General features: G+C 42.7%; 3 protein-coding genes across 14 annotated transcripts; 1 reads left to right on the top strand and 2 right to left on the bottom strand.

Moving 5' to 3' along the window:
* Window positions 1–982: 982 nt before the first annotated feature.
* MTFR1L (mitochondrial fission regulator 1 like) lies at window positions 983–18,324 on the top strand. 3 transcript variants are annotated; one of them, XM_027864914.1, is made up of 7 exons: window positions 983–1,058; window positions 2,028–2,126; window positions 3,581–3,685; window positions 10,579–10,688; window positions 12,784–13,025; window positions 14,303–14,624; window positions 17,354–18,324. In XM_027864914.1, the coding sequence occupies exons 2-7, from the start codon at window positions 2,112–2,114 to the stop codon at window positions 17,457–17,459; spliced, it is 900 nt and encodes a 299-aa protein (XP_027720715.1). In that variant the 5' UTR covers window positions 983–1,058; window positions 2,028–2,111; the 3' UTR covers window positions 17,460–18,324. The 3 variants fall into 3 exon arrangements, with proteins under 3 accessions (XP_027720715.1, XP_027720717.1, XP_027720716.1); XM_027864916.1 differs by having other exon boundaries at window positions 12,784–12,995; XM_027864915.1 differs by lacking the exon at window positions 983–1,058 and adding an exon at window positions 1,402–1,513.
* Window positions 18,325–18,415: 91 nt separating this feature from the next.
* On the bottom strand, window positions 18,416–29,370 carry AUNIP (aurora kinase A and ninein interacting protein). 2 transcript variants are annotated; one of them, XM_027864913.1, is made up of 3 exons: window positions 29,279–29,370; window positions 21,895–21,940; window positions 18,416–21,642 (listed from the first exon to the last, which is right to left on the bottom strand). In XM_027864913.1, the coding sequence occupies exons 1-3, from the start codon at window positions 29,357–29,359 to the stop codon at window positions 20,813–20,815; spliced, it is 957 nt and encodes a 318-aa protein (XP_027720714.1). In that variant the 5' UTR covers window positions 29,360–29,370; the 3' UTR covers window positions 18,416–20,812. The 2 variants fall into 2 exon arrangements, with proteins under 2 accessions (XP_027720714.1, XP_027720713.1); XM_027864912.1 differs by having other exon boundaries at window positions 21,799–21,940.
* Window positions 29,371–30,121: 751 nt separating this feature from the next.
* Window positions 30,122–42,376, bottom strand: PAQR7 (progestin and adipoQ receptor family member 7). 9 transcript variants are annotated; one of them, XM_027864903.1, is made up of 4 exons: window positions 42,262–42,349; window positions 36,757–36,871; window positions 35,102–35,182; window positions 30,122–32,901 (listed from the first exon to the last, which is right to left on the bottom strand). In XM_027864903.1, exon 4 carries the CDS (start codon window positions 32,877–32,879, stop codon window positions 31,824–31,826), a length of 1,056 nt encoding a protein of 351 aa, XP_027720704.1. In that variant the 5' UTR covers window positions 32,880–32,901; window positions 35,102–35,182; window positions 36,757–36,871; window positions 42,262–42,349; the 3' UTR covers window positions 30,122–31,823. The 9 variants fall into 9 exon arrangements, with proteins under 9 accessions (XP_027720704.1, XP_027720706.1, XP_027720703.1 ...); XM_027864905.1 differs by lacking the exon at window positions 42,262–42,349 and adding an exon at window positions 42,158–42,251; XM_027864902.1 differs by lacking the exon at window positions 42,262–42,349 and adding an exon at window positions 41,857–42,029.
* Window positions 42,377–71,030: the final 28,654 nt, after the last annotated feature.

Raw genomic sequence — 71,030 nt, forward strand, 5'->3', positions numbered from 1 at the left:
TCACCCTCCCCATGCCGTCGGTCCTCGAGAACTACGGAGGAACAACAGTGTGAGCAGTGGAGTCAAAGGCTCGGCTCGAGCTCTGGCTCTGGCAGTTGCTTCCCACGTGGCCGTGGACGTGTTATCCGACCCCAGCGATCCACCCCGTGTCTGTAAAATGACAGGTTTTAACCGAATGATCTCTTAGACCCTTTTCCGACTGGAAGCAGGGGAACCAGTCGGAAGGCCACTACAGTCACTAGTCCAGAGACTCTAAGAGCATGGAGGTGAGAAGTGCCTGAAGCGAGGTGGTGCGAGTGGGGACGGAGAGGAGGGACGGCCGCGTAACCAAGGTCGTGGTTTGGTGACCACCTGGATGGAGGGGTGAGGAAGAGGAAGAAATCAAAGGTGACCAGAGAATGGCGGCGTCTACGTAGAACCAGGGCCGGGGGACAGGAGCAAGCTTTCAGGGGCAGAGGAGCCGGGGTTGAGCGAACGTAGCCCAAGAGAAGGACGGAACAATTCGAGAGGTCAGCGGACGAAGACGCAATCCGGGGAGTGGGCAGAGCGGCCGAGGTGACCCCGGCCACGTCGTCGTTCCACGCTTGTATGTGAGGAGATGAATGTAAAACGCTTAGCCAGCCTAAAAGGCCGGGAACTGCCACCAGAGAATCTCCAGCCCCGGGACCACTGACAGCTGGGCGGGGGCGGGGGCGGGGCGGAGGAGACGGGGCTGAGCGGCCAGTGGGAAAACTGGGCCAAACCAGTGGGGGTGTGGCTTCCAGGGAGGGGCGTGGCTGGCTCCGAACCTGACTCCGCCTCCTCTGTTTACAACCCACGCGCTCCTCTCCTGGTGTCACGGCTCCTCCCTCCAGAGCGCGACCGTAGACGTCGGCTAGCGGGACGCGCAACGGTGCGGCCCCCCGCCCGGAGCGAGGAGCGCCCCGGAGCCGGAGGAGGACCGCGCAATGCGCAGGCGTGAAGGGCCACTTCCGCGGGACTGCGGCGAGCGGAAGGGGAAGTGAGCGGCTGGGCAGGGCGGGCCGCGTCCGGGAGACTTGGGGAGGAGGAGCCGTGAGGTGAGTGAGGCCGCCCGCCCGGTAACCCCGCGCCGCACGTGCCCCAACGCAGCCCGCTGCCCGCCCCCTCCCCCGGCTTCTCCGGGAGCTGTGGCCGGGCTTTGGGACCCCGAGCCCGCTGGGAGCCCGGGCAGGCGCTTCCTTGCCCGGAGCCCGATCCGCGGCCCGGGGCCGCTGCGCGATCCTGAGCGTGGAGGGGGCTTGGGGGGTGGCCCTTACCTTGCAGGCTGTGGGCTCGGCGGCGCAGGGAGTGACCCCAGGGCCGCTCCTGCCGCGGGGCTGTGGGGGAAGGCTGGCCGCGGGCGCCGACGCCCAGGCACCTGTACCCCGCTTTGTCTGTGCTTTCTCCTTTAAAGGAGCGCTTCGGGTTGTAGCCGCCGGCATGTCCTTAGGGCTGCGAGACGGGCTCTGAGGCTGTCGTACCCGTAAAGATGCCGGCTCCCGGGCTAGCGCTAGTAAGTTCTTCCCGCTACACTCGGCTGTTGCCTCCTCTGTTGCGAGGAGCAAGGACCAGAGCTGCCCGGGGCATGTTGAGGTCACGGTCACCAAGGGGCCAGAGCCCCAGAGTAAGCTTGGGCACATTACTGTCTCCAGGTTCTGTTTTCCGCTCCGTAACAGAAGTTTCTTCTCTCCCATCATTATTAAATTAACTCTTTAAGCAAGGTTCCGAGACGTTACTGTCCACCCCACTAGAAGCTCTGAACAGTGAAGGCAAGTTGCTAAGGTCCCTCAAAGAATTCACATCCTAACCTGGGCTTCCAGAGCTGGGCTGTTGTTAGGATAGATCTTTTTTATAAAACGGCCTGGTTTCACAAAGGTAGTATTGCAAAAAGACCACCTTTTGTGTGGCAGAGACCAACATAAATGGCCTTGGTACTAGCTGAAGCATTCCCTCGTTCACTGGGGGCCCAGAAGATTTATGTTTATTTCCATTAAATGTCCTTTGCGGGGGGAACTCTTGCTTTACAGTTTACAGTATAGAGACCTGCTGTTCCCAAAGATGGCCTAACATGAGGAAGCCCTGCCAGGTGGGAGCCAGCTGTGATACCGGAGATGGAAACAGATTCTGTAAGTTACACACACATCTGCAGGGTGGGGCAGCAAAGAACACTCCATCTGTTTAAAAGCATAAGGGAGGACAGACTGTGTGCTTCATTGAGTAGAAGTGGTAAAACTTGATCACTCTTCTCTGATCACTCTCCACAGTTAGTCTGTACTTCTTTTCAAGCCACCTATACTACCACCTTCCCCATCACTGTGCTCCCTACTTCCATACTTCAGAGCATATCAGTGGCATACTCCACTGTCTCCTCTTTTGCTCCAATTTTAGAGGAAGAAGTGGCCCTAACTGCTGACACTAGCCCCTTTACTTGCACCCTTGATTTTATCTCCTCCTGTCCCACCAGAAGCCGATAGTTGCCTTATTCTTCAGTCTCTCCTTTCCACTGCTATCTCCCCTGCTGCCTTAGAACTTGCCCAGACCCTCTCTCCTTCCTTAAACCTTCATTGTCTCCTTATGCTGTCGTCCTATGTCTCTTCCCTTTCACAGTCAAACTCCTAGGAAAAGCTGTCTATCTTCAGTGCCTCTAATTTCTTATCTTCCACTCATTTAACCCCTTGCAAGGGTTTTCCATAACTACCATGGCTTCCATAACTACCATTAAAATTAAATAATTCTAAAATCACCAATCTTTGTTGCTGAATCCCATGGCCTTTCCTGAACCTTCCTTCTTGACCTCTCTGCATCTTTGACATGATTGACCAACCCTTTCTTCTCGATACTTCTCCTTGGGTTTTACTGACATTTCTCTGCCCTAATTCTCTTTATACATGTCTCACTGATCTCTCCTGGCTTTTCTTTTTAGAAACATCATCCATGTCCCACCTTCATGCTTGGATAGATTCCAGTTCCTTTAGCCCACACCTCTTATTTATTCTAAGTTCTAAGATTGCATTTCCAACTTCCTGCTGGGACATCTCAAACAAAACATGTCTAAAACAGAGCTTAAACTTAATCTTTCTTAAACCCAGCCCTCCTCCTAACTCCTTTTTCTTTCTGTTGAGGACACCACCATTCCTCCAGTTACCCAGGATCTTAACTGTTCTCCCTTCATCCTTTCTGTCATCCTCACAGCTGTCAAACTGATATTCCTAAAATTAGGTCTGACCACATCACTCCCCTGCTCACGATGTTTTAGTAACTCTCTATTGCCTTTAGAATAAAATGTAAGCTCCCCTGTCTAGCATTTAAAGGCTTTCACAGTCTGTTTACAGCCTCTTTTTTCCAAGCAGGTTACATATTACTCCTCACAGACTCTTGCCAAACTGGCTTGCTTATACTTATGCAAATCCTATGTTATATGATAGGGATGAAGCATAAGAAAATCGTGGTTTCAAATGCTAGAGTTAAATATTACTATGCATAATCATATACAAACATTACTGAGAATTGACTTCTCCAAATCAACCTTGTTGCCAGGCTCTGGGGAAAGTAACTGAGTTGTGATTTTCTTTTTCCACAGACTATCCCACTCTGGCAGAACAAACCACATGGAGCTGCTCGAAGTGTAGTGAGGAGGATTGGGACTAACCTGCCCTTGAAGCCATGTCCTCGGGCATCCTTCCAGGTAAAGGGGCATGAAAGCTGGCAGGGCCAAGCTGGGAAGAAATCAAGTTTGTCTCGATGTTGAGTGAGGCATCATGATATAGAAAGAGCCCTGGGCCAGGGGACAGGAGGCCTAGCTCTTGGTCCTCGTCCTTATTGTCTGTTAGTTTCAGTCAAGTCACCACACCTCCCTGGGTGTGATCTCTCATTTCCTTCCAATCTGTGATTCCAGGAACCATATTTCACTACTTCCATTTCTTTTTTAAAAACAGATTTTTATTGGTATCTTTTCTTGTATTACCTAGATTTCTCCCCTCCCTGACATGCATCCCTTAAAACAATTTTTTAAAAAGAAAAGGAAAAATTTTAGCAAGAATGATCAGTACATTTTTAAAAATCTGACGTATTCAGTGTCCTTTACCCATGGACTCCCACCTCTGAATAGATCTCCTGGTTTCTGTCCCTGTTAAACTGAGAAATGCAACAGCTGTAGTGGAATTTGAAACCCAGAGAGACTCACATTCATATTAGGGCTCCTGGCTCTGAGGCCTTCATTTCTTCATCTATAAAACAGAACACTGGTTGAACCGACATCACAACGTGGTTGTGAAGATTAAGGGATGATGTTTGTAAAGCACTTCATAAATTTTATAAATATTATAAATTATCTTATTCTTGGCCCTTTCTGTATTTCATTTTCCCTATTTCTAAAATGAAGAAAAGAATTTCTGCCCTACCTCCTTGAAGAATACAGCCAGTTGTTGTTTACCATTCTGGTAAGGAATGGTACCATTCTGCAGACCTCCCCCTCTGCAGCCCTGCCAGACCAGCTTTGGTGCCTGGAGTAGAGGGTCCCCTGAATTTGCATAATGCAAATTTATGTAGAGCAAGAATTGTTTGTATAGTAAGGCTAGTAAGTATAGTAAGGTTTGTATACTAAGTGATCGATGGGAGGAAGCAGTTCAGAATACATAAAGGAAATTCAGCGTGTGCTGATCACCGTGTAATTCAGAATAGTGATGATTTTGTTCAGTGCAGACCTCTGGTGTTGCATCTTCACTTGCCTTGCAGACATCAAGCTTAACATGAACTTATTTTCTTTTCCCCAAAACCTTCCCTCCTTTCAAACTTCCCTATTACTGTCAAGGGCACCAGTATTCTCCCAGTTACCTAGGCTTGCAACCTAGCTGTCTTCCTCAGACTGGTAAAGAGAACAGCTGCTTAGCATAGTTACACCTAAGACAGATAAGGTGATAGCATCTCGATGCCCTTGATGAGTTTATTACCTGTCCCAGGACTATTGCACTGGTCTCGAAAGAGATCTGAAAGAACTAGCAGATAAGATTTTGGAGTCACTGTCAGTGATCCTTGAGAGATTGTTGAGAAAATCTTTTCATCAGATATTTCTGATAAAGGTCTGATGTTCAAGATTTATAGAGATTTGACGTGAATATATAAGACCAAAGATCTTTTGCCAATAGAAAAGCAGTGAAAAGATATGGACAGTCCTCAAGAGAATTGCAAACTATTGACAACTACATGAAAGATTGGTCCAGATCATTATAAGTACAAATTAAGATAATGAAGTTTTAGCTGACAGAGCAAATTAGTCAATGATGAAAAAAGACTGAAATAGTCAATGTTAGGCTGTGTGGGAAGACAAACACTAATAGGGAATAGGGGAAGGAGAAGGGAACAGCATTTATTAATCACCTATTATGTGGCACACCATGCTAAGCACTATACAGATTTATCTCCCTTGATCCTCTCAACAACCCAGGGAGATAGGTACTGCTGTTATACCCATTTTACAGTTGAAGAAACTGATGCAGATTAAGTGACTTACCCAAGGTCATACTGCTGGTGAGGTCTGAGGTCAAATTTGAACTCCAGTCTTCCTGACTCCAAATCCAGCGCCTGTCTCCTGCCCCAGCTGCCTCTGATACATTGTTAGAGCTGTGAACTAGCCATCCTTAATTCTTCCTTCTCTCTTATCCCCCATATCCATTCAGTTGTCAAATCTTGTCAATCCCACCTCCGTGATGTCTTTCACAACCATCCTCTCCCTTCACTCAGTTCAATTAAGTAAACATTTATTAAATGCCTACTATGTGCTAGGCACTGTGCTAAGCCATGGGGATACAAAAGGAGGCAAAAGACAGTCCTTGCCCTCAAGAAGCTTACAGTCTAATGGGGGATACAACATACAAATATTTACAAATCAAACTACATACAGAAAAAATAGAAATAATTAAAAGAAAGAAAGCACTGGAATTAAGAGGTGTTGAGGAAGGCTTCCTGAAGAAGGTGGGATTTTATTTGGAATTTTAAAGGAAGCCAGGGAGGTCAGTAGTTGGAGCAGAGGAGGGAGAGCATTCTAATTATGGGAGACAGCCAGAAAGAAGGCCCAGAGCCAAGAGATGAGGTGTCTTGTCTATGGAACAGCCAGAAGGCCAGGGTCACTGGACTGAAGAGAATGGTGGGAAGTGAGATGTAAGAAGACCAGAAAAGCAGGAGGGGACCAGGTTAGGAAGGGCTTTGAATGCCAAACAGAGCATTTTGTATTTGCTCCTAGAGGTAATAGGGAGCTCCTGGAGTTTACTGAATTGGGGATAGGGGGGCTGACATGATCTGACCTTCACTTTAGGAAGATCACTTTAGTGACTAAATGGAGGCTGGATTGGAATGAGGATAGACATGAAGCAGGTTGACCCACCAGCAGCTATTGCAGTCCCAGCTCTGAGGCGATAAGGGCTTGCACCAGAAAGGTGGAAGGGTCAAAGGAGAGAAGGGGGCAAATTCCAGAGCCTTTACAACAGTGAAATCAATAGGCTTTAGCAACAACTAGGCTATGGGGGGATGAGTGAGGAGAACAGAATGTCTCTGCCCTAATTTAGGCCTTCATCACCTGTTGCTCACACTAGGCAATAACCCAGTTGGTATCCCTGTCTCCATTATCTTCTCTGATCCCTCTTAGACACAGCTACCAAACTTTTGTTCTTTAATTTGAGATATGACCATGGGACCACCTCCCTTTGCAACTTCAGTGCCTCTAGGGAAAGTACAAACTCAGCCCAGCGTTCAAGCTCTCCATAATCCAACTCCAGCTTGCCTTTTTAGTAAATTACTACAATATATGATGCACGCTGCTCAGTGCTAGGAGTACAAGACTACAAAGAAACAGTTCTCAATCTCTGGAAGTATACATCCCATTAAGGGGCAGAGAATGTGGAGCTACAGAAGTTAAGTACAGGACATTCCATCTCCTTCCCTGCCTTTACCCAAGGGGTCCACCAAGTCTGGAACACCCTTCCTCCTCCTCACCACTGCCTCATAGAAGCGCTGGCTTCCTACAAAGGGTGACTCAGGTGCCAGCTCCCAACAGTACATGACCTCCTTGCGTGACCTTCCCCTCTCCCTCCCCTCCACATTAGCACTTTCTTTTTCTTGAAAAATTTCTATTTAGTTGTATTCATATTTCTCTCCAGTACAATGTACATTTCTTGAGTCCTTGAATCCCCAGGGCCTAGCACAGTGCCCTGCACATATTAGACATGTAAAAGCTTATTGAAAAGTATTTCTCTTGGGCTCACTCATCTCAGGAGTGAAATACTGAGCCCTTATTCAGTGCCTCTAACAAGGAGCCCCGAGCTAGGAGGTATGCTATGTATATTGAAGCATATGAGTCTTGCATACAGGGAATACTTGATCCAGGGCACTGTAAGCACACGTGTTGACTGCAACCATAGATGACCGGAGCATAGCTCAAGCTGGAAAGGGCCTCCAGGTCATCTACACAGTTAAGGAACCTGAGGGCCAGAGAGGTTAAAGGACACATGTAATTGATCAAGGAATTCAGTGACTCACAATTCAGTTTGGCAAACATCAGATAAGGCCCAGTGCTCATTGCTAGGAATGCACAGATGAAAAAGACACAATCTTTCTAAATGTGCTCATGACCTAATTGGGGCAGGGAGAAGAAGATACAATAGGTATGTGAATAAGTATGATACAAGAGAAAGTGTGATAAAGGCAAAGCATTTTTAAGAAATGCGAGGAAGGAGGGAAATGGCAGGGAAAGAGAGCCATAGGTGAACGTTTGAGAAATTATGTTGTTGCACATTGTTGGGGTGGTTGTAATAGCTCCTCAGTACAGTGGATTAGGCCATGGGACCAGGGACAGCAAGGCCACAGGTTTGATTCCCGTAGAGACCAATTAGCTCAGTCATACAGAGCCTGCACCAATGTCTGGTCAACCATCTCATAAATGTGTTATTGAGGAAGACAGAAAGAATGAGTAAAAGATTGGCTGAGCCAGCCTCCAGTAACAGTGCTGTCAGAAGAGCTCAGTGTGAGGCTTGGTGTGAAAAATGCCACTTAGGTGTTTCTTTCTTTTCTTCTGTTTATAGCCCCAATAAGGAGCCAGAAAATCTTTAGGGATGACTGACATGTAAAAGTTCCTCTTTAGAGTGTGTAAGATTTTTCTATTCTTTCAAATATAGAAAGGGTGAGGAGGGGGGAAACCATGAGTGAGGAATGTTATATATGTACTCTTGGATGCAGACACCATCTTGGTTTTGCTTAGCTGTTTTTCTTTGTTTCAAAGAAGGGTTCAGTGTATGTATTGGGGAAAGAGGGAACCCCCACCCCAGGTAGCAGTATATCTGACAATGACTAATGTAAAACAATGCATCAATAATAAAACAGTTGGGAAGGAAGGAGGTTTGGCAATGCACTCCCTCCTCCCAACATGCCCTCCTGGTTGGAAGAAGCAAAGGACAGCAGGGCTTAAACATAGACCCCTTTGACAAGGTTAAGGGGAAAAACTGTCCTAGCTTTTGTAAGCCTGATCACCTTAAACTTTCTATTTTATGCCAATACAGGAGCCTCTTTCCCTTAGATCTGTGCTAAAGCTTCTTGATTCAGTAATAGAGTTTACTGATAGCCCAGCTAGGGAATTAAGGAGACTAATCAAGGTTAGTTGGTGGTAGGAAGAGCTATACTGAGGGAGCAGTTTTAAGGCCTAATGCCTGGAGTCAGCAAGATTCATCTCCCTAAGTTCAAATCTGGCATCAGATGTCACAACTAGCTGTGTGACCTTGGGCACGTCACTTAACCCTGATTGCCTCGGTTTCCTCATCTGTAAAATGAGTTGGAGAAGGAAATGGCAAACCATTCTAGTATCTTTGCCAAAAAGATACTATGGGGCATGAAGAGTCAGACACTACTGAAATGAGTATATGCTTTGAGGTTTCAAAAGTGTTTTCTTCACGCCCTGTGAGATAGGCATCTTCATTTTATAGAGGGGTATGGAGGGTACATCAGCCTCACATACCAGGGATGTTTCTGCTGCTGATAGATTAGGGAATTTCATCTTCAGGTGTGGCCTCAAAACAAAGCAGATTCCTTGGCGGAGCTCATTTTTAAGCTGAGCTTTAAAACTTGTTCTAAGTAAGCTCCTGTTAAACTCCCTTCCCTGAGGTGGGATTTCTCTGGACAAGAGCATCTGAGTAACTCGATAGGCCTGTTTGTTTTCAAAAGTGCTAAGGGAAGGGAAGGCTCATTTGGGGTGGGTCTACAGCATTTAGGTTTTGCTGAGCTGCTCCCTGCTCCTATCTTGCTAGTTCTAAAGCAGATCTTACCCTTCCTGCCCTATTCCCCAGGCTCTCTGGAAGTCACTAACAGCTGTTGAGTAGAGAATGACATTAGGAAGAAAGGAAACCAGGGGAGGTGGGTGGTTTTAGCACGTGAGGGATTTCTCCAAACCTTGCATCTCAGCAGCGTTTGGCCCCGGATCCAGACTGACTATATTTCAGCCTGCTGTCCACTCCTCCCCTTCCCACCCTCTGACTAAGGTTCTGTGCCTTATCTGGCCTGGACTGTGGGCTCAGGGCTAAGCCTTGGCCAGAGAGTCGGGTGACTGGGGTTCTCTTCTTAGCCTTGTAGGAATGGAACAGAAAGCAGATTCTTTATTTTTGGAGGGGTGTTAAGGTTAGAGAAAGCAGTGAGAGCATTGTGTACCTGAAGGGTGGGGGACTATCTATCTATGTCATGTTTTGTTGGATGTTTTAAATGTCCAGAGGCCACTTGATGTTTGGAAGTCACTGAGCAGTGGCTGACTGTGCCATAAATCTGTCAAACTTGTGCATCTGTCTTTGCTAAATAGGTTGCATCCTGATTTACAAAAAATAGTTTATGAATAGAACAATAGGAAGTGTGATTTACAAGAAGGCTGCTATTTTAAGGAATCTGAGGTGACTTTTTGTCAGGTGAATTTCATGGATATCACCAGAAAAAAGTATGGTTGACCAAGAAGGTGGGCTAGCCATGTAATGAGCTCCAGGTATAGGGAGCAGGCAGCTAGTGTGTTTGGATGGTTTCCAGGCAATGTTAAAAGATGTAAAAGAAGGCCCCACCGCATGACAAGTGGGCCTTTGTAAAAGATACACGAGCACTGGGACAGGAGACATGCAGGACAAGAAGGCACAGCTGAGCAGTAATCTGCACCATTCGAAGAAATGCTCACATTGAGATCACAAATCTACCAGCTAGTGAAGAATTTCATTTGTGTAAATACAAGTTTTTGTATATATAATATTTGTATAAAGCCATATATGAGTTTTTGTATATATTATATTTGTGTAAAGTCGTATTCACCTGTGGCAAATAGATTCGATTGTCCAAACATACTGTCCAAACATTGACGTATTTAAATAGAAGTGTTTGTTGAGGTGGCAAGCTGTTGCTGTTTATTAATGATGAAAATAAAACAATGTTGTGGTACTTCTGAACACTTGCACTATCACCAGTTTCTCTCCCGGCAAAAAGGTCATTAGAATGGCTTTGATTAGTTGTTTCTCTGATAAGATTATTTGGTTCAGCCCCACCAAAGAGACTCTTTGCTTCTTTCACTAGACACTGCCCAACATCTCTGACCTATATCTGAGCGATGTGCCCCCAGTCCCTACTTTGGCTGATATTGCCTGGATAGCAGCAGATGAAGAGGAAACCTACGCTCGAGTCAGGTAAAGCAAGGGAGCCAGGCCTCAGTGTAGCGGAGCCTAGAATTTGACTGGTAAAGGTGTGGGAACTGTAGATTCTCTGCCTCTTTGCTATGTAAAGTGTTGTAACATCATAGAGGCTTTGTGCTCATTGCTGGAGTCAAAGAGTTTACAGTTTAATAGAGGGGAAAATACATGTATAGTGATATAGAAGTGAACGAAAAAAGTACATAAAAAAGACGGCAAGTGTGCTGAGAAATTTGCAAGAGATTACTTTTCTGTTTATTTTGTTTGTTTGTTTGGTTTTTTTTGCCAGGCAGTAGGGTTAAGTGACTTGCCAAGGGTCACACAGGTAGTAAATGTCAAGTATCTGAGGCAGGATATGAACTCAAGTCCTCCAGACTCCAGGGCAGGTGTTCTATCCACTGCACCACCTAGCTGCCCGGTTTCGTTTTTTTTTTTTTTTGTTTGTTTTGTTTTTTTAAATAAGTTTATTGATGTCTTCTGTTTCTTATGTTATCATAGTTATGTCCTGTATCTTTCCCCCACTACCTCTAAGAGAGCCATCCCATTTAACAAATAGAATTTAAAAGGGAAAAAAGCATAACTGACCAATACATTGAAAAAGTCTGAAAACATGTTTGATTTGTATACCTGTGGACCTCCCACTTCCACAAAGGGGTAGCTTGTGAGTATCCTCTAGCAGTTAGAAGTTGAAGGTGGGGCATTCCACACATTGGAGCTTGTGAGCAAAAGCATGGGAATAGAAGAGAGTATTATAGTTTGGCTGAGGCACTGAATATGTGAAGGGGAATAAAATGAGGAATCTGGAAATAGAGGTTAGAATTAGGCTGTATGAAAGACTTTAATAAGTTCATACTTTTTTCAGTATGCAGTGAGGAACCTTGGAAGATTTTTAAGTGGAGGAATGACAAGATCAGAGTGACACTTGGGAAATTTAATTCCTATACAGCTTAGACATACATGTAGCCCTCCATGGATCAGAAATGCATTTTAGAGAAGTTTAATAAAAATGAATTCTGGGGGTTCTTTCCTAATTAGATGGCTAAACATTTTTCTGAATTTCATCAATTCTAGCATATTATCCTCACCAAAAGCTGATCACAGGGAGAACAACATTAGCTCTAACGTATACGTCACATATGTATTTCTCCCCTCTTAGCAAGTATCTTATTTTAAGACACTATAAGAAGCTAAATTTTTTTAAAATTTATTTATTTTAATTTATCAATAATCAATTCCATATGTTTTTGAGTTTAAAATTTTTCTCCCCCTTCCTCCCCACTACCCTTCCCAAGACAGCATACAGTCTGATATAGGCTATACATATACATTCCTATTAAACATATTTTCACATTAGTGATGTTGTAAGTAAAAATTAGAACCAATAGGAGGAACCACCAGAAAGAGAAAACAAATAAGAAGCTAGTTTTATCTAGTCATTGCACAGCTAATGGTACAGTGGATAGAGTACTGTACCTAGAGTCAGAAAGATGTGAGTTCAAATCCAGCTTCAGATACTCTGGTCAAGTCACTTAATCGCTGTCTGCCTCAGTTTCCTCATCTGTAAAATGAGGATAATAATAACACCTCTCTCCCCCCCATGAGAATCAAATGAAATATTTGTAAAGTACTTTGCAAATCTTAAAAGAGCTATATAAAAGTTAATAATAATAATGTGGCATAACATTTAACAAAATCCAGACATATTGGTCCATGTGTCTTAAATGAGTATTACACATGGAGGTATACAACTTTTAATTTAATGACTAGACTTATTTATTGAATACCAGTTACTCTTCACCCCAACCATAGGCCTTTTACAAAGCACTGAAAAAGACAGCAGTGTAAAGGATGAGTTGAAGAAGAGCCACACTGGAAGCAATCAGACCAAGGAGGGAGCAGCAGGGACCTAAAATATATTTTACCTAAGCCCTGGGGCCTAAGGAAAGTCTTAGAGCTATTCTCTTTTCTTTCTTGTTGGATAGTCTGTGTTTGAGGGTAGAGGCATGGGCAGGAATACATGGGCTTCCTAGATCTAAGTAGAAAAGTAAAGTGGGCCCAGCTAGCTAAAATGGGCCCTTCTGCCAATTTTCAGGAGTGACACCCGGCCTTTGCGGCATAAATGGAAGCCCAGCCCACTGTTCGTCATGCAGCGAAATGCCTCGGTGCCCAACCTTCGAGGGCCGGAAGAGAAGCTCCTGGCCTTGAAGAAGCCTGGCCTACCAGCCCTGAGCCGAACCACTGAACTACAAGATGAGCTAAGTCACCTACGCAGCCAGATTGCCAAGATTGTGGCAGCAGATGCAGGTAGGAGCCCCAGAGCTGCCAAGGAACCAGGTACCAAATCCAGGAAGCAAACAAAGAATCAAGAGTACTAGGCCCCAGAAGGAGGCCAGCGGCTTTCAGCAGTGGTAGTCACAGGACAGGTAGTCTCTGATAGGGATTTCTTGAAGCCTGGATATACCCATCTTTGTGGTTTTTCATAACAGCAGGGAAACAAGTTTTGAGGTGCACCTCGCTGTTGCAGGCCTTCTTCTTCCCAGTCACAAGTTTGAGCAAAAGCTGAAGTCTTTAACAGACCAACCCCTCACTTGGGATTTGAGTATGGTTCTGTCCATTGCTCAGCTCTGCCATTGAGATGCCTATATCCAATTCTGTCCACAACGTTTTCATATTTTTCTAAACGATAAAGTTCTTCCTACCCTTTGCCAACAAAAGATATTTCCCAAGAATTACTGCTTCTTTCCTACCCCTTCCCACCCCCCCACCCCACCCCATTGAAATCAGGTCTCACTCTGGTTGCTTAACGTCTATAGAGGTGGGTTCATCTAGAGACATTGGGCATAGGGTCAAGAGGTGAAAGGATCCCAAGAAGCTACTATAGCCAGGAACACTGTGGATTTTTTTCCAGATTTCTGTATCTAGGCTTTTCCTTCTGTTGTCCTACTAGTCACATTCTCTCCTCCCCAAATCTCATGCTTTCTCTTCTGTGATACTGAGATTTTAGAAGAGATTAAACTCTCTAAATCAGGACTCTGGGAGAGTTTCCAGTCATTGTGGAGGAATATCTTAGTTTGAGAGCAATGGCCAGGATGACCCTTAAGATAGGGACCCCCTAGCAGACCTGAAATAGACTAGCTGCCCATTAAATATGTTGGGCTGGGGGTTGGAGAATTTGAAAGCAGAGGCTTCTTTCAGAGGGAAGGGTGCAGGGAATGGGAGTCTTCTTTGCCATCTCCAAGGGGAACATAGTGAAAAGAATACTGAATTTTTCTTGTAGAGATTCAAGTTTTGGCTTTACCACTTAAGACATGTGCTCCTAAGCAAGTTACTTCCTCTCACTGGGCCTCTTCTGTAAAGTGATGATCTGTGGAGTTCCACCTTGAACAGTCTATGAGAGTTACCTAAAAAGCACATTGTAAGCCTGTTCCTTAATAACTGGGAAGAATGCTTCTGTAGATTCCTGCCCTGGGTGCTTCCTGGGCTGTGGCAGAATCCATAGTATCTTGTTGTCATGGTGACAGCCCAACTGTTGCTCAGTTGACTCTCCTGTGGTAAGAAAATGTTGTGTCTTGGCGCCAGTGCCCACCAATACCTGTTGTTTTCTTTTTCAGCTTCGGCTTCATTAACGCCAGATTTCTTATCTTCAGGAAGCTCAAATGTCTCTTCTCCCTTCCCTTGTTTTGGATCCTCATTCCACTCTACAACTTCCTTTGTCATTAGTGACATCACAGAGGAGGCTGAGTTAGAAGGCCCTGAGCTTCCATCGGTTCCTATGCTTTGTTCTGCCAGCTCTGAATGTTGCAAAACTGACTCCAAAGCTGCCTGCAGCTTGGCTGAAGATGAGGACTGTGTGTCTCTCTCAAAAGCGAGCAGCTTTGCAGACATGATGGGCATCCTGAAGGATATTCACCGGATGAAGCAGAGCCAAGACCTGTAAGTGGCTGTGGTAGGAAACTCAAATCTTGCTTGTCCTCCGTGGTGCCATTTAGCCATCATTTGGCAGCAGCGGCCCTCGGCACTGCTAGCCACCCACTGTGCACACAGGCTCTAGAAAGTTCCAAGGTATAGTTTTCTTGGCACAGAACAGCCTTATTGTGGTAGCCATAGAAGCAAAATCTCAGACCTGGAAGGCTCAGACTTTAGAGAGCAGTTATACAACCCCATTGACATTCCTGACAGGTAGTTATCCAGTCTGTGCTTAAATATTTTACTGATGGGGGAGGCTTTTTCTGCATCTTCCTTATCCTTTCAAATGCTTACGTTCCTACTCTCACAATCTAACTCTCCCCCTGTCCCCTTCCCTCCCTCTGTCTCCTCTCCCCACCCCTTCTCTTTCATATTTAGGAAACCCCAGTCTCCATCATTCTTTAAAATTAGAGTTGGAGGGGCAGCTAGGTGGCGCAGTGGATAGAGTACCGGCCCTGAAGTCAGGAGGACCTGAGTTCAAATCCGGCCTCAGACCAAACACTTGACGTGTACTAGCTGTGTGACCTTGGGCAAGTCACTTAACCCGTATTGCCTCACTTAAAAAAAAAAATTAGTTGGAAATTCTGTTCTTTGAACAATAGATCTCTTCACTAGAAAAGTTTATGAGGTTCTGTACCTTTAGGCAAAGAAGACAAGGGACACCCTCCTAACCAAGTAGCCACGGAGCCTCAGCTTGAGGAAATCACCATTGTTAACAGATTTCAGAACTACTTTATTTCAGTTCAGTAATATCTACTTATGTGGCAGGGCCTGGGCTGAATAAAACTGCTTTTGGGGGCTGAAGAGGAAACACTTCTTACTTTGTTCAATAGAGCTTTTTCTGAGGGGACTGCTATTCTGTCTGCCCAAAGCAAGCAGTTTATGGGTCTTTCCTAAACTACTTATAAATGGGGGTAATTAACCCAGCCTTTCCCAGAGCATTTATTAGACCCTGATAGCCTTTATTTTTTAATGTTTTATTGGTAAACTGTTTTTACATCACTCATTTCTAGAAGTCCCCCATCCAGATTGAACCCTACCTTGTGACAAAGAAAAATACTCAACCAAAAATGTCAGCTCTACTGACCACATCTTGACAGTATTCTATTATAGTCTTCCTGCCTCTCTGCTATGAGGTGTCTGTATTGTCCCCTCTTCTCCAGGACTGTTACTGGGTTTTCAGTTACCTCAAAAACTTTTTGATCCTAGTAAACTGGACTTGATGTCCATTTCAGCTTTGAGGTTCTGTGCTAATTGTGGTTCCCTCACGTGTTCCCCAGTTCAGTTTTCAGGAAATAACTATGCCAAAAACACAACTAGGGTGCCATTGCTACCCCTCATGTCTTTTCCTGAAAGACTGTATGGTGTAGTAACCAGGTCATTGGCCTGGGAGTCAGGAAACCTGTGTTCTAGTCTAGGCTTTGCTACTAAGTAACTATAATCTTAGATCAGTCCTTCTCTGAGCCTGTGTTCTCATCCCTCAGGGGCCTTCCAGCTCTAAAGTCTGATTCTATGATTCTTTAGTTTGTGGAAACAAACCTGTAGGGACCTAGGTGTCTGGCTATCATGCCTCTGCCCCAGCTGTCCCATTCCCATGGGTACCTCATATCTCCAGCCAGTTGATAAGACACCATGTGATCTGTAGCTCTGCTTTCAGATTTCTCCCAGTGGTGTCTCCTGCCCACTCTCCTATCTCAATGGCCCAACTCTCAGGACTCCCAGGGCAGTGAGCTGCCCCTGGTTTTTCTTTTATGTCCACAAAGCAAATCGAGGCCAAGGGCTGAGGCCTCACTCCCTGAAAATTCTTAGAAGCTGTTTGGGGTTTTCCTCAGCTCAGCTCTAGTCTTAAACTTCTTGTGTTACCCATTACCACCTCATCGTACTTAGGTATTTATACTTCATTGAAGCATCCATTTCCCAGGTGTCTGGATGCCTGCTTGTTAATAGCTCACATTTATCTAACACATGTATCCATACATATATACACACACATGCTCATTATTTCCCATAATCACGTTGTTAAGGTGTAGATAGTACTAATATTGTTATCCTCATTTTACACATGAATTGGAGGCTGTTGAGGCAGGAGTGACTTGCCCAAGACAATTCCCCAAGTAGGCAGTAGAGCCAGCACATAAACCCAGGTCTTTTAAAAATTTGGATTTAGAGGACCTTGGTTCCAATCCCGTCTCTGCTACTTTGTGGCAAGTCACCTCATTCTCATCCATAAAACTGATGGTTTGGGACTTAAGATGATCTCTTAAGGTCTCTGCCAGCCTAATCACTAGGACTCTTTTCTTTCCACCAGTGCCCTGTTGGTTTCCCCTTGGTCTCATGATATGAAGTTTATGTGCCTCTGCATTCTCCTTCCTGTCAAGCCAACTCCCAGGAACCCCCTGGAATAAGCATTCAACACAGCCTTTCCCAGAATTGCTGAGAAGCAAAATAGCTTAAGAAAGAGAGAGAGAGAAAGAGCCTTGTTTGCCCCCTGGGGAAGGACTGATGAGCAGTGAGATAGCCAAAAGCTGACAGCAGGATTAACAAAACACCTGCAGGCTGTGTGGGTAGTAGTATTGTCAGCTTATCAAAATGTAGGGTTTGTAAGCAGTACCTCCAGGCCTGGATTGATTACACCCCAACCCTGTTCAGCCTATGAATCTTGCTCCCTGCTGATTGATTACCCTTTGTACCTCTAGGAATCGGAGCTTGATGAAGGAAGAAGATCCTGCTGTCCTCATTTCAGAAGTGTTGAGGAGAAAGTTTGCTCTGAAGGAAGAGGATATCAGCATGAAAGGAAACTGATGACCCTTTCTGTGGTGCCCTATATATGGCCCTTTCTCTAAAAGCTGTCTCACAACAGATTCTTCTGCCTTGCAGTTAGAAATGTCCTTCCACAATGGAAAACACTGACAGGCTAAAAATGGGGAGAAGAGAGAAAAGCTGAACTGCTTCCTCACACTTCAAACCTTAGCAAAACTTTTAAGGACAGTGTTATAAAAATAGTTTTGAGTTGAGGGCTTGCAGGTATTCAGTCGTGTTGCTTTAGTTCTTTTACATTGAAGAACAAGATGGGAGTTTTTGTTTTCCTCATGTAAAAATAGGCCCCAGACCGATGACTAGCTTCATTGCACTATCTACCCAGCTCCTGGTCTCAACTGGGTACATGCAATATGTCCCTCAGATGCAGCTGCTTCCTTGCAGGGGATGAGGGTGTTGAGGAGCCCTGAAGTCTTCTCAGTACCAGTCATAAACCAAGACTTGCCCCCTGCACTCATGTACCAACACCCAACTGTGCTCAGGTCTTCTACAGGTCCTGTAGCTCCAACTCATGAACAGGCTGCTGCTGGCAGGCCAGGGCTGTTTTTTCTTCTTAAAACACATTTTGTAATACTGTAAAGAAACCAAATCTTTCCATTACCCCCCAGGATCCTTGTGGCCTCCTCATTGCCATGGCATTGATGTCTTGTTCCACTGCCATTGAGGGATCTCATTGAGGAAGAGGGGAGGGGGCTGTGCTTCATTTGGGGCCACTTGTTCTCATACCTCACCCAGCACACTTAATGCATGACCCAGCCTTCCTTGGGACCTCTTCAGTAAAGGCCTGTGCACGTGTGTGGTGTTTGGGTTGAAGCACTACCTGGTATTAAAGAAAGTTTTTGAGTGGTTACTGTGTTTGCTATGTATGTGTGTACTTTGAGATGTTCATCCAATCACTCCACAACTTCAAGTCATACTATTTCCCCAAAGATGATAAGGAATCATCCCTACCAACTCCATACCTTCCAGTTTCTTTCCACATAGCATAAACAGAATTGTAGAGAAAGAGAAAAAAAACCAAAACACTGAGCTGGGGGCAAACTTAGTTGGCAGGATAAAGCAATCCAAAATCCCTTCTTAAGTCTATTCTTGACCAGGCAGACCTCAGACTTCTATTACTCCATCCATATTTCCCTCCCATCCAGAACAGAGCAGGAAGTTCTAGATATACCATCTTCCTACCTCTCTCCCTCCAAAAAGCAGTTCAGTGTAACCTAAGTATGGCTGAAATTGAATGGTGCATCTGACTTAAGTGTAGTCCCACAGGCAGCTTGTGGTGCAGTGGATAGAGAGCTAGGCCAAGAGTCAGGAAGACCTGAATTCAAATCCAGCCTCGGTCAGTAAATGAGCACCTAGTAGGCACTGAGTTAAGCTCCTCAGATACTAGCTATATGTCTTGAGGCAAGTCACTTGTTTTCTGCAGTTGTGAGGATTAAATGAGATAATAAGCACTTAGCACAGTCCCTGGCACATAGGTCTTAGAAAAATTTTTATTCCCTTCCACAGGAGAGCAAGAATTAAACTAATCCTCTTTTGGCAAGGGAAAATTACAAGCAGCCAATGTTGAAGAGCTCTGAACTGGTGGTATCTAAATCTTATGTAGGTAAATTAGCCTTTCTGGACCTCAAGTTCCTCCATAATGTGGGAGGAACCAGGGAAAGGCCGAAAAACAGCATTGCTTAGATGGATTGCAGTCTGCACTGGTGAAGGGAATACTCAGATCTATCAAAGTAAGATGGGCTTCCAATTTAATGCTATTTTTACCTATACTTTATGTCCATTCTTTGAGAGGTGCACACGTCATAAGAGCAATTCCATCACCAAAGGTTGGAAAAGTGTGCCAACCTCCATCATTAGAATTCAGGCCCCACCTCACAGCCAACCCCCACTGATTTCTAACTACTTGAAAAATCCTGCTAGAGCTTGTTATATAGTATCTAAAGAAATAACAGCATGTTAAAGCCCAGGAAAGGTGGGGGAGGGGCCATTTAGAATCACAGAATGTTAGACTGAGCTGATAGAGCCCCAAAGACCATCTGGTTCAATCCACTTTTTTTAAATTTTATTTTATTACAGATTTAACATTCAACAAACAATATGGAATTGAATAGTAAAGCAAACCATAAATGTAAATTTTTAAAAAATGAACTTTCCAAAATAATTTGCTTTCTCCTTCTGATCTTTGTACTTAAAAGTTTTGTCGTCTTTGTGCAAGCTGCACGTACAGACCAGCACGGAGTTGGAACAGAGAAGAGATTACAGTTCTATGTCATACAAGTCTGAAACATACTACTCTTGGGGCCTGAACCACATTCCCACTCCACAAATCTGGTATCACTAAGTAGTGGGGCTAAGAGATTCAGATTATAGTCTTATGATATCATAGCTGCAAACTGTATGACCACTGGATAAATCACTTCATCTCTATCTCAACCTCCTCTCAACACATGCCCTAATAATTTGCCTCACAAAGCTGTTAAGTATGTGCACATTTCTGAAACCCAGCACTTCTTATGGGGCTGCCATAGTATGCAGCATTTCAAAGTGCTTGAGTTGCTTTGGTTCAGCATACAGTCACTATTTTATATGTCTCTAATCCCAGAAATTGGTTTATCAAAAACAAATTTTAAGGGAGAATCATGGACCAAACTTTCCACCTGAGTTTCAACTGATCCTCAAAGCCCCAAGTCAGTTCTCACCCCAGGTTAAAATTAAAACAAAGTTCTAGAGAGCAAGGCTTCTGGTCTATGGATGAGGGACATACTGATGGAATTACAGCCAGGTGAAATCAAATTGTAACCAAGCCAGAAGTTGGACACAAACCACTTGAAAGACCCAAGTCAAACCTTGCAAGTTTTCTGCAGAGTAAGAACAGCCTGTATACAAAAATGTTTTGCTTTGAATAACTGCCATGGTCACTCCACAGATCTCTTTGAAAGGAAATGGCATATAGGAATACACTGAAAAATAACACCAATGATAAGCTACATTCAATTTTAATATTAGCTAGATTTAGGAGAAGATTCAGTCTATATTTGTATCAATATGGTAGTTCTCTTCGAAGAAGAGCTAAGAGATCAATAATTCTCTCAGAAAGGGTGTCTGCCAACCTGTCTCTTCCAAAACTACTCCCTCAACAAGTGAAAGTGCCTGTTTTATTTACATTCACAATGAAAAAGCTCATAAAAAGAACTAAACACTGCTTTCATTTGGCACTGCCTCCATTCCCTCAAATCCAGAACTAGGTCACCAAATGACTACACAACACAAGGCTAGCAGGGTGTTTTTCTATCATCTGGATACTTAAGAGTCTAATAATTCCCTGTTAAACCAGAAGTTCAAAAGCAGTGCTTGATAACTCTGTTACCTTGAGAGTCCTGGGTAAAGAGCATATCAGGCTGAGAATTTAACTGAGAGATACCCAGGACAGACCTGCCCCGGCACTGAACCTGAGAACTGAGGGATGTATGCAGGGGCTTTCTTGGAAAGTTGGCTATATCTTGGAGAGCAGCTCGAGGAGGGTGAGCGATGACCCTCTGGCCCTGGGAATCTTCTGTGAACAACTGGCTTTTCAAGTCGGGGTCATACCTCTCGCTATCCCAAAAAAAGGCCTGACTAGAGCAGGGTCTTTGTTTTACTAATTCTGTATCCCCTCCCCTCCAGGGCTGCTCCCTGTTTTCTCCCTTCCCTGCTTTGCCTTCTTGGTGGCCTTGGGGAAAGACAGAGAACTGTTCGTTTTCTTTGGAAAATTCTGCCGTGTCCACTAGGCACTTGGTCTCTTGCCCTTGTTTATAATGTATTTTCCCACCCTCTCTTCCCTGGGCTAGCACACCAAGGCCTTTGGAGTTTTGGGTGAAGGCAAAACCCACCTCAGTAGAGCCTACAATGTCCAACCAGGGCAGAGGCAGTTTCTGGTCTTGGCTACTGAGCACAGCTGGTCTTGCCTCTCTGCAACAGTCAGATACCTCTTTGGGAGATGTAGTGGGACAGATGAGCTCCTGAGGTTCCTTAGTGACTGAAGCAGCTGCAGTTTCAGGACACTGGACACACTCATCCCCGGGGACCAATGGAGGAGGATCCAACCACATCACATCTCTTTTCTGTTCCTTCTTTGTCTGACTTGCTGTACCCGGTGAAGGCCTTCCCTGCCCACCATCATGTGCCTTTCCTGAAAAACAATATATCTGAAAAAGTCTAGTGGTCTGACTGAAATGCAGCTACACAGTGCTCCTTCCATTAAAGTACAGTTGCCTACACATTTCCATTTCTTGGATTCTAGAACTAAATAAAGTGAACTCCAAGTGCCCCCCAGAGTGGTCAGTACCTGACTTGGAAGCAAAAAATGATGCAATGACAGTCTGCTTGGTACCCACAGGTTGAGCTCTTCTTTGAGTAAAATCAACAACAGTTTCTCTCTCACCTCGAGCTGGAGGCAGCATTCTGGTGATGGGATTGGATATTCGAGTCTAAGAAGAAAAGGGGGGGAAAAGATCATCAGCTCTAAAAGATATAAAACTTCAGCTGGAAATGAGACACTCTATAACCCTTTTGTTCCAGTCTAGTGAACTGGTGCCTCCTGACTGATTTGACTTTATTCTATTCTCTGGGCAGTTTGCTTCAGGGACCACCTTGTACTTCTTATTAGCCTCACAGCTAGTTTTCTAGGGAATAGTTTATTCTAATACAGCCCAGCTTTGTTTCCTTTCCCTAGAAATATTCAGGCTGATTACAAAACCAGAATTTTTTCAGATATGATACTGTGGATACTATTAACCATGATCAGTAGAACCATATATTTTGAGCTGTTTTTCCCAACAGTAGAGATGGGTCAATAGCTACTCTCTCTGACCTAATAATGCTTATCCTTAGCAATGTGAATTTTCAAGAGGCTGCCTAGAGTTCTCCATGAAAATATTACTACTACTCCAAGGAGCATACCTTCTTTTTGATAAGAAGATAAAAAAATGTGCTAAAGCAAGCAAAATGTACTTACCAAGTAATTACAAGTAGGAGAGAATGATAAAAACTAGGCAAATGTAGAAGAACTTCATTTAGGAAGTGTTCTTTGAAAAGATTCTATAAAGCAAGGTGAGAAGGAAATGTTTTCCAGACAGGAGAGAAAATTTGTTCAAAGGCACTGAGGTAGAAAGGAATTATCGTATCTAAGGAAATGCTAGCAGGGTCACCAGATTGACTGCTGATGTTAAATTATCTGGACACCAAAACTTTCAAAGTCACAGAAACTCTAAGTCACAGAAGGGTTGTGATCTCTGTTACTAGAAGGTAGTATTCACAGCAAATATATGTTGAAACATCTATCTGGATTTAGACCAATTGGTTCAAATGATGAGAAATGTCATCTCTGGACTAATGGTTATCATTTATTACAAAATGGTAGAAAATAAAATCCTTTTGGTTTTAATAGCCATCCAGCAGACATTTACTAAGTTTTATAAACTGTGTCCACATCAAACAATACTACATTTAAAATGGCAAATGTAGTAATTTTATAAACATTTAGTTTGCTTTTCCATACAACATGAGGTATTGGATTTATCAAGGGGAAGTTTGTTGTTATTTTTTTGTCTCGTTAGGATGTAAATTCTTTGCAAAAGGAATCTTTTTATTCTTTGTATCTCCAGCACCTAGCATAATGTATGACACATAAAGGGAACTTAATGTTTGTTGGTTAGTTTTTTATTCAATTGTTTTCTAATAAATTGATTGAATAAAAAAATGAATAAAAAAAAATACTACTACTAGGAAAAGCAAGCAAATATTTCTAGACGGCAGCTCCTGGTTCTAACACCTAACTGCTTGGTCAAAAAACCACCGCCCAAGTCGGCCTGATGTATTAGAAAGACTTACTTTCCTAGAAGGGTCTAGGGGAGGGGAAAAAAAAACTTTAGAAGGAAAGCCCAAAAGAAAAACATAAACAGTACTGCTTTGAAAATTACATGTTGAATTTATTATATACTTTAAAAGAAAAGAAAGGTGCACATAAGAGTTTTGCATAAAATCTTTTTCTGTTCTACTATGTATATGAAATTCTCATTTTATTTGGTGTTAATAATTTTTAAAAAGAAATAAAGATGGGGAAAAATATCTAGGATAAACATCCATTAACTACTACCTATTAGTTATGTGATCACCTATAAGAACATATTTACGAACATTTTTTTCAAAAAGAAAATTTGTATTTATATCTTTTGTTTTATATCAACTACATTTCTCAATATATCCTTTTCCCCTCCCCTTTCTCAAAGGGCTATCCCTTAACAACAACAAAAAAAAAAGGGTGGAGGTGGGGAACCAGTTCATCAAAACTAACCAACATTGGGGCAGCTAGGTGGCACAGTGGATAGAGTACTGGTCCTGGAGTCAGGAGGACCTGAGTTCAAATCCAGCCTCCGACACATAACACTTACTAGCTATGTGACTCTGGGCAAGTCACTTAACCCCATTGCTTAGCCAAAAAACAAAAAACAAAACTAACCAACTTTTCCAAAAAAGCCTGAAATTATATAAAGTATTCCACATCCATAATCTCCCACTTCTACAAAGAGAGGACATGCCTTTTCATTTATCTTCTTTAGGGTCAAGCTTAGTAATAGTACTTTGTTTCACTGTTTTTATTTACATTGTTGTAGCAACTAGGTGGCACAGTGATTAGAGCACTGGGCCTAGAATCAGGGAGACCTGAGGTCAAATCCTTTCTCGGACCATAAACACATTACTTAACAGTTGTTTGCCTCTGTTTCCTCAACTGTAAAATAGGGATAATAGTAGTACCTATCTCCCAGGACCATTAGAAGGATCAAATGAGATGTTTGGAAAGTTACTGGTGCACAGCAGGTGCTATATAAATGCTTATTTCCTTCCCTTCCCCCATCTCCTCATCCCCACTGAACATACTGTTTTTCTGGTTCTGCTTACTCCTTTTGCATATAAATTTCCCCAAGTTTCTCTCTATATTCATCAGATTCATCACTGCGTACAGAGCAGTAATATTCCCTTACCTTAAATATCACAATTATCCATTTCCTCAAATGATGGGCATATACTTTGTCTTCAATTCTTTGCTATTACAAAAAAAAGTACTGTTTTACATATACATACACACATATATATGCATATGTAATTGTGTGTGTATGGGGCCTTTCTTTTATCACTGACCTCCCAGGATTATATGCTTAGCAGTGGGATCTCTGGGTCAAAGAATGTGGAAATTTTTGTCATTTCTTAGCATGATTCCAAATTGCTTTCCAGAATGACTAAGGCCAACTCGTGACTTCACAAACAAAGCGTTAGTGTTCCTGTCTTCCCATAATCCCTCTAACATTAACTATTCTCATCTTTTGTCACCTTTGCCAATCTGATGAAGGAATTGTTTTGATTTGTGCTTATTATTAGTGTTTCAGTCATCTTTCATATGGCTGTTAATAGTCTGCAATTCTTCTTTCCAAGACATTTTGTTTATATCCTTTTACCACTCATCAACTGAACTATGACTTTTGGTCATATATTTCTGTTGTCTATGCACCTTGGACATTAGACTCTTATCAGAGATATCGGATGCAAAGATTTTCCTTCCAATCAACAGCTTCTCTTCTTAGTTGCACGATGCAAAAGCTTTTCAACTTCATGTAACTGAAATTACTGAGTTTATCTTTTGTGATCATCTCTCTCCTTTGTTTGATTTAGAATTCATCCCTTAGCCACAGCTGTAAAAGGTACTTGATCTGATTCTCTTCTAATTTTTTATAGTATGACCTTTAATATTCAGATCACATATCCACTGAATTTATTACAAAATATCAATTAATAAGCATTTAAATATGGGCCAGGTAATAAAAACTGGGAATACAAAGGCAAAAATAGTTCCTCTCTTCAATGAGTGTGCATTCTAACAGGAGAGACAACATATAAATAACTAGGCACATACAGGATACATACCAAACACATGGCAGATAATCTTAGAGGGGAAGACCACCTGTAGAAGATGGCATTTGAGCCAAGTATCGAAGGAAGCCAGTGATTTTAAGAGACACATGTGAAGAAATAAAACATTTCAAACATGGGAGAGAGACAGGGCAAAGGCTCAGAGACAGGAGATAAAGAGGAGAAGAGCAAATAAGCCAATATGACTAGACCACAGAATACGTAGGAGTAAAATGTGAAAAGATTCGAAAGATGGGGCCCAGTTGTGAAGAGCTTTAAATTCCAAACAAAAGACTTTATATTTGATCCTGAAGGTAACATGGAACTATTAGAGTTTATTATATGGGGAGAAGAGGAGTGACATAATTAGGCCTGTGCTTTAGCACTTTGGCAGTTATGTGGAAGATGGATTGGAGTAGAGAGAGGCTTGAGGCAGGAAGACCAATTAGAATGTTATTACAATGTTCCAGGTTAGATGTGATGATGCCTCAACTAGAGGGATGGTTTTCTATGTGAGTGAAAAGAAGCTGTTGTACCTGTATCAAATTGCTTTTCTTATCAATGAGGAGGAAGGGGAGGGAGAAAAGAAGAGAATTTGGAACTGAAAATTTAAAAAAAACAAATGTTAAAAATTGCTTTTACGCGTTGGAAAAAGAGGTGAAAGAAGCTGTTATAAAAATAGAAATGACCAAATTTGGCAACTGTTTAAATGTAACTGTTAGGCTACTAAGTGGCTTAGTGGACAAAGCACTGGGCCAGGAAGATCTGAGTTCAAATTTGGCTGAAGACACTAGCTGTGTGACCCTGGGCAAGTCATTTAAAAAAAAAAATCTGCCTGCCTCAATTTCCCCAAACTGTAAAATAGGGATAATAATAGCCCCTATCTCCCAGAGTTGTTGTGAGGCTCAAATGAGACAATATTTGTAAAGTAGCCCAGTGCTTATAATTAGTAGGAACTCAACAAATGCTTATTTCCTTCCTATGTTTGGAGTGAGTGAGAGTGAGCAGAGTTTAGAGAAGAGAATTAAGAACCTGGATGACTAGGAGAATGGTGGTGCCCTCGATCTAACTTCTGCCAAACTGGTTTCCAGTTTTCTCAGCAATTTTTGTAAAATAAAAAGTTTTTTCTTAAGTAATTTATGTTTTGGGGTTTGTGAAGGATACTTCCTTAATGTCAACAAAGAGTATTTGTCAGGTATTTGTCACTCGAGAGATGGTTCATGCCACTGACCGATGCTTCTGGAATGTTAGGAACATACAAGGACAAAAAAGTCTATTTATTAAGTGGCAGGGTCGCAGAGGAAGTCATAGATATGTTCCTTGAGAAACAGTATGTGACAATGTAGAGATTTAAATTCTGACATGATAGATACTTTCCCTCAAATTACTGACTTTTACCAGGTAAGGTGATGAGAGACTGTGCATGAAAAAACAAAAGTATCCCAGATCTCAAAGAGCAAACAAGGCAGGGACTTTGAGTACTATGTTGAGGTAATCGAGCTTTTTCTAATGCTATTATCTACAGGACTCTGGCTCAGCCTGCAATTCACTCCAACTCTCTCATGTTCTACAATTATAACTGACTGGACTGAACCACTAGAACTATATCCCAGCCAATTCTGGCCATTTCCTCACCATGCTTTCTCTATTCCAACCACTATCTCTAAATCTACCATGTTCTCACCAGAACCTAGGACTCTGTTCCTTAGCTCTGAAAGGTGAGTTTGTGTCAGTATCCAGGCATCTACACCACTTCCTGTCTATCTGCTTACCATGCTTTCACTACCCAAACCACCAACCACACCTCCTCCCCACCAGAACCTTGGACTCAGTGCCAGGCTTCCCAGGTTCTGACAGGTGAGCTTTGCCTAATCTGGTCAAAACTGAGGTCTCCACTCCACATCTAGTCAAGCTCCCCAAAAGAGCACCCTCTGGGTATTCTCTCCTCCCCGCCTTAGTAGCATTTCAAAGAGTCATCTTCTCTCATTAAGCTCCTTAAGGATAAGGTTTGTATTGCTCAATTGTATTAGTACAGCACAAGGCCAGTATATAATGAGCGTATAATAAATACTTTACCTATCTATACATTTATCTACCCTGTGGCACTTAAATAAAGAATCTCCCAGTTAATATATTATGGGTTTATGTAAGCTTTCTTCAGGTCAGGAGTAGGTAGTCAATTTCCTTTTATGTATTCGTAAGCTAAGTAAACATAACTTTAGAAAATATCTTCAAACAGCAAAGTGTAGTAAAAAATTCAGAATATAATTTAAGTCAGAAGACCTGAACTAAAATCCTAGCCCTTATACTTATCTGCTTATATTACTCTTTCCATAAGATCATTGTAAAGTTCACTTGTTTGTTGTTCTATCAACAAAAGAATTCTAAAAGTTCTTGTAAGCCTCATTCTCATTTTGTTGTAAGCCTCAGTTTTCTCATTTGTAAAATGGGGATAATAATGCTTGCTACTACCTACCTCAGGGTCATTATATGTAAGCACTTTACAAACCTTAAGGTGATTATTAACTCCTTTGAAAACAAAGCTTCTTTTTAAAGAAAGTTGGTCTAAATGTGGAAAGTATTAAGGGAAATTGGTGGAAGTAGAGGCTGAAGAAGGGGTTCAAATCTCAATTTCACCACTGAACTCCTCCCACAAAAAGCTATGTGACTTTAACTTCAACTTAACTTGAATTCAGTTTTCTGCAAAATAGGCATAATAATGAACTACCTGACTTCACAGGGTTGGTGTGAGAATCAAATAAGACAACATAAGTAATATACTTTAAAACTGTAAAGCCCTCTACAAGTATAAACTATTATTGTCAAATCTTCTCATAGAATCAAGAAATGGTGCCCACACTCTATTGTATATTTATATTCCCCTCATTTATTCTCTCTGGTCCCAATTCTCTTCTCCCAAAAGTGCACAGCACCAACAAGAGAATGCAAAGAACCAAGGATAAGGGACACATTGAAATCTGCTCTTCTCAGCTCCCTAGTTGAGGGGGGCAAGTTGAAATACTCCTTGCTCCCCATTACCACTTCCAGGTTCTCCGCCTTCCTCCATCACTCCTAACTTCTCTTCTTTAGAGGTTTGTGCTATTCCTATCCACTACTCAATCAAAATCCTGGTAGCTGTTGTCTCCAGACTCCCTAGGTCATGCCCTTTCCTTCCTCAATGAGTTTGACACCCCGCTTACAAATTTTCCCCTCCTCTCTAATTCCTGACCTCACACTTGGGGACTTCAATATACAGTGATTCTCAAACACCCTAACCAATCAGTTCTTCAACTACTCACTTCCCATGAGCTCCACCCATTCTACCTCCCCGCCTCAGCCACACACAGAGGGTCAAGCCCTCGGTCTGGCCATCACCCACAAATGGGTTAAAGGCGCCTTAGTGGTCACAAACACAAGAACGCTCTTGATCAGCTTCAGCTGCAGACACAGGAAGGGGCATTCTCAGTTCACTCGGGAAGAAAAGATTAATTCAGATTTTTGGCCCTTACTGGGGCTCAATTGATATTAAATGATTATCACCTCCAAACCCCTGACCCCCCAATTCTCTCCCAGGCCGTCCGCCTGCACTAGCCACTCTCCTCTCCTCCCCATCTGACTCCTTGACCAGTTCAACTCCACACTGCCCCCTTCTCTTGAATCCCAGGCCTCCTTATCATATCGTCGGCCTTGGGTCATTCCCACCATGGGTCACCTTCCTTTCTACACACAAGCGTCCCCCAACCCTGACCCTGTCCCTCACGACATGCATGTCCCCCTCAGCCGGACACGCCCCGCCCCTCACCCCTGCCCTCCAGGTCAGGGTCCTTCCCGCCCTTCCCCCCTCCCCCGCCCACGGAGCCCACCTGCACTTTCCGCTTCTTCAGCGCCGCCGCATCCAGCCACACCCCGCAGGCCTCGGCCTCGGCGGGGCCTCTTCTCCTCATGGTCACCTAGGCCAAGCAGGGCCGCGGCCTCACGCAGACCTTCCCGCTGAGGCCGCAGACGCGCGCCAACAGCCGTTTGTATCTCGCGCCGGCGCGGTGGGCGGGGCTGCGCGCGGCACCCAAAGAGAAAAGCGCGTGCTGGACGGCCCACTAAGACAGCCCCTCCTCCTGCACCCTGGACCCGCCTACCCTCTGAGCCACGCCTCCATCGCTTCAGGCCCCGCCCCCGCCGCCTCCAGAGCTGCCTTCGTTACCTAGGGAATCCTCCCCCGCGTCCACTAGCCCGGGGCCAGTCCTCGGCTCCTCTGAGCCCCACCTATAGGCCCCCACCCACAATGCTCCGGGCCCCTAACTCCTTACTGCCTTTCCCTCGCCAACTTAAGGCCCCGCCCATCACTATTTCTTGGCCGGGTGTCCACCCTCCTCCCGGCCAGGGCCAGGCGGGCCTGTGGCAGAGGTTTGACCAGGCCCCGCCCCCGTCGCTGGACCTCCACCCTTCCTGGCAGCCCCGCCCCCGCAGCATCCCACATTTGAATGCTGAGCACGCTGGGATGGCTCTGGCCTCTTCCTTATTTTATCTGGACCACTCCCCTACAGCCCTCACGGCCCCCTCCACGAGCAGACCCCTGGCTTGGACCCCTGCCTCACACCCCAGCCCGGGTCGTGTGCTGAGCTGTGGGCTTTGCAGTGTCCAGCCTGGCTCTGGGCTCAGACCAGGAACACTGTGTTCCTCCCCAGACAAAGGCTCTGGTCAGCCAGGCAACAGATTCAAATTCAGTTAATATTTATTAAGGCCTATTTCAGTCCAGGTAACCGGCCCGGAAAATCACCAAAGAAGAAGCCCTGCCCCATGCTGCCCAGCCAGACCAGTATCTCAGGAAAGGGCTGATCTAGGCTTCCTTCCTCCTCGAATCTCCTGGACCTCTCTGTGGGGCTGTGGCCACAGGAGAGGAGGCAGGAAGTTGTGCTCAGACCAGTTTTCTTAAGACTGAGGGCCTGGATCTCTCCCCAGTTCACTCACACTCTCCCACACATAGCAGCAGTTGCAGCGGGTCTCCCCTGACCCCCAGGGACACCATTATGCCCCCTATACCTCCCTCAGATCAGTTGTCCGGGCCTCATCAAAAAGATCTGAAACCCTCCCTGGAAGAAGGGCAAGCAGACAGCTAGTATGGTGAAAGGGGATCAGAGAACCTGAGTTTTAACCTTAGTTACACCACTAAATTGCCATGTGACTTTGGGCAGGTATGTTCTCATCTCTGGGCCTCAGTTTCTCCATTAAATGAGAAAGGTGGATTAGAGGATTTCTATTCCCCACCCCCACTAAACCCAGCCCAGGGAGAAGTCAAGCCTAATTCAGCCCAGAATGGCAAGACCTGAGCAGAGATCATCTGAGAGACACACCAGGTAACTCTAGGGTCCAGGAAAGGGGGGTACCCGTGACAGCTAGGAGAGGTGGGCTAGGCCAGCCAGACCTGTCCTTTAAGTTTTCATCTAGGTTTTGGCCTAGAGCCCAAAGAAGGAAAACACATTTGAATCAAAAGGATAGATTCTGAGTGGGATAGGGAAGGAGGTTACAAAAAGTTCCATCCCCCTCATGTTCAGACAACAAAGGGCAGGGGCTGGGGGAAGGGTATCTACAGGGAGGGAGACAGTATTGTTATTATGTAGCCCTCCAACTCAACTTCTGGCTCCTCTGTTCACTTCAGACTACCTCCTGAAGCACTCTTCTGTGGCTGAAAAATGCTCACCGGCTTTGCTGGGAGAGAAGGAAGGTTTGGTACCCTGTCCTAGTGATTATAAGGCCTCAACCCCAAGAATGTTCTAAAATCTCTTTCCCTATTTCTCTCTACCACTGAGGATTGCTGAGTTTTGAGACCACCCTAGAACCTCCTTTCTCCACTCTCAAATCCATCTGTGGCTCCACTGTCTTCACCTTCCAGTCAATCTCAGAGCCCTGGGCTTTGCCTCTAACCCAACCTGCCACCCAGATGCATACCCCTTTTGCCCAACGGACAGGGACCATATGCCATATCCATCTTACCCAAAGTAACTTCAGAGAAAGTGGGGGACCATGACCATACCTAAATCAAGTTAAACACTTTCACCTCTCCTACAAGTCTATTTCTTCCAGCTCCATGGAAGGAGAGATGGGTGAGGAATGCATATGGGACAGGGTAGAAAGGGTGAGTGGTCTGCCAGTCTGGAGACAAAGAAATATCCTATCATCCTAAAACTCCATACCCCATCTTCCTATCAGAGCCCAGATCTACTGTCCTCCCCCATCCCTTTGGCACTGGGAAAAGAAGGGCATTGGGGGAGGGGGGAAGGGAAGGGGGTGCTTAGATTCACCAATGGCCAGACACAAACAACTTTACTGGGGCTTCCATGATAATCTGATTGGTCTCTTCGATTTGCTCCTGAGCCGGATGCTCAGCCTAGGCCCCTCCACCCTCCCTACCCTTCAGTCCTCTTTGCAGGTGAGCTCCCGCTTCACACGGTGGCTGAGGAAGAGGGCGGTGAGGACACTACAGATCACAGTCAGGAGGAAGAGGGCAGAGAAGTTGTGGGGGACACGGCGGTGGAGCCCTTCATAGATGGACCGCCGGGCCTCATAGTCCAGGGTCACGGCTTCCAGCTGGGCCAGCGTGCACAGCACCAGGAAGACATGGAATAGCTGGTGACCCTGCCCAAAGATGTGGCACTTGCCAGGGAACCACCTCTCAGGGGAGCAGGCCGAGAAGAAGGCAGCCGCCAGAAGAAAGAAAGCCACTTGGCACTTATGGTAGAGCACAGCGGGGTCCTCCTGGCCCAGGGCCTGGGCCACGTAGATGCGGTGCACCACCGGGCTGATGTCCAATGCGTAAGCCAATCCTGAAGGTATCTCCTGGCAAACTCGGCCCAGCAGCCCCGGCAACTGGCGGTACTTGGTATAGCAGGAGCCAGCACAAGACAGCCAGGCAAGGAAGGCGGCCGCAGGCAGGAAGATGGCCGCCACGCGGGCATGCCACGCAGGTTCAATGGCGTAGTAGAAATGGGCCAGGGCACTGCCAAACTGGTACACAGCCACACCCACGTAGTCCAGGAAGAAGAAGCTGTAATGCCAGAACTCAGACTTGGCCTGGAGAAGGTGGGCCAGGGCACTGAACAACAGATAGGTGATAGAAGCGAGGACAATGAGGAAGAGGGGCCGGGCGTGGGGGTCACCCACAAAGTCCACAGTGCCTGCAAAGTAGGCCAGGCGCAGGAGCAGCACCAGGGCAGCCACCAGGTGGGTCCAGACGTTGACAGCCTCATTGTGCTTTTGGAAAAGGCTCAGGAAGTAGAAACGCCAGGTGCGATGTAGGGGACGGTAACCTGAGTAGATATATGGCTTCCAGAAGAGGCGAGGCACCTCAGCCCGACCCACAGTACTGTCTGGTGGAGGGGATGCCAGCTCCCCCAGGAGCTTGGGCATCTGCCCCAGCTGCCGGACACTGGGGAAGAAGCGGCTGAGCTTCTGGGCTATGGCTGTGGCCATGGTAGGGGCTGAGGGCAGAGAGCTGTGGAAAATGAACACACAGAACAATCATGAAAATAGCCTCTGCTTCTATGCCACTTCAAAGTTTACAAAGCACAATAGTCTGGGAAGTGGTCACTGTATTATACAAAGGAGAATGGTTCATTTCCTCTATGGTCATTCCCTCTGTAGGTCATGTACCTTAGGTCAGGTCAACCTGACCATTTTACTGAAAGAACTCTCTTGAAGGCCAAGGACCTCCTCATCTCCCAATCCTATGGCCTCTTCAATCAAACAGCCAATAAGCATTTGCTAAATGCCCACTGCTGGCAAATAAACCAAGGCTCTCAAAAACTAAGGATCTCACAAGTGCCAAAGCCAACAAGCTTCTTCAATCAAACAACCAATAAGCATTTAAGTGTCTACAGTGTGCCGGGCACTGTGCTTGGCACTGGGTAGAAGCAAAGACAAAAAGGAAATAGTTCCTGCCCTCAAAAAGCTTATACTCTATTGGAGGAATGATACAGCGTGGGTCATAGGACCATAGATTTAGAGACAAGAAGGGATCTTAAGAGGCCATCTGATTCAACCCTACTCTTTTTACAGAGGAAGTTTAAAACCCTAAGAGGTTTAAAGATTTATCAAAAGTCACACAGGTAGTCAGCAGAGGTGGGATTCAAACCGAGATCCTCTAACTCCAACAATGTAATTTTGGGGATTAGGGAAAGAACACTAACAATTTGGGGGAAGGGGCAGAAGATTGGAAAAGGCTTCATAGAAAGTAGACTTGACCTGAGCCTTGAAGGTAACTAGGGATCCCAAGAGAGAAGGTAGAGCATTCTGGTCGCATGGACAGCCTCCACAAAAGCTTGGAGGAAGAAGGATTAACAAGGGTTAGTACAACCTCATCTCCATCCATCTTCAGCATCTGACACTGCCAGTAACCTGTCCTTAAATTCACACCATTCTAGAAGAACTTCTCTTGCCTCTCTGTTGTCATTTCCGTTTCCTTCCTTTGACTTCCCTTCTTCCTCCTCCCATCCTTGGGCATGCACTCTTCTTTCTGTCTCTATACTATGTCTTCTCTCAATTATTACCTCTATCAATGCGTCTGAAGTAGCCATCTATTCCAGCCCTGAAGCTCCAATTCCATCAATTCCATCGTTTCTATCAGAGGCAATATGTCTAAAATCAAAGAAGAGTCCTCTTCTCCAGATGAGTGTATCTCCCTGCCAAATTCCCAGTCTAGACCGTTGTGATACCATCCTGTGGACAACCAGGCTAAGAACCTACGCCTATCTTCTATATCCTAAATCCTCACATTTAGGCCTGTAATACGGTACATAGAATTAGGGATGCTGTCTGTTTTTAAGCATCCCCGTTCTTTTTTGCATTCAGCCATTAGGGAGGGGCCTCCTACCAACTAATTTCCTACAAATATTACAATTTGTTACCTACTTTCTAACTCAGACTCACTAAACCCATCACTTTCTCTTCCCAATTTCATTCCCTTTCACTGGAACATCCTACCTCCTCCTCTCCACCAATCACAAAAATCATAGATTACAAGGAAGCCCCTCAGGACAACAGTGTTGGAACTGTTAGAGACCTCAGATCATGGGATGTCAGAGATGGAACAGACCTTAGAACCTCAGAGATGGGAGAGGCCTTAGAACAGAGAATATCATATTTGGAATAGATCTTTAAGTATGCAGTGTCTGAGCGGAAAGGAACCTTTGAACAAAGGAAGTCAAAGCTGGGAGGGCCCTTAGAACACAGAATGTCAGAGCAGGAAGGGCCCTTAGAACACAGGATGTCAGAGCTGGGACGGCCCTTAGAACACAGGATGTCAGAGCTGGGAGGGCCCTTAGAACACAGGATGTCAGAGCTGGGAGGGCCCTTAGAACACAGGATGTCAGAGCTGGAGGAGACCTTAGAACACAGAGTGTTAGAAAACAGAATGCAGTGACTGGAAGAGATCTTTGCAACTACCTAGCCCAACCCTTTATTTAACAAATTAAAAAAAAAGTAAAGCCTCCAGAGCTCATAGGATCAGCAGGAAAACTTCACAGAAGCAGACTCTTATGCTATCTCAAATAGCATCTATTCCAGCCCAACCCTTTCATTTTACTGAAGAAGAAACTGAGGCCCAGAGAAGTAAAGCCTAGAGAAGCCAGCAGAGCCAAAGACAAGAAAACAGACCCCATAATCATGATGGTGCAGATGATAAAACCACAACTCACATTTCTAAAGTCCTGCCAGGTGAACTAGGCTTTTTCTTCACTCATGCATCCTGTGATGAATGAGTTTTGTAACAATGACACCTATTTTACAAATAAAGGAAATTAAGAAACAAGTTAAGACTACCGGCCCACAGTCACTCAGATAGCAGAGGGTGGTAGCTAGAATCCAAACCCCTTTTTCTTTGGTTTCAACATCCTGTGTCTCCACCCACCTTCCACACTCTGAGATGGACAAATCCCTCCCTCTGGAAAACTTGGCTTCCTCATCCCAAGCCCTGAAGGGCCTAGTTTGCTCGTATTACTTTGGATGACTTTTAGTTGTTGCTTTAAAAACATTAAGCCATTTCTGGGAGTATCTGTTCTGTCCCTGGGTGGGAGAACCAAGCTCTCTAAGGGCCAGGACTTTTGCTCATTCCTCTGTCAACCCCTACAGTGGCCTCAGTCCCCAGGACAGGGCTCTGTCCTCAGCTCCTGCCACTGATGCAACGTGACAAGTTAGTACATTTATTTTCTGAAATCATTTTTTTATCTTCTTATACCATCTGCCCTGAGTTCTTCATGTCTTAACTCTGCTACTTACTAATGGAACCTTGAGCAGCTACTTCCTCCCTCAGGGCCTTGTTTTTTTCTTTGAAAAAATGAGGTGGTTAGGCTACATTCTAGCTCGCAGGCCTACAAATTTAACCGTTAAGCTCCACAGAGAGCCCTCCAACACACACACACACACACACACACACACACACACACACACACACACACAAAATTTCCCAGCAGCCTTCTACCCCACTCTTCCTTGCAATGCACACCCACCTCCTTAAGCTCCCATCTCCTTGGGCCTCAGTAAACATCTCAGGATCTCCTTCCTCCCCCTCCTCTCCCAGGAAAAAACCCAAGGGAGAGGCTAGGTTGTTCAGGAAGGAGAGGCCCTGGTGTTGAAAGCCTTCAGATCTTTACTGGGGCTCCATTTCATAGTGGATGTCCTTCCAACCAGGATCTGTTTTTCAAAATCATGTCCGATCTCTAGATGCTGGTGAAATGAACACTGACTTGGTAGAAAGGAGGTCATAAGGAATGGACACCTGGCATGGGATGATGGGCATGGTGGGGGAAGCATCTGGATGCCTCCCTGGAACCTGTTCCAACAAGTCCGACTGCTGAGTCCTGGCTGCCCTTGCCCATCTGGGCCATGCAATTAATATATTAAATATACCAGTCCAATGTCCCACCCTTAGATGCTGATAAAACTTTCAAAGCATGCTAAGGTCACCTGGGGGAAGGGGAGGGTTCTCTCAAGCCCAGGGCAGATGATCTCTGCCAGGGGAATGGGCAACTTCCCAGGATGCTCCACTGCTACAAGACAGGTGAGATTGCTACAGGTAGGGTTTACATGGATCAGAGATGTCCTGTGTGATGTCACTAAAGGGTGGGGCTGAGGACAGACCTACTACCTGCCTCCCACTACTCAACTTTAGGTAAAGAAGGGATCAGCCTAGAAGTTCCCATCTCCATTCTACTGGCCTCTGGGAGTTCCCCTAAAAAAGTTTCACACCTTTTCTCCTCACATCAGAAAGAGGTCAGGGGAGGCAGATGCCATGTATAGTCATTGTCTTAATATACAGATGGAGAAACTGAGGTCCAAAGAAGTAGTAACTTACCCCAAATCACCCAGCAGTCAAAAGCAAAGACAATCCCAGGTCTCAGGCCTCCAGGCTCTCTCTCAATCCAAAACTCTTTTCACAGGATATTAAGAAAATAGAAGTGTTCTCCAATCTACTCATGCAAATGGGAGTAAATTTGTAACAAAAGCAGAACTTAGGTCATCCTGTCCAGACCCCCTCAGTTTTACATTTTTTTCAATTAGCAAGCATTTTTTTCTCTTTGTCTCCCAAACTCCATTGGGGAAAAAAAGAAAACTTGTAATAAGTACAGTCAAGCAAAACCAATTCCATATCCAAAAATGTTTGTCTCATTCTGCATCACGAATCCATCCCCTCTGCCCAGAGGTGGGTAGCAGGCTTCATCCTCAGGCCTCTGGAATCACTTGATAATTGTGTTGATAACGCCCTCATTTGACATAGAAAAAATGCTCAGCCATGACATGAATTTGGGCCCTGTGCCTATAACCAGAGCATGCTTTCTCCTGTAACCTAGAGCCTTCCAAATGGGATAGGCATCAAATATCAATACCAAAACCCTAGAGAGGGTTGTGTTGGAGCTATTTTAAGTGATGCAATTCTCCCTACAGACTTGAGTCTCTGGTAAGCCTTGGAGTACCAACTGATCCCCTAGGGTCTTGTGGCCTCAAAGAATACTGAGAACTCTGATTCCTGGAGATCCTCACCTTGGTCCCATGGAAACCCTTGGGGATATGGGGTAGGTTGGAGGCGGAAGTCTGCCTGAGTTGTTGCCAAGGTTTTGACTTCCTAAAGACACTGTCGTCAAGTGCATCTCTCAGTTGGTAAATAATTGCACTGCTCACTGTGTAGAGCTCATTGGATCCATTCAAAAAGTCCTCTGAGATTCCCACAGCCTTGAAAATTAGCAGAAGCCTATGTGTAGACCCAAGGCAGAAACCAGTTCACAAACAAGGGCCCAGACAATGATCCAGCCCAGAGGGGGAGGTATGGTAATCAAAAATAATGGATGCTCCAGATAACCTCTCCCATACTGGCATGGATAGTATGATGTTGTGGGGAGTGGGCAGATCCAAGTCTGACCTTCCAGTTCAGCAGGAGCTGATGTAAAAACCATTCTGCACTGCCTAAATCCACTCTGAACAGTAGGCAGCAAGGCAGTAGGGAATACTGTTATAGAATCACACACTTTGGCTATGTTCCTCTTAGCAACTAAGGGCTCTATCATGGTTGTCAACATCTCTGGAAGGATGAACCATGGGACCATTGACTTAGATGCTAAAAGGGATCTCAGAAATCAGCTTGTCCAGACCCCTTCATTTTAAAGATGAAGAAAGTGAGACCCAGAGAGGGGAAGTGACTTTGTCCAAAATAACACAGCTGGCAAATGGCAGAGACAGGATTCGAACCCAAGTCCTCATAAAACTAAAGCCATTGTCACACTCCCTTATCAACTCTTTGAGGGCAGAAACTTTTTGTTTTTGTTTTTAATCTTTGTATTCCCAGTGCTTGGCTGGTAGTAGCTACTTAATAAATACTTATCAATAGATTAATTCTACAAACATAAATAATAAAGTGGCAAAACCAGGGTTCAAAGCCAGGTTCTTTGACTCCAAATCCAGTACTCACACCACTCCTTTCATGGTAGTAGTTAGTTTGCTGTAATGGAGAGGGCACAGGAACTTGGGAATCAGGAAGACAGGAGTTCAAAACACCTCTCAGACACTTGCTAGCTCTGTGACCCTGGGGAAATCACTTAACAGCTCTGTGTCTCAGTTTCCTCATCTGCAAAATGAAGGGCAGGTTGGTGGTACAGTGCACAAAGCGCCAGGCCTGGAGTCAGGAAGACATGAGTTCAAATCTGACCTCAGATACTTTCTAGCTGTGTGACCCTGGGCAAGTCACAACCCTATTTGCCTCAGTTTCCTCATCTGCAAAATGAGCTGGAGAAGGAAATGGCAAAGCACTCCAGCATCTTTGCCAAGAAAAAACCTCAAAAGGGGTCACGAAGAGTCGGACACAACTGAACAACAACAAAATGAAGGGGGTTTGCTTATCTCCAAGTAGTAGATCTAGACTCTTGATGCCATTCCTATTCACCTGGCTAAATGGGGAAACCATTCGACTTTGTGATTTGGGGACTGTGTTAAGGTCACTGCTCAGCCCAAGTTATTAATTTGTTAAGTGTTGGGTGACCTTACTATGACCCTGTCCTGGGCACCTTACAGTTCAGCTCTGGCAGACACAGACACACAATGCTTGACCTATTGAGTTAATCATTTCTCTTCTCTTCCTGAAAAATGCCTTTATTGCTTTTTTGAGGTCCTGAATGTTCCATTCCGTGCACCCATAAAAGGCTTATCTTACCCTTTAAAGTGAAGTTTAACAATGTCATTAGTATGCCCTGATAATGCTGTGGCTGTCTGTGGGAAGGCTCCAATATTGGCCCTTCCGGGTACTTCATACATGGGGCACATATACATGAAGGCAGCATGGGATGGCCAGAACTTTGACCCAGGCACCAACATGGAGAGGGAGTTCTTGCCTTCCCTTTCCAGGCCAGCCCCCTGGCTGTCACACAGTTCAATGGCCATTGTGTCCCTCTCCCAGAAGTGGAAACTGCTGTCCCAAAATGCATCTCCTAGCCTGAGGACCTCACCCCTAAAGGTGAACTCAGTCCTAGCCCTCCACAATCCCTTTCCTTTTCTGCCTTCCGTTTCTACTGTGCTCTCTGGAACCCTCCTCTATGGTTAACAAACTTTCATTTAGCCAGACCTCTCCCTCTTACATTCCTTCCATCTCCTGCTGCTCACTGAAATCTAGCTTTCTCCAGAAAACACCCCATCTCTTGGCACCCTCTCCAATGCTGGCTGCTCTCATACCCCTTGACATCCAGAGCCAGGAGGAAGAGTTGACATACTCCTTGTTCCCCAATGTTACTTTCAAACCCTCCCTCCACCACCCATCACTGTCCAGATTCTCCAGGTATCCTTCCTTCCTGATGGATTCTGTACCTGGCTTAAGTCTTGCTCTCCATCCCAATCCCCACTCTACTCCTATAATCTCTGTCTGCAGTCTACCTGGACCACAACACAGGGTCCCTGGGGGGGGGGGGGGGTCCCAAGGGGCCCCTCCATGAGACCCTGGCAAAGACACAGGGGCCCCTGACGGAGGTATGTAAGGTATCTAATGAGGTAAGCCCTTGGAGAGCAGGGTGTAAATATGGCTTCTGCACATGGGAATACATGAAAAGGGTGGGTCTGTGAAAGGGGGTGTCCAGGGCCCCAGCAGGAATATATAGCAGTTAATGAGTAAGATGCATTTCTTGGGAGATAGAAAAGAGGAACTAGTTATCCAGTGGGTTTTCAATTATCTGCATTATGATTAGACACTCTGTGGAATATAAATGGCAAAGAGAATTTAATACCTGGCTGGCTTTCTCCTGCCACCTAATATCTGGCTCACCTCCATGCTGAACCCTATTAGGTCTGTTATGCTTTTAAAAAAGTAAATCCCACAATGCATTCTAAAACCAAATGGAAATTTTTCAAATTTCCTGCTGTTATGAATGCATATAAATGTGAATTATTATTTCTCTAATAATTTCAGATAGCTGAAAGTTGAATAATAATAATTCCTCAATTCCTAATTACAGCAGGCTCCAAGAAGTTGGTTACTCTTATTTTAAAGATAAGGAAGCTCAGGCACAGAGAGGCTAACAGAGCTGCTCAGGAGAACACAGCATATGAGAGACAAAAACAGAATCAGGTCTTTTTTCTCTAGGGAGCTCATGACCAGGCTGTAAGAGCTCCCCAAAATTCAGTCTCCTGTAGGGACACAAGACATACACAACAGGGCCAAAGAGAAGAAAACAGATGAGGGAAACAGAGGTCTAGAGAGAAGCAGCATCCTCAGCCAAGGTATCATGAAGTTGGCATTAGTCCCAGGGAAGAAAGGATGCTCTGTCCCCTATCTCCTCTCTAAGCCAGGACACAGTGTTCTGAGCCAAGCCACAAAGGGCCCAAGGAAACATACAGGCTTTAGTGAAGTGAAACATGTCCTACACCAGGAACCTTGAGACTACAATTTCTTTACATCTTTGCTAGTTACACTCGATTCCCAGTCATTTCTCACATCCCCTACTCCCACCCTCCACACTCCTCACTCTATCCAGGAGCTATTTTCATCTTGTTCTAGGGAAAAGATCCCAGGGCCTTGCTGCACCCTTTAGAATGTACAGCTCAGAAATAAAGAGCTTCTCCTGGAAGATTTCTCCACACTTCCCTAAGGGCACGAGGCCCTCCTAGGTCTTCTGAGTATGGGCACCTACAATAGGGTCTTGCACATAGAGAAGCCTATTAAGTTGTCAGTTGGATTAACTGGCTGTGTGACTTCATCTCTCTGGTCCTCCATTTTCTCAACCATAAAATAGGGTTGGACAAGTTTGAGTCCTCTTACCTTGCTAAACCTGTGTCCTATCCTCCTCAGTACTAAGGGTCCCCACAGCTCTGACATAAATGTCTATGAATTTGTGAATATTAAGGGTTCCATACATTAAGGTCTTTATTTCTCTATTTCCTGAAAGATTCCTTTCCGAGGAGCAGATCCCCAGTGTTCAGGGTTTGGCTATTCCTAGGGGTAGCTAAGAGGCAGTGTCCAATCTCCTTTCTCCACTCCCTAGCCCCCATACCGCCGCTGCCTCGAGCTTTGCTAAAGTATTTACAAAGCTCAGAACCCTTAAGGCCCCTGACCCCGTTTCTTTCTTGCTTATTCTCCAGCTGTGTGCTCTGTGAAGCTGGGGAGACCTCGGTAGAGAGGATCTCCAAGTGCACGGGCTAAGAATAAATGTCTTGGCTCTCTCCATCCCCACCTCCTGCTTCCTAAACTCGTTCTCCTACCCTCAGCTTTCTCTAGTGATTTTTTCCTTCGGTCTTTGTTCACGGCCTCCCCAGATGTGCGCTATGCGCCTCCTTCTTGACCCCTCAGGGCTACTGGCCCCAGTGGGCACACTCAAATCCAACTGCGCTCCCTTCCTCTGCTCACCACGGGCTTCTCTGCTCCCCTCCTTTTACCTCCCTTCGCTTTCCGTCCCACCCCTTTTTCCCTGGCCTCCTCACATACCTGCCGCCCGAGCCCCTCCGCGCTGTGGCTAGGAGAGGTTGCAGCCGCCAATTTCCTAGACTGGCAGACACAGATCCAGCCTCAGCCCCAGTCCCAACCCCAGGATTCCGTCTCCAGAGAACCCAGGAAAGAGAAGAGGCAAGGAGAAACAGTCAGCGGGGAGCTAGGAGCGACTCCGCCCCGGCCTCAGCCCGACCCCCCCCCGAACACCCGCCCCCCGAGGGAGCCGCCCAGACGGCGTGCGCTCGCCCCTCCTCTGTCCCTCCCCGTTGGGAACTGCGGCCTCCTGGGCAATCCTCACCCCAGTTAGGGAGACCTCGGTAAAGCGGAACTCCAAGCGCCCGGGGTTGAGAATAAGTGTCACGGCTCTCTGTATCCCTCCCTCCTCCGCCTCTCCCCTGGTACCTAGCACGGAACCTTGAACACAGCGGGAGATGGGGAATGAATGAATGAAAGCACCATCGGGCAACCGGATCTCCAAACTCCGTATCCCTTCTGGGCACCGCCTGCGTTATTGTTACATAAAGGACAACTAGACAGACAGATCCCTCCTCCTCGGTGCTTTTCCTGTCTCCGCCCTCCCCCTGTGTTCCGGTCCTATCTGTCTATCTCCAAAAAGGTGCCAGCTCTGTGCCCTCTAAGTAGCTTCAGAAAGCTGCCAATACTGGTTATTCTGCACTAAGTAATAGAATATTGGAGTTGGAAGGACCTTTAGAGGGTACATCACTCACTCTCCTCTCCCTGGTGCTCATCCCTTCATCACGCCCTCATCTCCCTCTCACCCCCACCCAAAAGTGCTCACTCAAAAATTTGCTGGCTAAACTAGAAGGGACCTGATAGAAAGGACCCTAGAGCATAGAATGTCAGAGCTTAGATCTTTTTAAAAAAATGATTCTACAGTTTATAACTAGAATGATCAGAAAATGAAAGGTGATTGTCCCACTGCCCTATACCTGATCACACCATATCTGAAGTGCTAAGTCCAATTTTGAATGCCTATTACAGGAAACGTCCAGAGGGGGGCAATCATAGTAGTGGTGAGAGAACTGAACTTGGAACTGGGGGTGTTTCACCTGGAGAAAAGAAGTCTTGAAGAGGAAAAAAGAAAGTGTAGAACTGAAGAAATTGTTGAATTTAAAGCTGAAAAATTGAAGCTGTCTTCTGAATAGGAACATTTTACAATGTACATTTAAAAATACCTAAGAGTATCTCTACAAAACAGACCATGTACCAAGACACAAAGAAACTTTACATAATGTAAAATAAATTTTTTTCTTAAAAAACAGAAAAACTAAACATATCCTTTACAGGTCATCATGCAGAAAAAAATAATTGCTACAGAGAACACAAAGCTACGGACTTAAATGAAGATTTGATGACATCCTGAATAATGAATGGGTCGGAGAACAAATCAAAGAAACAATAACTTATGTGAAAGAGAAAAATAATAATGAAACTGCATTTCAAAACTTGAGTCACATTAAAGTAGTTCTCAGGGGGAAATCTCATCTCAGAAGAAGACAAACCAAATATGTAGTTTTAAAAATTAGAAAATCAACAAATAGATGAACCCCAAATAAGCACAAATTAGATGAGAAAAAATATAAACTGGAAACCAAAAATACCAAAGAATTGATCAATGAAGCCAAAGCTGGTTCTTTAGGGAATCACAAGGAATGGCCAAGTAACTGAAAGGCTGTCATGTAGACTTGTCAGGTAGACTGTGGTTGGCCCAACATTACAAAATCAGGAGCAATGTGTGGCAGTTGCAAATGGACATATTCAGGTCTGGTGTAAGGAGGAAATTTCTAATGAGTAGAGTTCGCCAAAAGTGGAACAGGCAGCCAGAGAAAGCAATGGGTACCCTGTGACTACAGGTGTTCGAGCAAAGACGGCATGAACTTGTGATAGGGGAGGTCTTGTAGAGAGGGTGGCTTATTGGTCAGGGACTGATTTAACAAAATAGCCTCTCAGGTTCTTCCTATTGTGAGAAGTGCAATTCTATAATTTTGTTGCCAGGAATGATAGTCAACTAGAATTTAATATCAAGGACTTATGCACCAAGCACTGTGCTAAGTACTATTAGAGTTAGAAGAAATATTACTTCTCGAATCATTCATTTTACATTGGAAGAAATTAAGGCCCAGAGAGGAACCTTATTTCATATACATACCTTTTTGTCTCTTTTAAATTATTTATTCTGAGGCTATGATGATTTGGGAAGAAAGCAAGCCTGGAGATCTCACCCCTCACTTTTTATTTACTTAGGTTAAGCAATTAGGTGACTTGCCCCGAGTCACACAGCTAGTGAATGTTATGTGTCTGAGGCCTGACTTGAACTCAGGTCCTCCTGACTCCAGGGCTGGTGCTTTATCCACTGCACCAGCTAGCTGCCCCAGCCCCTTCCCTCACTCCTTTAAAAGGAAACTGGAGAAGGGGGGCATGCATCTACAACGAGCATGAAGCCATTCAATAAGAGAAAGGGAATGTGATTCAGACAAGGTCATCCAGAATTGGCTCCCTCTGTTTCCTTTCGTTGATGTTGCCGCCCAACGTGCAGGCCACAGGGAGCAAGCAGTTGCAGTCAGTGCTCAGACTAAGACTTCAGACTTCCATGAGGTGAGGTGGGCCTGGGCCATTCTAGCAGCTATTGCCAATGTGGCTATGGACAGAAATTCAAGTGGCTGACCAGGGACCAGAGTGGCAGAGATTGGTCTTGCAGAGGCAAGCCATATCCTAGAGCCAAGATAAAACTAGAGTGGTCAGGACTAAGTTATTGAAAATTAATTCCATTAGCTGGTAAGCTAGAGGGGAAGATATCGTGTGCTCTCTCTCTCTCTCTCTCTCTCTTTTCCCCCACAGTTCTCTATTTTTCTTGGTACAGTCTGACATGGAGCTAGGTCCCAGACATATGCCCTTTGACACCTTAGCCCCCTTTTCATGGTTTACAGGTGTTTCAGAAACTTCCTCTCATCCCAAACACCTGGGAGGGCAAGCAGCCAGAAACCTGAGATTGCTAGAAGTAGATTGCTCCATGAAGGTCTCTGCTAACCTTAAAGCACAGTATGTTAGTTTTGGTTATCATTATTACGTAAGGAAACTTAATCTCTGTCCTTTAATTTTTACTATGTGACCACTGTGGGTTTAGAACTTGTGTTCTGGAAATAAAGGGGATTGTTGACTAAAAGAAGAGATTCTAAATGTGGAGTAGAGAGTGGGGAGTCTTCAGATTTCATGTTTTTAATATTTTAAACAACATTCCAAATCATCCCCTAGCTAAATTTTGAACCCAGCTGTCTTGGGTTTAAACTGTTCAGCGTCACTGCTTTGAAACTACCGTGATCATGTAGATGGGAGAGGGGTGGGGGTGTGGGGGTGAGGTGAGTGGTGATGTGGAAGTGGTTTAAGTGTTTTCAGGTTGTTATCCTCTGGTAGACAAGAGAGGATACTGTGGTCTTCTGGCCAGTCATATCCTAGAAAGGAATTAAGGTGGCTACAGGGCTAGTGGTTCAAGCAGGTGATACCACCTGATGAGCAACTCAGATACTATACCTCCTTGATAAATAATATAGTGGCATGCTGCCTTTCTGTAGACTTAAGGAAGCCAGTTCAAAAACCAATTTGGATTTTGACCACTACTACAGAACCCCAAGTATCACACACAATATACATAAAGTGCCATACATATATATATAATGACTACTGCAATGGAAATGAAAGATCACTGAGATCCAAGACAATTTTGAAAGACCTAAGATGATAAATGCTATTCACCTCCAAAGAAAGAACTGATGGAATCTGAATGCAAATCAAACCATACTGTTCACTTTATTTTTCTTGGTGGGTTGTTGTTTTTTTGTTGGTTTTTTTTTTGGTCTGTTTTTTCTTTCACAACATGACTAATATGGAAATGTTTTACATGATTACACATGTATAACCTTTATCAAATTGCTTACTCTCTCAGGGAGGGGTGAGGTGAGAGAGGGAAGATAGAATGTGGAATTCGACATTGAAAAAACAAAGGTTTAAAAGGTTTTTACGTGTAATTGGAAACAAATAAATTATATATATACACACATACATACATACATGTGTGTGTGTGTGTGTGTGTGTGTGTATGTGTGTATGAATGAAAGATCACTGAAAGGAGGTTTAACTTTGAGCAACTGGGAAACTAGTAATGGTCTCAAAGAAGAGATAGTGAGATACCTACCTCCTCTGAGCAGAGTGGCAGAAGACTGCTAGAGTAAAATGTTGCAAACACTGTCAGATATAGTTACTGTACCAGTTGTTTTTGCTTAACTATTTTAATTTGTTATTTTTAAAAGTCAATTTTATATTATTTTTGGTTCTGAATTCTCTCCCTCCCCCATTCCCTTCCCTCACCCATTGAGAAGCAAGAGGAACCAAGCCTATTATAAATATGTATTAGTAATGAAAAACAAATTCTCACGTTATCTATGTCCAAAAAGAAAAAAGAAAGAAAGAAAAGAAAGAGAACACGATTCAGTCTGTACTCTGAGTCCATCAGCGCTCTCTCTGGAGGTGGAGAGCATGTTTCATCAAGAGTCTTTTGGACCCAGGAACTATATAAAAAACACTTTTACAAAACACTTTTCCCACAAATAAAGTCAGAGCTAAACAACTGGAAAAATATAAATTGCTCATGGGTAAGCCAAGATAATATAACAAAAATGATAATTCTACCTAAATTAATTTACTCATTCAGTGCCATGACAATCAAACTACCAAATAATTATTTTAAAGAACTAGAAAAAATATTAACAGAATGTCAAGAATATCAAGAGAACTAATGAAAAAAAAGTGAAGGAAAGTACCTAGCCATACCAGGTCTCAAGCGGTATTATCAAGTAGTAAGCATAAAAACATTCTGGCACTGACTAAAAAATAGAGTGCTGTATCAGTAAAATAGATTAGGTACACATCACACCTATCAGATTGGCCAACATGACAAAACAGGAAAATGATAAATGTTGGAGAAGATGTGGGAAAATTGGAACACTAATGCATTGTTGGTGGAGCTGTGAAATGATCCAACCATTCTGGAGAGCAATTTGGAACTATGCCCAAAGGGCTATAAAAACATGCATAACCTTTGACCCAGCAATAGCATTTCTAAGGCTATATCCCAAAGAGATCATACAAATGGGAAAAGGACCCACATGGACAAAAATATTCATAGCAGCTCTTCTTGTGGTGGCAAAGAATTGGAAATTGAGAGGATGCCCATCAATTGGGGAATGGCTGAGCAAGTTGTAGTATATGAATGTGATGGAATACTATTGTGCTATAAGAAATGATGAGCAGGCAGACTTCAGAAAAACATGGAAAGACTTGTATGGTCTGATGCTGAGTGAAGTGAGCAGAACCAGGAAAATGTTGTACATAGTAACAGCCACATTGTGCGATGACTAATATAGATAAACTTAACCCTTCCCAGCAATACAAGGATCTAAGACATCTCCAGAGGCCTTGTGATGGAAAATACTATCCAAAGAAAGAACTATGGAAGTTGAATTGCTATTTTTTTTCCCTCTTCTGTTGAGTTTTGTTTCCTCTTTCTGATGGTTCTTCCTATCAGTTTTAATTTTTACTTATAACATCACTAATGTGAAAATATATTTAATATGAATGTAAACATATAGCCTATATCATATTGTGCACTATCTTGGGGAGGGTAGTCAGGAGCAAGGGGGAGAAAAATTTTAAACTCAAAAGCATATGGAAGTGATTATTGATAAATCAAAATAAATTAGTATAAAAATTTTAAAAAGAATATTAAAAATAGATTAGGTACACAATACACAGTAAGTAGCATATGACCATAGCAATCCAGTGTTTGATAAACTCAAAGATCCAAGCTTTTGGGACAAAAGCTCACTATCTGACAAAAACTGCTGAGAAAACTAGAAAACAGTATGGCAGAAACTAGATATAGACCGACATCTTACACTGTATAGCAAGATAAGGTCAAAATGGATACATGATTTAGACATAAAGGATGATACCAAAAACAAATTAGGTGAGCATGGAATAGTTTATATGTCAGGTCTATGGATAAGGGAAGAATTTATGACAAAACGAGATAGTTGACTTTCTTTACAACATTGCTGTTATTGTATAAATTGTTCTCTTGGTTCTGACTCAGTTCACTCTGCATCAGTTTATGCAATTCTCAGGTTTTTCTGAAACCATCCCTTCATTATTTCTTACAGAACGATAGTATTCCATCACATTCATATACCACAACTTGTTCAATAATTTCCCTGATTGATATACATACCCTCAGTTTCCAATTCTTTGCCTGATGAAAAACTGCTATAAATATTTTTGTACATGTGGATTCTTTCCTCTTTCTTTGATCTCTTTGGGGTAGAGATTACTGGGTACAAGGGTACGAACAATTTAATAGCTTTTGGAGGATAGTTCCAAATTGCTCTCCAGAATGACTGGACTGGTTCACATCTCCATAAACAATGTACTGATGGTGTGAGTACTTTAATTTATTATAAAAGAACCAAATCTGGTTTAAGACTTTGGAATAGTTTCTGTCACAGGGGCAGGGAGCAGATGACCCCATTTCCTAATTTAGGCCATTTATCAACAAGGACTAAGTATACAAGACCTACACTAAGGGTTGTGGGAAGACGGAATCCTAGAATTCAGAATATTTGAGCTAGAAGGGACCTTAGAGAGGAATGAATGAAGTCTTTATTAAGCACTTATTGTATACACCATGCTAAATACTGGGATTACAAATAGAAGACAGCCCTTGCTCTCAGGGAGCTCACATTCTAAAGAGGAAGATAATACATATGGAAGATTTCAGGGGCAAGTTAGATGGAAAAGTCTCATGAACCTTAGGGTGCAGAGACAAAGCAAATGGTGATGCCTCTTCTTTAATGTCATTTCCACTGATAAGATCATATCAGTTTCTGATGCTGAACCATTTGACAGGATCAAGGACTGTGGTGACAAGAACTTTCTTTTCTGAGTTTTCAGTAGCTATAGCTGTAGCACTTCTAGGAGTTCCCCAGCTGCATCTCCATAGGGGTTGTTTCCTAGGATGATGCTAAAAGCATTACTATCCCCATGATTCAAAGTCCTGGGCTGACTCCATCAGGATCTGTGGAGAGATGCTAGTCAAGGTGGTGGCAGTGCTCTAATTTTCCTGACATATGCTGCCTCTTGCTATCCTTCAGTGTACCTTGCTGCTTCAGCTAGGCAGGCTTGGCCGCCCTGGGTATGACATTAGGTTAGTGGTCAGTGAGGATGGTGAGTCCCACCTACACAGGAGTAGATTTCCTGGACGATGGCTCTGAGGGCTGGGCGAGAGTCAGGACAGGTGGCCTACGAGGCGCTGCCACTCTCAGGGTCCCTGTGCCTTTATAACAACCGGAGGCAGTGGGTCAACAATTGCTGCTGGTGATGAAAAAGAAGCTACACACACACACACACACACACACACACACACACACTGATTTCTCCCATCGATGCAGGCAATGGGGGTGGGTCTGGAAGCATATCTGATGGTATGGGGTCCACCGCTATTCCCAAGGCTCTTGGGCTCAGGGTGCCTTGGGCTCAAGTGGGCTTCCCCGCCTCCTCTTCAGGGTACCAGGCTGCTTAAGCCAGCGATTCTAGATCTACAATTTGAAGGGACTCCCAAAGCCTTCTACTCCAACCCCCTCATTTCAGGCCCAAAATGACTTGATAGAGATCCTCCACTCACAAATGTCAGAGTAGGGAACTGAACTCTGGTCCTCTGACTCCAAATTTAGCTATTTCACATTGCCTGACAAGATCCACCTCCTTTCCCCCCTCAGATGTCACACAACCCTTTGCTTACACTACCCTAATGGACTCGCCTGTGATATACAAGAATGCATGCTATCTGTCCATCTGTGTCCTATCATCCTACTAAATTCTCAAGGGCAGAAGCAGCCTATTTTAGCTTATCATTCCAGGAGCACAAAGTGTGTCTCAGTTAATCTTTTTATGTGGCAAGGAGCATATCTTATCTATACCTCACATCTTTTCTGGGGCCTCTTCTGGCAGCTAGGGACCTTCTCACACCTAGGAACTTAATGAAAGTTTGTTGCATTGAATTAAACTCCTACACTTTACAGAGGAGGAAACTGTAGCACTGGGATGTTACAAGGTTTGTCCAGTGTGCCGGCCGCACCGTGCACTCTCCTCCTACAAGGAGCAGGCTGCCAGAGTCATACTACTTACCAGTCTTCGGAGCCTACCTGGATAAACACACAGAGAGAGCCGACCAGGAGGTGCCAACACCCGAGCTTTATTCAGAGGCCATCACAGCAAGGCCAAGCAGGAAGGCCAGAGCAAGAGAGCAGGAGCAAAGAGAGAGAGCGAGTTCCGACCACTACCATTCCTTAAGTACCTACTTAGCCCCTCCTCCTCAGCCTGCCTACTAGTCATTGATTGTAGGATCAGATACCGGAAGGGGATGTCTGAGTTTAGCGCACCAAGGGAGAGGAAGTGACGCAGGAGGCTAGGACCGGATACAGGAAGGAGGCGTCTGGGATTAGTGCATAGACAAAGGGAGAGTACGTGACCTAGGAAGTCAGGCCCAGATACCGGGAGGAGGCATCTGGGGTCAGTGCTACACAAAGGGAAAGTACGTGACCCAGGAAGTCAGGAAGGACACAGGAAGGGCGCGTCTGGGGTTAGTGTTGTACCTAGGGAGGGGGCTAGACAAAGGAACTCATTCTCTGCCGTCCCACTCCCATGTGGCACAGCCCCCTGCCTCAGGAGCACATGCTCCGGCTACTTCCTTGTATTCTGTTCCTTCCCCAGCTTATCACAGCTCCACATAGCACTGCCCACTGCCTCAGGAGCGTGAGTTCCGGTTACTTCTCCGTATCCAGTTCCCATCCCAGTTCACCACAACTCCGCCTAGCACAGCCCCTGCCTCGGGAGCGTGAGCTCTGGTTACTTCCTAATATCTTGTTCCTACCCCATCTTGCCACAACCCATACTTGGCAGTAGTCAACATCAGACAGTCCCTCACAGTCCATGGTTACATAGATTCCAACCCAGCACTTCTAATCCCAAATCTAGTTTCCATGACAGCCACCCCACTGCCTTCAAGTTTCAGGGAACTCCCAGTCTGATGAACAGGGGTGTCAAGAACAGGTGTCAAGGATGAGAGAGATACCAGCTTTGACCTCAAGGATTTTAGAATCTGATAGGTTGGACCTGAAAACATGCAAAAGCCCAAAGACAACTAGGTGGTATGGCTGGAGAGCTCACTGGCTCAAGAGTTAGAGGATGTGGTTTTTAAATCCTGCCTGTGTTAGCTACTACCTGTGTGATGCTGGGCAACGTATTGTCCTCCCTGAACCTCAGTTCCTCTTCTTTCAAATGAAGGCACTATATGGATAACCTCTGAGATCCCTTCCAGCTTGAGATCTGTGATCTTATGATGCTAGGTTAGGGGTGGGGAACCTGTGGCTTTGAGGCCACATGTGACCCTCTAGGTCCTCAAGTGTGGCCCTTTGACTGAAATCCACCCCTGTCCTAGGTGCAGATTGATTAGTGTTCTCTGGATTATCCATGGGGAAGATTTGAAGATAGAGGCATAAATAATTCAAAATACTGGATTAATAAAAACAAATCACTTGGCTTTGAGGTGGATGCAATTATATAATAATGATAATAATAAGTGTCCAATCAAAAACCTGTGCAATGTTTACAGATCATAGGGTTTGTCCTAGGTAGTCACAAAAAAGTTTTCTTGTCAAACTAGAAGAGGACTGATAGACGTTTGCAGAGCACATGGCAAACTGGTTAAACATTTACAAAAATACTTTTGGAACAAATGGACCTCACCTCACAAGGCAAGAGTGAAGGCTGAAAACTGGTAATTGCCACTCTCACTTGTTGAGTGCAACTAAAAGTGGTTTATCTCCAGGTGGAACCTATTAAATTAGGGCCACTCAGCTGCACCTGAGGACGAAGTGACTTCCTACATCTGCTGGCAAAGGCACTTCCAAATGAATCATTATGTTAAGTTACCTCTCAGCATTTGTATTAGAGAGGAAAAGGTCTGTGTACAAGGCTAATATGTCCAAAAGATTTGTTAAAGGCTATGCAGTACAGCCAACAGAGGCTTTGGAAGCCTAGAGATGCAAATAGGATGCTACAGTCCTCTCAACCAGCATCTGAATTGGACTGGTGGCGTGGCAGTTCTGACGATGACACCCCAGCTTTCCTTTTTTTATACAATAAAATTCCTAACTCTGGTATGTGTTAGGAAATACTTCCTCCTTTTCAGGAGTTGCAGGATAATGATTGGTAGAGAACAAGGTACTATCTGCTACTTCTACTTTCATATTTCCACTTTGAGATTTTTGACTGCAGTACATAATTAAGGGGAATGAGAGCATGAGATTAGAATGCTTACCTATTTATTTAAGGTTAGTTAACAAGAGGGATGTGAATAGTGTTGTCTATGATGCCAGGTACAATGGGGCTGTTTGGGCTCAGAGAAACACTTGTCTGTAAGTTATTATTGGGAGGGAGGAGAAGGGAGAGACCCTTTTGTTTGGTTTGGTGGGATAAAAGCAAAAGAAAGCAAGGAACAATTACAACTTACAGGATACTAGCCAATTGATATAGATGTGAGTATTCCCAAGGAAGTCTGCCTCTTAAATTGAATAATGAGTGTCAAGAGAATGGATTTAGGTTGCTTCCTCAAATGAGAAATTAAAGGCCTCAAAAAGTTATTTATTTGCCTCAGGATTTTATGTTAAGAATGCTAACTTAGGCCAGCACAGCCCAGGCCCCAGGAACAGGTCTTAGGAGTGTAAATGGATCAGCAGCGGCAGCAGCTGCTTCCAGAGGTCTCAACCCACAGATGGTAAGGGAGTTGAACAACTGATCAGAAGGAGATTACAGGGGTCTTTTTGCTAGTACTGAGGCAGGACTCTGTTGCCTTGCCCATACTCGGACCCCGGTCACAGTCCTAGGTGGCAGTCCCAGGGCTAGCATAGCAGAGCTTGTTTCAGCAGTGAAGGGGGGGCCCTCCTTACAGTTCCACAGTTCCAGTTTTCCAAGTAGGAAAGAGTGCTTGTGGTTGCTCACAGACTAGAGCACAGGCCAGGAAAGGAATAAACACATCTCCTTAGATCATACCACCTTGGAAGAACTGAAAACTTACAGATCTCTAGAAGTATCTCTGAAAACAGCTGGCTGAGGCTTGGGAGAGTATGCCCTCCATCCTGGAAGCAGAGTCCTACTTTAACAAAGAGTTCAGGGAGCAGCTAGGTGGTACAGTGGATAGAGCTCTGGCTTTGGAGTCAGGAGGACCTGAGTTCAAATCTGGCCTCAGACCAAACACTTGGCACTTACTAGCTGTGTGACACTGGGCAAGTCACTTAACCCCAATTGCCTAAAAATTTTAAAAAAAAAAGAGTTCAAAGTCAACTGATAGACTGGAAAAAGGGGCAAACAATAGAAAAAAAAAACTCTTGATTATTGAAAATTACTATGGTGACAAGGAAGATCAAGCGGCAGCCCACTGGCCCAGGAGGACCCGAGTTTAAATCCGGCCTTAGACCAAACACTTGACACATACTAGCTGCGTGACCCTGGGCAAGACACTTAACCCTAATTGCCTTTAAAAAAAACCCCAATACACAAGGAAGATCAAAATACACACTCAGAAGAAGACAACAAAGTCAAAGTTCCTACATCCAAAGCCTCCAAGAAAAATATGAATTGGTCTCAGGCCATGGAAGAGCTCAAAAGGATTTTGAAAATTAAGTAAGAGAGGTAGAGGAAAAATTGGGAAGAGAAATGAGAATGATGCAAGAAAATCATGAAAAATGAGTTAACAGTTTAATAAAGGAGACACCAAAAAATACTGAAGAAAATAACACCTTTAAAAACAAACTAGGCCAAATGGTAAAAGAGGTACAAAAAGCCAATGAGGAGAAGAATGCCTTAAAAAGCAGAATTGGCCAAATGGAAAAGGAAGTCCAAAAGCTCACTGAAGAAAATAATTCCTTAAAAAATGGAGCAAATGGAAGCTAATGACTTTATGAGAAATCAAGAAACAATAAAACAAAAGCAAAAGAATGAAAAAAATAGAATACAATATGAACTATCTCATTGGAAAAATAACTGACCTGGAAAATAGGTCTAGGAGAGAAAATTTTAAAAGTATTGGATTTCCTGAAAGCTATGATCAAAAAAAGAGCCATGACATGATCTTTCAAGAAATTATCAAAGAAAACTGCCCTGATATTCTAGAACTAGAGGGCAAAATAGAAATGGACAGAATCCACCAATCACCTCCTGAAAGAAATCCCAAAATGAAAACTCCCAGGAATGTTATAGCCAAATTCCAGAGCTCCCAAGTCAAGGAGAAAATATTGCAAGCAGCCAGAAAGAAACAATTTAAGTATCATGGAGCCACAGTCAGGATAACACAAGATTTAGCAGCTTCTCCATTAAAAGATCAGAGGTCTTGGAATATGATATTCCAGAGGGCAAAGGAGCTAAGATTACAACCAAGAATCAACTACCCAAAAAACCTGAGTATAATCCTTCAGGGGAAAAAAATGGATATTCAAATGAGATAGAGTACTTTCAAGCATTCTTGATGAAAAGACCAGAGCTAAATAGAAAATTTGACTTTCAAATACAACTCAAGAAGCATGAAAAGATAAACAGGAAATGGAAATCATAAGGGACTTGATAATTTCAAACTGTTTACATTCCTACATGAGAAGATGATATTTGTAACTCACAAGACCTTTCTCATTATTAGGGTAGTTAGAAGTATATAAAGACAGAGGGCACAGGTATGAGTTGAATATGAAAGGATGATATCTAAAAAGTAAAATTAAAGGATGAAAGAGGAATGTACTGGAGAAAGAGAAAGGGAGAGGTAGAATGGATTAAATTATCTCACATAAAAGAGGCAAGAAGAAGCTTTTACAGTGGAGGGGAAGAGGGGAGAGGTGAGGGGGAGTGAGTGAACCTTCCTTTATTAGAATTGATTCAAAGAGGGAATAACATACCCAAGCAATTGGGTATAGAAATCTATCTTACACTACAGGAAAGTAGGAAGGAAAGGAGATAAGAGAAGGGGGTGTGATAGAAGAGAGGGCAGATTGGCAGAAGGGGTAGTCAGAAGCAAAACACTTTTGAGGAGAGACAGGATGAAAGGAGAGAGAGAATAGAATAAACAGGGGGGATAGGATGGAGGGAAATACAGTTAGCAATAGTAACCATGAAAAAAATTTTGAAGCAAGTTTCTGATAAAGGCCTCATTTCTCAAACACATAGAAAACTGAGTCAAATTTATAAAAATAAGAGCCATTCCCCAATTGATAAATGATCAAAAGATATGATCAGTTTTCAGATGAAGTAATCAAAGTTATCTATAGCCATATGGCAAAATACTCTAACCCACTATTGATTAGAGAAAAACAAATTATAACAATTCTGAAGTACTACCTATTAGATTGTCTAATAGGACAGAAAAGGTAAATAACAAATGTTGGAGGTGATATAGGAAAAATGAGACTTTAATGCACTGCTGGTGGAGTTGTGAACTGATTCAACCATTCTGTTGAGCAATTTGGAACTATGCCCAAAGGGCTATAAAACCATGCATATCCTTTGGCCTAGCAATACCACTACTAGGTCTGTATACCAAAAGAGATTAAAAAAAAAAGCGAAAGGACCTATATGTACAAAATATTTATAGCAGCTCTTTTCTGGGGGTAAGGAATTAGAAGTTGAGGGGAAGCCCATCAATTGGGGAAAAGCTGAACAAGTTGTGGTATGTGATTATGATGGAATACTATTGTACTATAAGAAATGATAGGATGCTGTCAGAAAAACCTGGAAAGACTTGCATGGGCTGATGCAAAGTGAAATGTATGTACTATGTACAAAGTAACAGCACTATTGTATGATGATCAGCTGTGAATGACTTAGTTATTCTCAGCAGTACAATGATCCAAGACGACTCTGAAGGACTTATGACAAAAAATGGGTGTCTGAATAAAGACTGAAACATACTTTTTTAAACTTTATTTTTCTTAAGCTTTTTCTTGTCAGTTTTCTTTCACAACATGACTATTATGGATACGTTTTGCATGACTATACATGTATAACCTATATCAAAATGCTTGCTTTATAAATGGAGGGGGGGTGGGGAGGGAGGAAGGGAGAGAATTCGGAACTCAAAGTTTTAAAAATGAATGTTAAAAATTGTTTTTTACATGTAACTGGGGAAAAATAAAATACTGAATAAAAGCTTTAAAAAAAAAAGCCAAAAAAAAAAAAAAGAATACTGACTTAGATTCTAGTGCTGAGACAAACTTCTAATACGCAGAGATCCTTAAAAAAGCTTTAATTAGAACCCAGTCAATGTGTGTGTTGGGAGCAATTAGGGCATAAATTGTCCAGTTGCTCAGTCATGTCCAACTCTTTGTGATCCTATGGACTCTAGCACAGCAAGCCCTTCTGTCCTTGAGTATTTCCTGAAGTCTGTCCAAGCTCATGTTCATTGCTTCTATGACGCTTTTCATCCTCTCATCCTCTGCCACCCCCTTTTCCTTTTGCCTTCAACCTTTCCCAACATCAGAGTCTTTTCCAATGAGTCCTGCCTGTCTTCTCATTAGGTGGCCAAAGTATTTAAGCTTCAGCTTTGTATTTGACCTCCCAATGAATAGTCTGAATTAATTTCTTTGTATTGACTGATTTGATCTCTTTGCTGTCCAAGGGACTCTCAAGTCTTCTCCAGTACCACAGTTTGAAGGCATAGATTCAGTTTTCCTTATGGTCTAGCTCTCACAGCCATACATCGCTACTAGAAAAACCATAGCTTTGACTATACAGACCTTTGTTGGCAAGGTGGTGTCTCTGCTTTTTAGTAGGCTGTCCAGATTTGCCGTAGCTTTCCTTCCAAGGAACAAGTGTCTTTTAATTTCATGAATCTAATCACTATGTGCAGTGATCTTTGAGCCCAAGAATACCAAATCTGACACTGCTTCCATTTCTTCTCCCTCTATTTGCCAGGAAGTGATGGGACCAGTTGCTAAGATCTTAGTTTTTTTGATGTCAGGCTTCAAGCCAGAGGGGAGGCATAAATTAGGAAACAATACAAAACAGCAGCAAGACTGACTGGATGCACAGTCCACAAGTAAGGGCTAGGAGTGGTATCAGAATCGAGAATAGGCCTAAGGCTGTAGGTGAGAGTGAAGCAAACCCAGCCGCCAGGGTGAAGAGGGTGCAGAGGTGACATTCAGCCAGGCACAACTTCTTCAAACAGAGAACTCGGATATGTGCCAAAGGATACAAAGAGTTTAATAACATAGTTCCTACCCTGGAGGCACTCAAAGTCTGGGCGAAGAGAAATGACACTTAAAATAATAACTAATAGTACAAAGGAGTGCAACTGTTTTTCTTCAGATTGAGCTAATGCCATGCATTTGACAAAACAAAAATTCATCAAATATTTAAGTGACTACAAAGTGGTTTCTGAACTTTGTGTCGTTAAACTCACTTTTAAAAAAAAGTCATGCTGTCCACTTTTTAATAAAACAAACTATGCAGTTTTAGTTCATTTTTTCACATAAATTAAGAATTTATAATATGCAACAAAATAACTGGTTTTTAAGAATAAAATCCTGCATAGCTTGATATATCACATAAAAATAATAACAATAGGGATTGGACCTATGCTTTAATTGTTATAAGAAATTCCTCTGTAAAGAAACTTAGTTTTAGAGTTTCTTAAAGTGGTGAAAAGCTGTGATTTGCCCAAGGTCATAGAGCCTATGTCACAGGCAGGATTTGATTCTAGGTACTCCTTGTTTTGAGGCTGGTACCATGCTGTCTCTCAATAATAACTAATATTATTATTAATGTGATGACTGAGCTTGTTTTTCAGTGCAAAATTTCAAGATGAAATTTGTATCATAAAATGAATCTGCTTCATCTTCATCATCACCCCCAAAAGTCAGTTTCTTCTTTTAACTTGAATATCTATAGAAGTACTTGGCATTACATAAGTCTATTCAATAATCTAGAGATGCCCTCATATCATCACACAATTTTGCAAAATGCAATATCTTCCTAATAGATTTAGGAAAAAAAAAAAAAGTTGGTAGAGCAATTTGGAAATATTCCCAAAGGGAATAAAACTGTGCATACCTTTTGATCCAGCAATACCACTACTAGGTCTGTATCCCAAAGAGATTTTTAAAAAGGGGGAGGGGGAAGGACTCATTTGTACAAAAATATTTATAGTAGCTCTTTTTGTGGTGGCAAAGAATTGGAAATTGAGGAGATGCCCATCAATTGGGGAATGGCTGAACAAGTTGTGGAATATGAATGTAATGGAATACTATTATGCTATAAGAAATGATGAGCAAAATGATTTCAGAAAAATCTGAAAAGACTTAGATGAACAAATGCAAAATGAAGTGAGCAGAACCAGGAAAACAGTGTACAGAGTAACAGCAACATTGTATGATGATCAACTTTGATAGACTTAATTCCTCTCAGCAATGCAATATGATTCAAGACAATTTCAAAGGATTCTTGATGAAAAATGCTATCCACCTCCAGAGAAAGAACTAATGGAATCTGAATGCAGATTGAAGTGCAGTATTTTTCACTTTCTGTATTTTCTTGTGTTTTCCCCCCTTAGGTTCTGTCTTCTTTCATAACATGACTAATATAGTAATATGTTTTGTGTGATTGTTCACTGTCTCAGGAAGAGGAGAGGTGGAGGAGGGAGACAGAAAATTTCTAACAATATTTTTTTAAAATGAATGTGAAAAATTGTCTTTACATGTAACTGGGGAAAAGTATTATTTAAAGACAGAGGGCACAGGTATGAGTTGAATATGAAAGGATGATATCTAAAAAGTAAAATTAAAGGATGAAAGAGGAATGTACTGGAGAAAGAGAAAGGGAGAGGTAGAATGGGTTAAATTATCTCACATAAAAGAGGCAAGAAGAAGCTTTTACAGTGGAGGGGAAGAGGGGAGAGGTGAGGGGGAGTGAGTGAACCTTCCTTTATTAGAATTGATTCAAAGAGGGAATAACATACCCAAGCAATTGGGTATAGAAATCTATCTTACACTACAGGAAAGTAGGAAGGAAAGGAGATAAGAGAAGGGGGTGTGATACTTATTTATAAAAAAAAATTGGTTATTCTTGTCATAACATGAAAAAGTGGTCTGTAGACTTCATTCATATTTCTTAATACAGTGATTGTTCATGAAGCTTGCAATGTATTTTTTTTCTATCAGAAAAATGGCTCATTCTGCAGTTTGAGTCCTTCACCTCTCTATCAGGAGGTAGGTATGTTGGATTACACTGATCAGAGCTCCTAAATCTTTCAAAGTTGTTTGTCTTTACCATATTGTTGTCATTGTATAAATTATTCTGCTGCTTCTGCTCACTTCCCTGTTCATCAGTTGATACAAGTTTTCTCAAGTTTCTTTGAAGCCATTCCTTCATCATTTCTTATAGCACAATATTATTTTATCATATTTATATGCTATAACTTGTTTGGTTGCTTCCCAAGCAGTGAGTACTCCCTTAGTTCAAAATTTTTTGCTACCAAATAATATATTATTATAGTCATTGACTACTGTGTCTTGCATACTTAACCTATTCCACTGACCCACCACTTTATTTCTTAGCCAGTACCAAGCAGTTTTGATGATTGCTGCTTTATAATACAATTTAAGATCTGGAATGGCTAGGCCACCTTCCCCTGCATTTCTTTTCATTAGTTCTCTTGATATTCTGGACCTTTTGTTCTTCCCAATGAATCTTGTTATTATTTTTTCTAACTCTATAAAATAATTTTTTGGTAGTTTGATTGGTATGGCACCGAATAAGTAAATTAGCTTAGGTAGAATTGTCATTTTTATTATATTAGCTCGGCCTACCCATGAGCAACTGATGTTTTCCCAATTATTTAGATCTCATCTTATTTGCATGAAAAGTGTTTTGTAATTGTGTTCATAGAGTTCCTGGGTTTGTTTTGGGAGGTAGACTCCTAAATATTTTATAATGTCTACAGTAAATTTAAGTGGAATTTCTCTTTCTATCTCTTGCTGTTGGGCTTTGTTGGTAATATATAGAAATGCTGATGATTTATGTGGGTTTATTTTATAGCCTGCAACTTTGCTGAAGTTGTTTATTATTTCAAGTAGTTTTTTACTTGATTCTCTGGGATTCTCTAAGTATAACATCATGTCTTCTGCAAAGAGTGATAGCTTTGTTTCTTCTTTGCTTATTCTTATGCCTTCAACGTCTTTTTCTTCTCCTATTGCTTAAGCTAACGTTTCCAGTACGATATTGAATAACAGTGTTGATAATGGACATCCTTGTTTCACCCCCAATCTTATTGGAAATGCTTCTAGCTTGTCCCCATTACATATTATGCTTGCTGAAGGTTTTAGATAGATGCTATTTATTATTTTAAGGAAGACTTCATTTATACCCATGCTCTCTAGTGTTTTTAATAGGAATGGGTGTTGTATTTTGTCAAAAGCTTTTTCTGCATCTATTGAGATGATCGTGTGGTTTTTGTTAGTTTTGGTGTTGATATGATGGATTATGCTGATACTTTTCCTTATATTGAACCAGCCCTGCATTCCTGGTATAAATCCTACCTGGTCATAGTGTATTATTCATGTGATAAGTTGCTATAATCTATTTGCTAATATTTTGTTTAAAATTTTTGCATCTATATCCATTAGAGAAATTGGTCTATAATTTTCTTTCTCTGTTTTGACTTCTTGGTTTAGGTATCAGCACCATATTTGTATCATAAAAAGAAATTGGTAAGATTCCTTCTTTACCTATTTTACCAAATAGTTTATATAGTATTGGAATTAATTGTTCTTTAAATGTTTGATAGAATTCGCATGTAAATCGATCTGGCCCTGGAGATTTTTTTCTAGGGAGTTCATCAATGACTTGTTCAATTTCTTTTTCTGAGATGGGGTTATTTAAGTATTTTACTTCCTCTTCCGTTAATCTGGGCAATTTATATTTTTGTAAATATATATCCATTTCGATAAGATTGTCAAATTTGTTGGCACATAATTGGGCAAAATAATTCCTAATTGTTGTTTTAATTTCCTCTTCCTTGGTGGCAGTTTCACCCTTTTCATTCTTGATACTAGTAATTTGGTTTTCTTCTTTCTTTTTTTTAATTAGATTAACCGAAGGTTTATCTATTTTATTGGTTTTTTCATAAAACCAGCTCTTAGTTTTATTTATTAGTTCAATAGTTTTCTTAATTTCAATTTTGTTAATTTTTCCTTTGATTTTCAATATTTCTAATTTGGTGTTTAATTGAGGATTTTTAATTTGTTCTTTTTCTAGTTTTTTTAGTTGTATGCCCAATTCATTGATCTCCTCTTTTTCTATTTTATTTATGTAAGCATTTAGAGACATAAAACTTCCCCTAAGAACTGCTTTTGCTGCATCCCATAAGTTTTGGTACGTTGTCTCATTATTGTCATTCTCTTGAATGAAATTATTGATTGTTTCTATGATTTGTTGTTTGACCCTATCATTTTTTAGGATTAGATTATTTAGTTTCTAATTATTTTTTAGTCTATCTTTCCATGGCCCTTTATTACGTATAATTTTTATTGCATCATGATCTGAAAAGGATGCATTTACTATTTCTGCCTTTCTGCATTGGATTGTGAGGTTTTTATGCCCTAGTACATGGTCAATTTTTGTGTATGTGCCATGTACCACTGAGAAAAAAGTATATTTCTTTCTATCCCCATTCAGTTTTCTCCACAGGTCTATCATACCTAACTTTTTTAATGTTCTATTCACCTCCTTAACTTCTTTCTTGTTTATTTTGTGGTTAGATTTATCTAGTTCAGAGAGGGGGAGGTTGAGGTCCCCCACTAGTATAGTTTTGCTGTCTATTTCTTCCTGTAACTCCCTGAACTTCTCTAAGAATCTGGATGCTATACCATTTGGTGCATATATGTTTAGTAATGCTATTACTTCATTGTAATAACCAAAGACCCCAGCTTCTGGGGTAAGAACCCACTCTTTGAAAAAAACTGCTGGGAAAACTGGAAAAGAGTATGGCAGAAACTAGGCAAAGACCAAAATCTCACATCATATACCAAAATAAAGTCAAAATGGGTACGTGATTTAGATATAAAAGCTGATACCATAAGCAAACTGAGAAAGCAAGGAATAGTTTACCTGTCAGATCTACGGAGAAAAGAAGAATTCATGACCAAACAGGAGATAGAGAACATTATAAAAAGCAAAATAGATAATTTTGATTACATTAAATTGAAAAGTTTTTGCACAAACAAAGCCAATGCAACTAAGATTAGAAGGAAGGTAGAAAATTGGGAAAGAATTTTTACAACCAGTCTCTCTGACAAGGGCCTCATTTCTAAAATATATAGAGAATTAAGTCAAATTTATAATATAAGCCATTCCCCAATTGATAAGTGGTCAAAGGATATGAACAGACAGTTCTCAGATGAAGAAATTAAAGCCATCTATAGTCATATGAAAAAATGATCTAAATCACTATTGATTACAGAAATACAAATCAAAACAACTCTGAGGTACCACATCACACCTATCAGAATGGCCATGACAAAACAGGAAAATGATACATGTTAGAGAAGATGTGGGAAAATTGGAACACTAATGCATTGTTGGTGGAGTTGTGAAATGATCCAACCATTTTGGAGAGCAATTTGGAACTATGCCCAAAGGGCTATAAAAACGTGCATAACCTTTGATCCAGCAATAGCACTTCTAGGGCTATATCCCAAAGAGATCACACAAATGGGAAAAGGACCTACATGTACAAAAATATTCATAGCAGCTCTTTTTGTGGTGGCAAAGAATTGGAAATTGAGAGGATGCCCATCAATTGGGGAATGGCTGAGCAAGTTGTGGTATATGAATGTAATGGAATACTATTGTGCTATAAGAAACGGTGAACAGGCTGACTTCAGAAAAACATGGAAAGACTTGTATGGTCTGATGCTGAGTGAAGTGAGCAGAACCAAGAGAATGTTGTACACAATAACAGCCACGTTGTGTGATGACTAATATTGATAAACTTAACCCTTCCTGGCAATGCAAGGATCTGAGACAGAGGCCTTGTGATGGAAAATGCTATCCACACCCAAAGAAAGAACTATGGAAGCCGAATTGTTATTTTTTTTCTCTTCTGTTGAGTTTTGTTTCCTCTTTCTGATGGTTCCTCCTATTGATTTTAATTTCTACTTACAACATCACTAATGTGAAAATATGTTTAATATGAATGTAAATGTATAGCCTATATCAGATTGTGCACCGTCTTGGGAAGGGTGGTGGGGAGGAAGGGGGAGAAAAATTTTAAACTCAAAAGCATATGGAAGTGATTATGGATAAATCAAAAACAAATTAATAAAAAAATTAAAATTAAAAAAAACGTTTTTGCTACCACAATAAAAGCTATATTTTCATACATCTTTATTTAGAATTTGTTTTGCCTAGGACTTAATCTACTTTCCCTGTAATTTCTCTCCTTCCTTTTTCCCTTTCCTTCTTATTTTTTTGTTGAGTGTAACTAACTATGTGTATGTGTATTCTTCCCTCCCTTGTACAGCTAAAAGAGAACTAGGTTAAAGTCACCTGCTCCTCTGCCTTCCTCATAGTTTGTATAGACTTCTACTTGCACAACTGATTATGTGAGATAATTTCCCCTAATCTTCCTTTCCCTCCCTCCTTCCCCCAGTGTATTAGTCTTCGATCCTTTTCTATTCTTCTTTTAAGATCATCAAGACATAACAGAGCCATTCCCAGGCCTTGTCTAACTGGATCCTATCTGTGAAACCTGATGATGTTAGTTAGGGTTCTGAGGGGACACCTATCATCTCCCTTTAGTGCCTTTATCAGTGTTTGTTCATGTTTACATTTACATGTGTTTATACTTTAAAGTTTTTACACAACTCTAGCTTTTTCATCAGTAATGTTTGGAAGTCCTCCATTTCAATAAAAATCCATTTTTCCCCCTGTAGGATTATACTCAGTTTTACTGGGTAAGATATACTTGGTTATAAGCCTATATCCTTTGCCTTCTGGAGTACTGTATTCCAAACTCTCCACTCCTGTATAGTAGTAGCTACTAAATCATATGTGATCCTGACTGTGGCTCTTTGGTACATATCTTTCTGGCTGCTTGCACTATTTTTTCTCTGAGCTGGAAGCCTTGGATTTTAATGTTCTTGGGAGGTTTCATTTTGGGGTTTCTTTCAGGAGGTAACCAGGGGATTCTTTCTGTTTCCATTTTGCACTCTGGTTCTAAGATGTCTAGGTAGTTTTCTTTTAAGATTCCTTGAAATATATGTCTAAGTTCTCTTTTTGGTCATAGTTTTCAGGTCGTCCAGTGATTCTTAAAATTTTTTCTCCTCAATCTGTTTTCTATATCAACTATTTTTGCTATAAGATACTTTACATTTTCTTCTATTTTTAATTTTTTTTTTTACTTTTTAAAAATTTTTTTGTCTCATGGAATCATTGGCTTCTATTTGGTCTATTCTAATGTTTATGGAATTTGTTGCATGGGCAAATTTTGTACCTCTTGTACCAATCTGTTTATTCCTTTTCAAATTTATTCTTCCATAGAGCTCTCATTTCTTTTCCTATTTTCCCTTCAACACTGTCATTTCATTAATAAAATTATTTTAACTTTCTTTAAAAAATTCTTGCTTTATCTCTTCCAGGAATTCTAGTCAAATTTGTGCCCAAGCTGTGCTTTTCTCTGAGGATTTGCTTGTATATGTTTTGAAATCATTCTCTTCTTCTGGGTTTGTGCCTTGGGTACCCCTGTCACCATAAACGCTCTTTACGATGAAATCCTTCTTTTGTTTGCTCATTCTTCCAGGCTACTTCATGACTTGGAACTTGATATTAGAGCCAAACTCTATGTACTTCTGGAAGGAAGGTGTAGGCTGGTCCTGCTGTGCTTTCTTGAGGGTATTGTTATGCTATTCCAGAATCTCAAGGCCAGCTCAGACTGGAGACCTGAAAGCTTTTAGTGCTCCCAAAATTGTCTGATCCAGAGCAAAGTCTGTTGCTCTACCCCTGGTTGGAGCTCTGCAAGTTTCCGTTATGGGTTTAGGTCTGAGCAACAGGCCCGTGGACTTGTCTGTTTGGAGTTCCAGTAGACTGCTGCTGGATTCACCCACTCTCAGCCAGCTGGTCAGTCTGGGACTCCTGCTCTGGTTCTTTTGCTGCAAGCTTCAGACTGGGCTGGAGAGGAGAACTGAATTCCTGCTCTTTTCCCATGGTCAGACCACACAGCTGCAGCTTGCTTTTGAACTTGCCTAATGCCCACAACCATTTGTTATCCTGGAATGCCATCAAGGCACAAGTCCCATCCTCAATGCACCCTGATCTGTGACCTGGGCCTGGGAAGTAAACAACAGCGCTGCCAGTTGGCACCTCTTCTTGTGCCCTATTCCAGGATAAGACCCTCTATGTTGGATCTGGGTCCTCATCCTGCCCTGGAGCACAGCTTCCCTCTGTCAACAATTCAAGAGGCATTTATTAAGCACTTACTATGTGTCCCTGTGTTGGAACACTCCTGTGCTCTTGGCCAGACCCTGTTCCCAGCATCAGCTGACTTCCCTGTGTGTCTCTCTGTATCAACCTGGGCTGGAAAAATTATTCACTGTGATTTTTTCTTGGATTTCCTGAACAAAATTTGGTCTGGTACATTTTCTAAGTCTGTATGGATAACATGTTTTGTTGTTGGAGGGTGCATTGTACTTCTTCGTGCTATTCTAGTATTTTGGATCTGCCTGTAGATTAGACATTTTAAACTAGTGTTTATAGACCTGCAATTAGTGGACATCAATTGAGTTGTCACCACAGAATCCAATAGTCTGTCATATAGTTTCCATATAAAAATATATCAATATTGTTGAACATTTTTCTTGATGTATCATTAATAGGTTTATAAAGTAGCAAATCTTCCCTAGCATCATTTCAACAAAATATTGTTTATACATAATTAAACAAAGACCCTTTTCTGTAATTTCTGTTTTATCCACTTGCAGGGCAAAATAGGAAGATTTTATTTTCCTAATTAACTAATTGCAAAGATCTTCATAAATATGGGCAATTTTGTTTACTGCTGTACTATCTGCAGGTGGAACCATTAGAAACTCATTTGCACATAAATCAGCAGGTATCACGATGACCATATCAATAGCTTTAGGTAGTACGATTTCTCCTTTTGAATGAGACTTTTTACACTTAGAAGTCTTTTATTTATATTATATTCCAAGATGTCCTTCCCTTTACGTAATTGCAATATAGGATTTTGTGGTCCTGCGTGTAATTCCTTTGAACTTTTTTTTCTGGCTCCTTGTAGAATTTTTCTTTTTTAACCTGGAAATGATTTTGGCTTTTACACTTCTGGGTGTTTTTAATATGGTCTTTCTTTAAAGTGGCTGGTGGGTTCTTTCTAGTTTTACTTTGCTCTTTCTTTTAGACTTTCTTAAAATCTGATATCAAGGGAAATGATTTTTAGGAAGTCAGATGATTTTTAAGTTAACTCTTCTAAACCTGTTTTCCAGGTCAACTGTTTTTGATGGTAGATATTTCACATTTTTTTTTCAGTCTTTGGACTTTGTTCAAATATTTCTTTTTGTCTCAATTGCTGAGGTATACCTGTTCCACTTTTTCAGTCTACTTCTTTTCAATTTTATTCCACTTACATCCTATTCTATTTATCTTCCAATTTTTCCCTAAGAGTTCTATTTTCATTTTTTTAATCTCTTGCTTCATTTCTTACATCCAACCTTAGAGCCCTTGCAGGGAAGATATTCTTTTTCCAGAGGCTCTACTTAAAACAATTAATATAGTTATTCCATTCTGGATTGACTCTTGGGCTTCTCTTAACTCCTAGCATTTTTTCATTGTACTAGGAGTTTTTCTTTTTACTCATATCTCAGGCCTCAGTTTCTGGAGAACTTTTTGTTCCACAGCCAGATTCTGCCCTACCTCACAGGCCCTGGTTGTCTTCTCTGCAATCTGGATGTTGCTGCTGCTGCTACTGCCGTTGTCACAGTTCTGGATAAGGAGGCTGGTCTTCCTCCCTGCCCTCTTGGTGCAACCCTGGCCTGAACCTGGGATGAGGCCTCATCCTCTGCCTCAATCCCTGGCTTCTGTCTCCATTTTCTGGTAGCTCAACAAGAGTGCTAGCCTTTCCCTTTCTCTATCTCCTTCTCCTTGTGTAGTCATCAAATGCAAGTTAGATTCATCCTTTCCTGTGTGCCTCAATATTGAGATCTCACTAGACTCAGTCCTCCAGGACAGACAAGCATTTATGCGTAGTCTCTGCCTTCTTTGATTCCTTAGTACAACCACGGAACGTCAGAGATTTCTCCAGTTCTAGAACTCCTAGAGCAGAGGTGTCAAACATGCAGCCTGAACCAAGTTAGCATACAGTTGGGAAATATTTAGCAAAATAAACCATACAATAAAACTACATTTAAAACCAAGGCAATATGCAGCCTGCAAAGATCCTCATGTCTAGTTTAGAGGACCGTTTCTATTTGAGTTTGACTAACCACTGTTCTACACGGTCCCCCAGCAGGAGACTCATTAGGTGCCTCTGTGTGCCACTTGGAAAGTCATCTATCAGGACATGAATGTGTCCTTTGCTGTGGCTCCAACAATATATCAGAGATGGTTTTGGCGCCACGCCTTGGAGGCCTGTTCCTACTGTCTGAGTGCCTCTGCCCTGTTTCCCTGCAGTCTCCTACTGGGAGCTGACCTTATTGCCTGTTGTGGCTCTAATAGGTCCAAGTCAAAATCTTGCTGACTTTAGGTCCCATTGATTAGATAGTGATAGCTTTTGGCCCTGCTGACATACCCCTAACTAGAGTGCTCACAGGCTATCTTCTCATGAAATCTCAAATCAGATCCAGGAACTTATTGTTATATCCTTTGGTTTTATTTATTTTTGCTGGCCCGTGGCAGGTGCTTAATAAATGCTTATTGACTAACTATTGGAAGCTAGAGTGTGACCTACTGGGCTGGAGTACAGTGCCTTGGTAAGTACTGAAAAAATATTGACTGATTGATTGAGTCCACGAAACCAGGATATATACAAATAAACTGGAAAAAGCCACAGTTTTCAGCACAAGGTTTATTTAATGTTGGGAAAGGGAATAAAAGCAGAGAAACTGGGTCTGTTAAGAGAGAGGTTGTCAGAGTTTGATAGAAAGTCCAAATAGTACAGTAGATAATCCACAGGAAGGGCCAGCAAACTGCCAACCTAGTATGTCTTGGGAGAGTTGTCGCCTAGGCTAGGGCCGTGTTGCCATGGAAGAGATGGCATGATCCAGTGGAAAAGGCACTGGGCTAGGAGTCAGGAGACATGCTTTAGCGCTCTTTCCATGATCTGGCTCGGTTCAGCATTTTCATTAATGATTTGGATGAAGGTATACATCAGGCCTACACAACCTGTGGTCCTCAGGCCATAAGCAGGTATGCCAAAGGATTCTGGGCAACCCGCGAAAAATGTAGAGGATTCTACATTTTTCATGGGCTGTCTGAAATTCTTTATCGTGCTACAGATAGTGCAGAGCTGGCATAGATGCACAAGACAATTCAATTAAATAGGTATCAAACACCTAGCATGCAAATGGTGCTGTTCTGGGTGCTGGGAGCACAGGAGGAGTAAATCCCTTGTCACTACCCTAGAGGAACTTATGATCCCACAGTAAGGATGCCAAAGAGCCAAGGGGAGATGCAGACAGCGTTCTAGGAAAACCTGAAGCAGGATCCTGAACTCCACCTTCAGGTTGGGGTAAAGAGTAAAAGATTTCATGCAAGAGACCTGAAGGAAGATGATTTCAGCAAGCTGATGTGAGGAGAATGTGTGTTCCAGGCTCATGGAGGCAGGAGTTAGATGAGTGTCCAGAATACATGGGAAGAATAGGGCAAAATATTGCTAGAAAAGCAGACCAGAGGCTGATTCTGGACTCCTTAAATGGCAAGCTGAGTTTATGTTTGATACCACTGCCAATGAGTCACTCAAGGTTTCAGAGCAAACCTTCCCATTAGGAATTGTATTTTGGCAGCTCTATAAAGGATGGCAGAAAGTTTGGTGACATAGACATCAGTGAGGAGGGTATTGCATTAGTCCAGGTATAAGGTGATGAGGGGGTTGAATTATAGAGGCAGGTATGTAGCCGTAAGTGGATATGAGATCCTGGAAGGGTGAGTGCAAGAAATATTGTCCAGAGAGAATTAAATGAAAGCACTTATCAACTGACTGAACCTAACTAACCAGGAAAAAATCATAATGCTATAAACAGAAATAAGAAAATGGAAGAAGGGACAAGATTTGTAGGTCCAGGAGATGGGGTTGATGGGGAGAATGGCTGACTAAGTCTAAACATGTTAAAATTAAGGTGCCAGTAGGTCAATCCAGTGGAGATACCCAGCAAGTAGGTGGAAATAAAAGACTGGAGCACAGGGGAGAAATTAAGGCTGGACAAACAGATTTGGGAGTCACCTGAATAGAAGTAATAACTGAAGCCATGGAAGTAGATGAGATCATAGAGAGAAGAGGGTTAAGCACAGAGCCTTGGGGGATGCCCATAATCAGGCAATGGAAGGACAGTGAATCAGCAGTGAAGACCAAGCAAGGAATGGTCAGTAAAAGAGGAGAACCAGAAGAAAGTGTCAGAGAAGCCAAGGGAGAGTAGGGGCCAGAAAGAAAGGGTTCTTAATAATGTCAAATGCTGTCAAAAGTTCCAAGAGGAAAAAAATTCTTTTAATTAAAAAAAAAAATTTTCAAAGAGGATCAGAATTGAGAAAAGGCCATTGATTTTGGTGATTAAGAAGTCACTGATGACTTTGGAGAAGCCACCTTCAATAGAGTAGGCAACAAATACTGTGAGTTGTCCTTTCCTTGAAAGTGCAGGTTCACTTCATTTGTTTTCAAAGCAAATGTCTGCAAAATAACCAAGTGTGAATAACCAAAATTTGTCAGTGGTTCTTTCAAATAAAAAAGGTATTCCATGAAAAAAGGCTAGTACAGCTCAAAACTCAAACAACCACACAAGTGCTTTTCCTCAAGACAAACCATCATCTTTGGGTATGCAGCAGAGGGTGCTTTATGTGTACTTTCTATGTCATCACAGAATATTAAAAAGAAGTATACTCGAGGTCTGAGATTTACCAAAATTAATCATTTTTATTGCTTCATCAAAGACAGTCTTAAATGAAACTGGCAAAAGATATGATGACTACTAGGATAGTTTAATACTGCAGTCTTGATTCATGCCAGGGCACCAGAAGTTTGACCCACCATGGCTTATGCACCATTAACTATATACATTAACCCAGTGGTTCCAGGATAAGCCATGAGGCGCAAAAAAGTTACTCAACACTTTCATTATTTCAATATCATTCGTGTCTGTTACCAAGTGTTCACATAAATGAAGATCTTCGATGATTAGTTGGTGCTGATATCAGACAAATACGAGCAAAACAGCAAGTCTAACCTCGTTTGTGGATTAGTCCATTTGTAAGGCAAAAGTACAGTCCTGCAGATGAGGTATCAATCCAGTCTTTGTGTTCGCAACTAAATCTTTTTTTTTTCTTTCAGCCAAAGACAAGGTTTATTAGAACATTGTCATACTGGGCAGACTCAAGGAGTCTGAACATGAGTAAACTACAATGGCTAGATTATAAGCATCTGAGCAGTGGCTAGATTTTAAGCATATTAATGGAGACAAGATGGACCTTATATACAGAGAGCCTGTGGGAGGGACCTAGGAGTGGCCAGTAAACTGGGGTGAACAGAACTCCCGGCACCTGGACCTTGTGGCCAACGGAGAATGCAGCCTAGCTAGGATTAATGGTGGGAAATGGCGGGGTGCCATAGGGAGGTAAGGAGATTGGGTGTAGCCACAATGAAAGGCCAGTTGATGGGATTACAGCCTCAGGGGAACGCCATAGATTTGGCCATGTGGGAAAAGTCCAGGGTTTTTCCTTTCTAGGGCCCAGATCCCAACCCCATCATTCCCCACTCAAACAAATGGGACCCAAATTCTTTTGGTAAGGGG

Source organism: Vombatus ursinus, unplaced genomic scaffold, assembly GCF_900497805.2.
Source record: "Vombatus ursinus unplaced genomic scaffold, bare-nosed wombat genome assembly UNPS02014777.1, whole genome shotgun sequence".
Classification (NCBI taxonomy): domain Eukaryota; kingdom Metazoa; phylum Chordata; class Mammalia; order Diprotodontia; family Vombatidae; genus Vombatus; species Vombatus ursinus.

Bases quoted from the DNA above. Each gene is read 5' to 3' on its own strand.
- MTFR1L (XM_027864914.1), top strand. The intron at 10,689-12,783 runs GTAAAGCAAGGG...GCCAATTTTCAG, and splicing joins GAAACCTACGCTCGAGTCAG to GAGTGACACCCGGCCTTTGC. The intron at 14,625-17,353 runs GTAAGTGGCTGT...TTGTACCTCTAG, and splicing joins ATGAAGCAGAGCCAAGACCT to GAATCGGAGCTTGATGAAGG.
- PAQR7 (XM_027864911.1), bottom strand. From the start codon at position 32,879: ATGGCCACAGCCATAGCCCAGAAGCTCAGCCGCTTCTTCCCCAGTGTC.
- AUNIP (XM_027864912.1), bottom strand. From the start codon at position 29,359: ATGAGGAGAAGAGGCCCCGCCGAGGCCGAGGCCTGCGGGGTGTGGCTG. The intron at 21,941-29,278 runs GTGGGCTCCGTG...TTTTCTTCTTAG, and splicing joins TGAAGAAGCGGAAAGTGCAG to ACTCGAATATCCAATCCCAT. The intron at 21,643-21,798 runs GTACTGACCACT...ATTGTTTTTCAG, and splicing joins ATTTTTTGCTTCCAAGTCAG to GAAAGGCACATGATGGTGGG.